Consider the following 72,089-nt stretch of genomic DNA (forward strand, 5'->3'; position numbering starts at 1 on the left):
TGGGCTGGGAGTCCGTGAACCACCGCAATCTGCGGTTGCAGGGGACTGCTGCGTGCAGCACCCTCCACCCCAGATCCCCGAGAGAAAGGGGGAGGACTCCTGCGTAGAGGGCCCTCCACTGGGGATCCCCACCGCCCGGTGGCAAATGGGCACGCCAGGGCGTGTCCGGGCGGTGGATGAGGGAGAAGAGGTGGACGGTGTGCAGCAGCAGTCGATATAGGACACATCTTTTAACGTCCTTGAACGGGACAAAGTTAAAATTTCGGAGGCGGCTCAGGTTGTGGGGCACAGGCTCCCGCGGGAAGTACGGGACCCTGGGGCCAATGTGAAATTCCGTCCGGGCAGGGGTGAGCGCGGACGGGTTCCCACCGCACACCTGAGCGTCCTCCAACTGGTGCACTACGTCGGGTCCGAGCACCGCCGTTTTAAGGCGTCGTATGCCGGTGACCACGTACCGGACGTCTACCGCTGCCCTGCTCGCTATGTCTTGCGGCAACGTCCAGCCCAGGCCCCCGGCACCCAGCACGTCCCCGACCCTGGTCACCCTCGCCGCCACGGCCCTCCCCTCCGACAGCCACTCGAACCCGCGAGCACGGAGGTGCGGATTCCTGAGCAACGGCTCCCTGACGACAGCCGCTACTCCTGCCGGAGGGTAGGCGCGACGCGATTCGACCATGCTCCAGACAGTGATCAGGTCCTGGTAAAAGACAGGCAGCACCTTGAGGGCGACCTCCAAACCGTCACGGTCGACGAACAGGAGCTGCGTGTCGTAGTTGAGGTTACGCACCTGGCGGAAAAAATACGTCGCCAGGGCGCACCACCTAGGAGGAGGCTCGACGTAAAGGTATCGCTGCAAGGTCTGAAGGCGGAAGGTCGCGACCTGGGTGCGGACGCACACCAGCGACTGACCGCCCTCCTCAATGGGGAGACTCAGAACCTGCGCAGCGACCCAGTGCATCTTTTTGTCCCAGAAGAAGTCGACCAACGTTCTCTGGCTGTCAGCGACAAAGCCAGGAGGAGGGACCAAAGTGACCAGCCGGTACCACAGCATGGCGGCCACCAGCTGGTTTATGACCAGCACTCGGCTCCTGTAAGATAGCACTCGGAGCAGTCCTGTCCAGCGGCCTAGGCGAGCCGAGACTTTGGCCTCCAGCTCCTGCCAGTTGGCCGGCCAGGATTCCTCGGTCGGGCTGAGGTAGACCCCCAGGTAGAGGAGATGGGTGGTACTCCAGCTGAACCCACGAAACTCCTCCGGCAGGGAGTCCACCCGCCACGGACCCACCAGTAGCCCGGAACATTTGGCCCAGTTGATCCTGGCGGAAGACGCCGCCGAGTACACGGCCTGGCACTCGCGCATCCTCCCCAGGTCAGCCGGGTCGGTGAAAGTGAGGAGCATGTCGTCGGCGTAGGCCGAGAGGACCACCCCCGTGCCCGCGCCGCACAGAACCAGCCCCGACAACCTCCTCCGCAAGAGGCGCAGGAAAGGCTCCACGCACAGGGAATACAGCTGGCCGGACAGGGGGCAGCCTTGACGCACTCCTCTCCCGAAGCGAAGGGGCGCCGTCAGGGACCCGTTAACTTTAACCAGACACTCTGCGGCGGCGTACAAAAGTCGGATCCGGGCGACGAACTGCGTCCCGAACCCGAACGCCCGCAGAGTCCCGAGCAGGTACTCGTGATCGACCCTGTCGAACGCCTTCTCCTGGTCGAGAGACAGGAAGGCGCTCGGCAGACCAGCCCGTCGACAGAAATGGATCAGGTCCCGGACCAGATGGACGTTGTCTTGTATCCTCCGGCCCGGGACCGTGTAGGACTGGTCCGGGTGAATCATGTGGGCCAGCACGGAAGCCAGGCGAGAAGACAACACCCTGGCAAAGATTTTGTAGTCCGTGCTGAGGAGGGAGACCGGACGCCAGTTCTTCAAGGAACGAAGGTCCCCCTTCTTTGGCAGCAGGACGATGACCGCCCTGCGCCAAGAAAGGGGCAGCTCTCCGGCATTTAGACACTCCCCCAGGACCTGTGCGTAGTCGCTCCCCAGGACGTCCCAGAACGCCCTGAAGAACTCCACAGTCAGCCCGTCCAGCCCCGGGGATTTACCCCTCGAGAGCCGGTCGAGGGCGCCGGTCAGCTCCTCTAAGGTGACGGGAGCGTCGAGCCTTCCGGCGTCCTCCGGGCTGAGCTGCGGCAGGTCCTCCCACAGAACTCTGCGAGCATCCTCGCTGGACGGATCCGGAGAGAACAGGGCCGTGTAATAGGATCGGACGTGGGCCCTGATACCCTCCGGATCCGAGACGAGGGACCCGTCGTCGGCCAGCAGCACAAGGAGCTGCTGACAGGTGCCACGCCTTTTTTCCAGCGAGTAGAAGAAGGGGGAGCCGCGGTCCAGGTCCTGGAGGAGCTGGAGCCGCGACCTCACGTACGCGCCCCGAGCCCCGACGAGCTGCAGGTCCCGGAGCGCGGCCTTCTTCTTTTCGTACACCCCGCGCAGGGCCGGGTCCGCGTCGGGCTGTCTGAGGTGTGACTCCAGGTCGAGCATCTCCCTCTCCAACTCCCCGATCCTGGATTTCCGCCTCTTCGTCGACCCCCTCGCGTACTCCTGACAGAAGACGCGGACGTGAGCCTTGCCCACGTCCCACCATAGCCTCAGGGAGGGGAAGCTTCCCCGCTTCCTTCTCCAGCCGGCCCAGAAACGACGAAACGAGTCCCGGAACCGCTCGTCCTCCAGCAGCAGGTTGTTAAAGTGCCAGTACACGGAGCCCAACCTGGCGCCGAACGGAAGGAGTTCCGCCCACACCAGGTGATGGTCCGTGCACGACACCTGCCGCGTGGAGGCCTTCGGAAAGCAGGAGGCATACGCCCGCGAAACGTACAGGCGGTCGATTCTGGACGCTCCGACCCCAGGCCTCACGAAGGTGAAGGCGATGGAGTCAGGATGGAGATTCCGCCAGACGTCCACCAGGTCGAAGGACTTGACCAAGTCCCCCAACCTCCTCCCCGACGTCGAACTCGTGCGGGCACCGCCGTGGTCCCTGTCCTCGAGGACGCAGTTAAAATCTCCCCCGAGGACGACGCACTGGTTCTCGTCGATGGAAGCGAGATGAGCGGACACTTCTTCGAAGAAGCTCGCTTGCCTCGGCCCGGCCAGGGGAGCGTAGACGTTCACCAAGTGAAGCACCGCGCCCCCCAGCCGAACCGTCAGGTGAAGCAAACGGCCTGGCACTGGCTCCCTGACCCCCAAGATCTCCGGCTGAAAATGCGGGGCCAACAGGATAGCCACCCCGCCAGATCTGCGGGTGAGGTGACTCATGTAGACCCCCCCTCGCCACTCCAGGAGCCAGGTGGCTTCGTCTCCCGGGGTAGTGTGGGTTTCTTGCAGGAAGCACACCGCATACCTCCCGTCCCGAAGGACCGAGAGGGTCTGGAATCTGCGCTGTGACTCCCTGCTGCCGTTGATGTTGAGGCTGGCTATAGTTGTCTCCATGTCGAAAGTATAGTGCAACCACCACCGGTAAACAGTTAACAAAAACTATGTACATATTTACTGGGAGGACGAGAGAGGGGCACAGAAGTCCCTCGCCCTCACCAGGAGTGCTCCCAGGAAGTTCCTGACTCGCTTTCGCTCATTGACGTCAAGCCCGGGCGCCTGGCACGCAGCGTGGGCCGACCAGTAGACTCTTTCGAAGGAGCTCCAGCGGTCGAGCGCCAGTTGGGCTCTATCCCGGCGACTCCGAGTTTCCTCGACAAATTCCCGGAGTTCCTCGAGGGGGATGAGGGGGAGATCGGTGGGGGGCACCTGGGACTCCAAAATCTCGCTGGAGACTGACTCCGCGTCGTCCCCGGTGTCCGCCACCGATCCAGAGCCCTCCTCCGGGAGGTCGCCTTGGGTCACCGACCCCTCCCCCACTGAGAGGATGGGGGCTGGTCCGGCACCGCCAACTGGCCTCAAACCTCCAGTGACCCCACCCCCAGGGTCACCTTCCGTATCTTCCTCGGCACACCCCTTCCCGGAACGCCCCGAGTTCGGGTCGCCGGGCGGCAGAGGCTCGGGGCCCCGCTCCTCTCCCGACACCGGGACGCCCGGCTCGTCGGGGAAAAGGTCCTCCCCCAGGGCCAAGGCCCCCGGAAAAACAGTCTGGGAGGGAGGAGCGAGGATAACACCTTCCTCGCCTCCACCGATCGACGACCCAATAGTGAAAAGGAGGCGGTCGCCTGCACCATGGCCCGTGACGGTATTAAAATCCTCCCCAGGGGCTGGAGGAGTTATGGCGGTGGAAGGCCCGGCTGTCGCCCCTGGGGGTTTGGGCAGGTCGGGCCATGGTGCAGGACAGTGGGGAAACACCGTCAGCTCATCCCCCGGAGAGGGGAAGCACCACCAGCGCGCTAATGGGACTTCTGCCCCCTCCAAGGGCCAGCGCCTCTTCCCCAGAGAGGCAGGGGGGGATTTATGGGTCTTCCCCTCCCCGCCCGCCTTGGTGGTCATGGGGCCTGAGGTCCCTCCCCCCAGCCTTTCCTGGAATATGATTGGCTGGGGGAATGCAGGGGGCGTGGCCAGGGTGGGGAAGGTAAGCTGTGTCACTTCCTGCCCCGCCCCTGGTTTATCAGGTGATGGCAGGCGGGGCAGGGGCCCAGTTCCCTCTCCGGGGCCCAGAGACACGGTCGCTGCAGGAAGTGGAGCAGCGGTGGTTCCCCCCAGGTTAGTGCCAGGGGGTGGCTGGGTGGGGCGGGGCTCAGTTTCCAGAAGAGGGGTTGGAGCCCCAGGAGTTTCCTTAACGAGGTGGGGGTTGGGGTCGGGTTCGGGTTCGGGTTCGGGGTCAGTGGGACCGGGATCAGGTACGGGTTTGGGGGTTCGGGGGTCAGGGTTCCCACGCCGGGGCGACGCTGGCACGGCCGCAGGGGCATTGTCGTGCCGGGGCGGGGCAGGTCGTGGGTTACGTGGAGGGGGAGGGGGAGGGGATGGGGATAGGGTGGTCTCCCCGTGGGCGGGCTTGACGCGTTGCGTCTTCCTGAGCGCCTTCCGTTCGGTCGGACGCTCACCCCCCTCCCTGCCAGAGGAGGAGGCATTGGGAGCCTCTGGCTTAGCCCCCGGTGCCAGGGCTTGTGGTGTTGACTTTGGGGGAGGGGGAGTGGGTGCGGCGGCACCACCCGCAGCCGTTGGTGTGGGCTGGGCAGCCTTCTGGGTGGGGCAGTTCTTTCTAATGTGCCCCACCTCACGGCACAGGTGGCACCGCACGCCGTCCGCCGTCCAGAAGGCGTGGTATGCCACGCCCTCGTGGAGGACGGTGAAAGAGCCCTCCGTGACCTCCTCCCGGGCCAGGCAAATAAACACCTGGCGTCGGAAGGAGTATACGTGACGGAGGGCGGGGTCCTTAAGACCGAGCAGGAGCGGTTGAACGCCTGACCGGATCTCCCCCAAGGTGGTGAGGTGGGGAAGAAGGAGCTCACTGACAATGAAGGGCGGGACGTTGGAGATCACGACTCTCTGGGCCGTGACCTCCAAAGGGTCGACGGGTAAGTGTGTCCCGCCCACAGTGAGCCCCCTCTCCACGGCCAGGTGGACCGCCTGCTCGGTCTTAAGGAAGAAGACGGCCTTCCCGTACATGCGGGCCGCAGCGACAATGGCCAGTGGGCCGACCACACTAGCCATGGCCTTACTGCAGGCCTCGATGGTCATGTTGGGATGGGGATAGGCCTTGACCCCCAGGCGTTTGGTCAGGTGCCTGAAGGGGGATGCGGTTGCGGCCGGGGTTGGGCCAGCCGAGCCCAAGGCAGCGGCTACCCCGGCGTAGGTCCGGCTGGGCCCTGCGACCTTCAGGCTCGCCATATTCTGCTGCTGGAGGTGGGCCTTTGGCTGTAGCAGTGGCGGAAGTCCTGGGGTCGTGCCCAAAGCCAGTCACCCGAGGAGAGTCCCAGGCAGCGACGGTGGAAACCGGCCTCAGGCAATGGCAGGGGCAGGGGCAGGCTTCGGGCGAGTCCCAGGTAGGCCCTTGGTCACTGGTAGGGACAGGCCTGTTGGGGAGGGTCCCCAAGACAAGTCCCAGGCAGCCCCAAAATTAAGTCCTGGGCAGCAGCAGTGGAGGTGGGCCTCGGGTCGCAGCAGTGGTGGAGGCTGTGGAGAGTGGCCTCAGGCAAGTCCCAGGCTGCAGTGGTGGAGGCAGGCCTCTGGCGAGTCCCAGGCAGGCCCTCAGTTGGGGAGGGACTCCCAGGCAAGTCCCAGGCAGTGGTGGTGGAGGCAGGCCTCTGGCAGCAGCAGCAGTTGAGGCAGGCTTCTGGCAAATCCCAGGCTGGCCCTTTGTCCCAGCAGTGGAGGCGGACCTGTTGGGGAGGGACTCCCAGGCGAGTTCCAGTCAGCAGTGGTGGAGGTTGTGGGAAGGTGCCTCAGGCGAGTCCCAGGCAGCGCTGGTGGAGGCAGGCCTCTGGCAAGTCCCAGGCTGGCCCTTGGTACCAGCAGTGGAGGTAGGCCTCAGGTCACACCAGTGGAGGAGGTTGTGGGAAGGGGCCTCAGGCGAGTCCCAGGCTGCGGTGGTGGAGGCAGGCCCAGGCGGGGTCCCAGAGACCAGCAGTGGGAGTGGGCCCCAGGTCAGCTCAAACTCAGGGCCCAGAACACACAGCTCTCACCTCCTTCCTACACCTCCTTCTTGTTCTTCTCTTTCTCCTTCTTTCTTCTTCTCCTTCTTCAGGCACAACACTGCCACTGGTCCAACTCTTAACAGGCAAAACACCCGAGTGGCCTGTGACAAGCAGTGCCCTTCACATCAAAGAGGGCAATGCTGTGTGATCAAAACAGTGAAGGGGAGGGCAGGGACTAAATCAAAATAGAGTTGAAGGGGGAAATGATGCACTCCACTCCCTGCGGTGCCCACCTCTCCCTGAACAACTCCAGGGTGTTGGTGGACACCGTGTGCTCCTTCTCCAAGGACACCTGGGCCCTAATGTAACCGTGGAAGAGGGGCAGGCAGTCGGCCCTAACGACCCCCTCCACGGCCCGCTGCCTGGACCTGTTTATGGCCAGTTTGCCCAGGCCCAGGAGCAGACCCATGAGGAGGTCAATATCTGTTGTCTATTTTTTTTTCTTTTCTTTTTTTCTTTTTTTTTCTTTTTTATTAACCCCTACACTACCGCCTAACTACGGTAGTGCTTATTTTCCCCAGCACCCATGGTGTGTGTGTGCAGGTGTGAGACACAGTGAGAGACACAAAGTGTACAAATCTTTATTCAAATGTCCTGGTTATTTTTTTTTCTTTTTTTTAAACCCCCACACTACTGCCTAACTGCGGTAGTGCTTATTATTTTTATCCCCAGCACCCATGGTGTGTGTGTGTGTGTGTGTGCAGCTGAGAGACAAGGTGTACAAATCTTTATTCAATTTCCATCACCAGGAAAAGTAGAAAAACACCCGAGTGGCCTGTGACAAGCAGTGCCCTTCACATCAAAGGGCAATGCTGTGTGAAATATCTGTTGTTTTTTTTTTCTTTTTTTTTAGTAGGAAAACACCCGAGTGGCCTGTGACAAGCAGTGCCCTTCACATCAAAGGGCAATGCTGTGTCAATCCCCTGTTGGTTTTTTTTTCTCTTAACCCCCACACTACCGCCTAACTGCGGTAGTGCTTATTATTTTTATCCCCAGCACCCATGGTGTGTGTGTGTGCAGGTGTGAGGCACAGTGAGAGACACAGGTGTACAAATCTTTGTTCAATTTCCACCACCAGGAAGATAGGAAAACACCCAGATGGCCAGTGACAAAAAATGCTGCTTTTTTTTGGTTATTTTTTTTTAACACAGTGAGAGACAAGGTGTACAAATCTTTATTCAATTTCCATCACCAGGAAAAGTAGAAAAACACCCGAGTGGCCTGTGACAAGCAGTGCCCTTCACATCAAAGGGCAATGCTGTGTGAAATATCTGTTGTTTACATGTCAGCCAGGATTCCTTGATTGGCCCGAGTTAACAACACCAATAAGAATCGGGTAGTCAATAAGATCCACCTGATTTCATTCACTAAACTAATAAACCAAAGTACTTCAAATATGCAGTATTATGTTCACATAACAAGATTCATTAATATCATCTATTGCTCAAAAGAGACAGGATTTTTGATTTGCATCCATCAGCACTGGAATGAAGCTTTGAAAGGGAATATTTACGCAGAACTAGAAGTTGATCTTGTTGGTATGCAGATGCAGGTGTTAACTAACTAAGCTGAGATCAGGCAAGTAGATTCTCATTAGTTTGGGTATTCTAACAGGGATTGGCAGTCTCTGAGGAAAGGTCACTGGAACCGAAATGTTAACTTTGATTTCTCCTCATATATGCTGCCATACCAGCTGAGATTGATCAGCAACTTCTGTTTTTGTTTTTGACCAATCTTAAAATGGTTTCTGGCAAAATTCCTCACATAAATCTAGATTATTCAGTAAATTGGCGCATAATTTGATACATCCTTTTGAAGTTTGACTTCTTGAGTCCCAGTCCTCATGCCTGCAGGACAAAAAGCCTCCGCTTCATGTTTTTTTTAAGCAATATTTCAGTTCTGTGTGACAAACCATTATTAATATTGTTCATTTTGCATAATCTGAATTTCTCAACTATAGTGTGAATATTATTTTTCTTTTAAAATATTTCATATAAAGCTGCCTAACCTAATATAGTTACATTTTTTTCAGAGCTTGCAGTCTCTTAATTGAAAATGTGAATAAAAGATTTATTTCTTTCTTAGTCATCTGAGCTGACATTTTTTTTTTGTCCCTCCTGCAAAATACATCTTGAGTTATTTTTGTGCAGGATCGTGCATACAATTTGAGACTTTAATGTTATTTGCTGATCATAATTTTCCATTTTTACAACTCTGCACATCTAAAGGTCACAAAGTTGTTTTAATTCTGCATGTAGTGTAACATCAAAAATTAAACAATTAGTCTGATCTTGAGCTATTAGCAACAAAGGACTTTAACAGTTACCCATTAATCTGTGTTAATCGTTTGATTAAGAGCATGACATAACTTTTGTAACCTAACATCTATTGTGAATATTTCTGAAGCAAATCACTTTCCACATTGAGCTAAAGAGTGCCCATTATAATTACAAAACTTGCCAAAATATGATAATTATTCCATTGCTAAGTGATGTGATATTGAGAAGAGTAGCAACTGAAGATTGTTTGCAGAAATATTCTTTAGGAGGTATTTTATTCAAGAGAATGTATTGAGATGCTGCATTATTAAGGAATTTTTTTTGTTCATGACTGTTCAACATGTCATGTGAAAAATAATTTTAGCTAGTTTCAGTTCTCCCAAAGAGCATGAGGAAATAAGAATTAAGTTAATTGGTATCATGCATAGAGAGAAAGTTTGGTATGCATTCACTTTACTTGGCTGTCTCCTGGATGTCTTATAAGTACAGGGTGAAAGTGAGGACTGCAGATGCTGGAGATCAGAGTCAAGATTAGAATGGTGTTGGAAAAGCACAGCAGGTCAGGCAGCATCCGAGGAGCAGGAAAATTGATGTTTCTTGCAAAAGCCCTTCATCAGGAATGTCTTATGAGTACAGTTGAGGAGGTTGGATTTATATGCATTAGAGTTTAGAGAGTTGAAATTATTGAAACATATATGATTCTGAGCTGGAGGAATTATTATGGTGTAATGGCAGTGTCCTATCTTTGAGCCAGAGCCCAAGTTCAAGTTCAATTTCCACAAAAGTTGTGCCTGAACAGGTTGATCAAAAAGTATAAGTTTCTGAGAGAGTTTAACAAATTTGTTGCTATTCCCCCATGAGAGAATATAGAACTGGAAGTATAGTTTAAAATGAAGACATCGCCCTTTGATATGATGATGAGAATTATTTCCTTTCAGAGGTCATCAGCGTTTAGAATTCTCTTCTATTGCTGGTTGTATGACACATCGATCTTTTACTGTAAATTCTGTGTCCTATGAACCTACCAATTAGCTACCTGACGAAAGAACAGCACTCCAAAGGCTTGTACTTCTAAATAAACCTGTTGGATTGTAACCTGGATTGTATGATTTTTAACTTCTCTTATAGCTTGCATCAGAAGGTGGATCATGAATGTATTCAAGATTGATTTATGTAGATTGTAGATCATGAAGGAGTTAAGGATTAGGAAGACTGGCAGGAAAGTGGATTGAAGTATCAGTGAGTCATAAGCTTTGAAACAAAATTGCTTACTTCTTATTTTGTGAGGTGAATACTCTTAGTGTACTTCAGGGTATTATTAGTGCTTGCAGTGCACTGAAGTTGATCTTGTAAGGTAAGTTCTTAAATGTTTTTGCAATCCTCATGATATGCAACACATGATATATTCGAGAAAACATAGGAGCACTAGGCATTGCTGCCCTGACATTACCTTTGTGGCGGATTATATTTTATAAGCTACAAACCAACCTTCATGAGCTAGCTGCATGTTCACCCGCTGCGATGGGCAGGTGAATGGCACACAATGCTTTCAGATTTATCTTCTCAACATCCCCCAAAAGGGTGTCACACGTAATAAATAGCAGGAATTTGTAGGTCACCAACCTACAAATATTAAGTTTTAATAAGGAGAGGCCCCTGTGGAATCAGAGCACGGAAGATTTTTTTTATTTCACTTGTGGGATGTGGGTATCGCTGGTTGGCTAGCATTTATTGTCCATCCCTAATTGCCCTTAGGAAGGTGGAGTTGAGCTGTCTTCTTGAACCGCTGCAGTCCCTGTGCTGTAGGTGGACCTGCAATGCTAATAGGGAGGAATCTGCCAATCCCAGATTGAAAATGAACAAGCCATCAGCTGCAATTTGCCAAAGCAAGTTCCAAAATGCTTCAGCAATTTATAGGCTGATTTCACTCCTGAATGGTCTGGCAATAATTGTTAAGATGACATGCTTCAGTTCCACATTCACTAACCAATGAAATTAGTTTCCCTGTATCTATCTTGATAATTGCTCTTAATATTTCAAAAACTTTGATCAAGACATACCTTAATCTTATAAATTCTATGGAATATAACCTTAAGTTTGTCTAATCTCACCTTGTAATTGATATGATCGATTCCAGCTTTAATCCTAACGATCCTGTATCACAATGGCCCAGTGGTTAGCATTGCTGCCTCACAGCACCAGGGTCCCAGATTTGATTCCAGCCTCAGGCAACTGTCTGGTGTGGAGCTTGCACATTCTCCCCATGTCTGCATGGGTTCCCTCCGGGTGCTCCGGTTTCCTCCCACAGACCAAAAATGTGCAGGTTAGGTGAATTGGCCATGCTAAATTGCCCGTAGTGTTAGGTGTAGAGGAATGGGTCTGGGTGGGTTGCTCTTCGGAGGGTCGGTATGGACTCATTGGGCCAAAGGGCCTGTTTCCACACTGTAAGTAATCTAATCTAATCATTTTACACTGCATTCCTAAAAGCCAATACACCCTTCCAAAGTGATGGAGTCCAGAATTGAGCGCAATATTTCGAATGTGTTTGATTGTATGCCTTTTTCATTATAATTTCAAACCACTTGGATTTTAGTCCTTGACATAGTAATATGTTAGACATTTTGATTTTTTTCTTTGAACCTGTGCATGAAATTTTGACAATACAACTTAATAGACTCCTAAATCTCTTTGAATCTCCACGACTCTAGCTTATCGCTATTTATCAATTACTCAAGTCTATCCCTTTAATCCAAAGCGAATGCACTCATACTTGCTTATTATGAAACCCATTTGTCACAGTTGTGCCACTCACTTAAGCTATCAATTTTTTATTGTAACTTAATGATTCCAACTGCACTGCTTACAAAGTTGTAAACATTATGTCATTAATGAATGGAAAATGGGGCTCTCTATCTTGCCACAGAAGTCATTTCTAACAAAGGTGATGCTTAATACTGAACTCTATGGAAGGCACGAGTCCTAGCGTGCTGATTAACAGTCCTGTGCAGAATCTCTGACCACTCCTGCAGAGCAGTTGTGTATAAAGTATTAACGTGGAAGTAACTTTGAACTTTGGTCACCTGACCTTGAATCACTGGCTATCACCTGCATCCAACTTTTACTGCTAGCTCCAAGTGCTGTGCTATGTGCACCATCTCAGCTGATGGGCAAAACATAGTGAGAGAGAAATGATGAACATGACACCATCTGGGTGGATGCCTTCCTTTACAAAGATAATGGCAGGCACAGAAGGATTTCAAACAGCCCAGGTGATAAAATGATCATCATGTTCTTGATCACTGGCGTATTTAAACTATCTATTTCTGTTGTAAATACATTCAATGATGTGGCCTCCACAGATTTCCACATATTCACCACCTTCTGGCTAAAAAGAAATTCCTCCCCATTGCAGTTCGAAAGAAGCTTGCTCTCAAGCTTTCTGCCATTCAATAGGATCATGGCTGATCTGATTCTAGCCTCAACGTTACATTCATGCAAAACCCCAATAATCTTTCCACACAAACAAAACAGAAATTGCTGGAAAAGCTCAACAGGTCTGGCTGCATCTGTGGAGAGAAATCAGATTTAACATTTGGATCCAGTGACCTTTCCTCAGAACTGATGATAGCTATAAAAAAGTTGTTCTTTTTATGCAGAGGATAAGGTTGTGGGAGTAATGTGGGAAGGGGTAATGAGTAGAAGATAGCCTAAAGAGAGAGAGAGAAGAACAGTTGGACAGACAAAGGAGTGGATAACTGTTAGCCCGGGAGAATGAATAGCTACAAATGGTAACAATTAGTGTCTAATGATGGGTAGTGTATAATAGCAGGCCATGTGATAACAAGGCCTGGTGGAAGAAGGCCCCAAGTCCTAAAATTGTTGCGCTTGATATTGAGTCCAGAAGGCTGCAGGGTCCCGAAGTGGAAAATGAGGTGCTGCTCTTCCAACATTGCACCAGCCTGAGACGGAGATGTTGGCCAGGGAACAGAGTGGTATGTTAAAGCAGCAGACAACTGGAAGCTCAGGGTCTTTTTTGCAGACAGAATGTAATTGTCTTGCAAAGCAGTCCCCAGTCTATGCTTCATTTCCCTAATGTAGAGGAGACCACATTGGGAGCAGTGAATGCAGTAGACCAGATTGAGTGAAGTGCAGGTAAAGTGCTGCTTCACCTGGAAGGTGCATCGAACCCTTGAATATTGCAGAAGGAGGAAGTAAACAAACAAGTGTTACACTTCTGCAGTTGCAGCAGAAGATGCCAGTGAGACTGTCAGGAGGTGTTGGGAATGAAGGAGGAGTGGACCAAGGTGTCCCAGAGGAACAGACCTTGCAGAAGGCTGACAAGGGAGGGGAAGGGAATCTGTGTCTGCTCATGGCATCATGCTGGAGGTGACGCAAGTGGCAGCTAATGATCCTCTGTATATGGATGCTGGTAGAATGGTAAGTGAGGACACTAGGCCCTATTGCCATTGTGGGCAAATAGAGGGGTGGTGGGGGCGGAGGAGGTGGGACAGTGGGGGTGGGGGGGGGGGGTGTGGTAAGGTCTGAAGTACAGGAGATGGGTTGGACAATAATCTTTCATCTGCTTGGAATCAAAAACATATTTACCTTTGCCTCAAAAATATTAAAAGATGATACATACACTGCCTTTTGAGGAAGGGAATTCCAAAGATTCACACCACTCTGAGAGTGTTTCCTCATCTCATTCTTAAATGGGCATCCTCTTATTTTTAAACTATAATTCCTAGTTCTAGATTCTCTCACAAGATCCTTTCAACATCTACCTAGTCAAGTCCCCTCCAGCTCTTACATGTTTCAATTTAGTCATGTCTGACTCTTCTAAATTCCAAAGGATACAGGGCTAGACTGACTAGCCTTACCTCATAAGGCAAGCCATTCAATCTCTGATCTGCTTCCAATATATTAACATCCTCCCATCTATATGGTGACCAGTACAGTACATCATATTGCAGATGTGGTCTCCCCAGTGCCCTGTTAAACTGAAAACCCTGAGGAAGTCTGATGAAAAGACAACAAAGTCAGTCCTGGATTTCTGATCCAAGCTCTCTGAAACACTCACAAAATACATGGTGTTTCATATTGCCGTTAACTACAGCAAACATCTGTCAATGAAAACCTGGATGAAAGCCCAATTCTGGAGGAAATTATGATCGCCATCAAACAATGAAGAATGACTAGTGCCTCAGAATTGATGGAGTTCACAAAAAGTCATGAAGCATTCTGGCCCTCCCCTTCACACCAAGCCTCACAAAGATTTTCATGAACTTCAGGGAGCAGGAAGGATTTCACAGGATATCCATGATGTCGTTATCATCACCTTGGACAAAAAAAAATGGAGAAAAGTCAGGCTACATTACAGCTAATGCCAAATATGCTAGTAAGAAAGAAAGACTTAGTATGGTAGAACAAGATCGTCCTCACGTTTCCCTTTAGCAAATCCATAAATCATACGGCAAGGCAGCATTTGCTCAATTTGTTGGAATGCTATGAAGCAGCTTAAAAAATACATCATTCCAAAAGAAATGATATTGATGTAGGGATTATACAGGAAAATATCATTCAAAAATAGAATCTACGCTGAAAAATAACAGCACCCTACTGTGCTCCAAGCAAGGCTTTCTTATTTGCTAAATTGAACAGAAGCTGCAGATGGAATGCATATATTTTATATTTATGTTCTTTTCAATGAAACAAACAAGGAGAAATCTGTGTTGAAGAAGGGAAAAGTGCCTACATTAAGGCACAAATTGCTAATTATTTAGTCCTTGTTAGAATGGTATTTTTTAATCTTCAATGTCCAATTATGTTGTCACCTTTAACATTTTGGTCTTTCTCTTTATTATGGACTTCTGAACTTTTCTGTATTTTTTTCCCCAGAGCTCTAGCCCGACTGCATTAAAATTAAGGCAATCTTCTCAAGGTGAGTGCACAGAATATTGAGACTGACTGTCACTTCCAGCCAGGAATCTCACCTGAGTGACCTCTGAAAAGGATGTCCAATGTTAGGTGTACTTCAAGCCAAATAGTTTAAAGTGATAATCACCAATCCCTTTCATTTATTTCTAGAATGCTGCATTACATGTTGTTACCTAAAACGCCCAATGTTACGGTGCAAGATCAGTACTGGGTCCACTACTTTTCGTCATTTATATAAATGATTTGGATCTGAGCAGAAGATGTATAGTTAGTGAGTTTGCAGATGACACCAAACTTGGATGTGTAGTGGACAGCGATAGAGGGTTACCTCGGTTTACAACGGGATCTTAATCAAATGGGCCAATGGTCTGAGGAGTGGCAGATGGAGTTTAGATAAATGCTACATTTTGGGAAAGCAAATATTAGCAGGACTTATATACGTAATGGTAAGGTCCAAGAGAGTGTTGTTTAACAAAAAGTCCTTGGAGTGCAGGTTCATAGCTCCTTAAGTATAGAGTCACAAGTAGATGGGATAGTGGAGAAGACATTTGATATGCTTTCCTTTATAGGTCAGAGTATTGAGTACAGGAGTTGGGAAGTCATGTTGCAGCTGTACAGGACATTGGTTAGGCCACTGTTGGAATATTGCATGCAATTCTGAACTCCTTCCTATTGGAGGGATGTTGTGAAACTTGAAAAAGTTCAGAAAAGACTTACAAGGATGTTGCCAGGGTTGGAGGATTTGAGCTGTAGGGAGAGGTTGAATAAGCTGGGCCTGTTTTCGCTGGAGTGTCGGAGGCTGAGGGGTGACCTTACAGAGGTTTATAAAATCATGAGGGGCATGGATAGGATAAACAGACAAAGTTTTTTCCCTGGGATGGGGGAGTCCAGAACTAGGGAGCATCGGTTTAGGGTGAGAAGAGAAAGACATAAAAGAGACCTAAGGGACAACTTTTTCATGCAGAGGGTGGTGCCTGTGTGGATTAAGCTGCCAGAGGAAGTGGTGGAGGCTGGTTGAATTCCAACATTTAAAAGGTATATGAATAGGATGGGTTTGGAGAGATATGGGCTGGGTGCTGGCAGGTGGGACTAGCTTGGATTGGGATATCTGGTTGGCATGGATGAGTTGGATCGAAGGGTCTGTTCTGTGCTGTACATCTCTGTGACTCAATAACTCTATGGTCTCTATTTCTTTGTGCTCTAGGTACCTAATTAAGCAATGTTTTTTTTATCTCTGTGTAGCACAACAGCGCAATTAACTTGACAGTGGCATTCAAAAGTATCAAAGAGAGACCAAAACTCCCACCTTCAGTGATCCCCAAAATTACCTTCTGCAGGAGCAATACCTCCAGTAGAGTAGTGGAAGCATAATTTTGGCTTCAGACTAAAATACATTATCAGCATAGCCATCTCTCATTTACTCTCATAAATAAGGAAAAGCTGACTCATGGTCATGATTTGGAGATACCAGTGTTGGACTGGGGTGTACAAAGTTAAAAATCATACAACACCAAGTTATAGTCCAACAGGTTTAATTGGAAGCACACTAGCTTTCAGAGCGACGCTCCTTTATCAGGTGATTGTTCACTTCGGCGCTCCGAAAGCTAGTGGGCTTCCAATCAAACCTGTTGGACTATAACCTGGTGTTGTGTGATTTTTAACTCTGACTCATGGTGGTAGAGTAGGACTTCTGAGCCCAGGGCTCATCCGTACCGTCCACTTTCTACTTTTCGTGTCTCTATTTTTGTCTCTTTTTTCCCTTTATCTTCTTTTCTTCTTTTCTTTCTTTTTATTTCTCTTTTATTTTTGTTACTTGTTGTTGAAGAGTTTGCTTGCATCGATAGCATCAGCTGTCGTGAGCAAGACTGCAAGCAACGTGGACTTGTTGTGGCAGTGTTGGAGAATGGGTTCTCAGCGGCTTCTGCAATTTGAGCCGGTCCTAGTGCTGACTCATGGCTGCTGCAGCGAGGCGGTCCTAGTGCTGACTCATGGCTGTTGCTGCATCAAGGCGGGCCTAGTGCTGACTCATGGCTGTAGCTGCATCGAGGCGGTCCTAGTGCTGACTCATGGCTGTTGTATTTTTATTCTTTTTTTTACCCCCGCACTACCGCCTAACTGCGGTAGTGCTTATTTTTTTCCCCAGCACCCATGGTGTGTGTATGCAGTTGTGAGACACAGTGAGAGACACATGGTGCAGAAATCTTTATTTAATTTCCACCAACAGGAAGAAAGGAAACACCCAAGTGATCTGTGACAAGCAGTGCCCTTCACATCAAAGGGCAATGCTGTGTGATCAAAACAGTGAAGGGGAGGGCAGGGACTAAATCAAAATAGAGTTGGAGGGGGAAATGATGCACTCCACTCCCTGCGACGCCCACCTCTTCCTGAACAACTCCAGGGTGTTGGTGGACACCGCGTGCTCCTTCTCCCACGAGGAGGTCTTCAGACCTGCCCTCCCTCCTCCGTACCGGGTGCCTGAAGATCAGGAGCGTGGGACTGAAGTGCAACCCAAAGCAGAGGAGAAGGTTTTTCAGAAAATCAAAGAGGGAGTGCAAACGCCCACACCCAATATACACATGGTCCACGAACTCCACAGCACCACAGAACAAGGAGTTGGGCTGTTAGTCTATGAACCACCGCAATCTGCGGTTGCAGGGGACTGCTGCATGCAGCACCCTCCATTCCAGATCCCCGAGAGAAAGGGGGAGGACTCCCGCATAGAGAGCCCTCCACTGGGGATCCCCACCGCCCAGTGGCAAATGGGCACGCCAAGGCGTGTCCGGACGGTAGATGAGGGAGAAGAGGTGGACGGTGTGCAGCAGCAGTCTATATAGGGCCCGCCTTTTTACGTCCTTGAAAGGGACAAAAGTGAAATTTCGGAGGCGGCTCAGGTTGTGGGGCACAGGCTCCCGCAGGAAGTACGGGACCTTGGGGCCAATGCGAAATTCCGTCTGGGCTGGGGTGAGTGGGGACGGGATCCCACCGCACACCTGAGTGTCCTCCAACTGGTGCACTACGTCGGATCCGAGCACCGCCGTTTTAAGGCGTTGGATGGCAGTGGCCACGTACCGGACATCTACCGCTGCCCTGCTCGCTTTGTCTTGCAGCAACGTCCAGCCCAGGCCCCCGGCACCCAGCACATCCCCGGCCCTGGTCACCCTCGCCGCCACGGCCCTCCCCTCCGACAGCCACTCGAACCCGCGAGCACGGAGGTGCGGATTCCTGAGCAACAGCTCCCTGACAACAACCGCTACTCCTGCTGAAGGGTAGGCGTGGCGCGATTCGGCCATGTTCCAGACAGTGATCAGGTCCTGGTAAAAGACAGGCAGCACCTTGAGGGTGACCTCCAAACCGTCACGGTCGATGAACAGGAGCTGCGTGTCGTAGTTGAGGTTATGCACCTGGCGGAAAAAATACGTCACCAGGGCGCACCACCTAGGAGGAGGCTCGACATAAAGGTATTGCTGTAAGGTCTGAAGGCGGAACGTCGCAACCTGGGTGCAGACGCACACCAGCGACTGACCGCCCTCCTCAATAGGGAGACTCAGAACATGCGCATCGACCCAGTGCATCTTTTTGTCCCAGAAGAAGTCGACCAACGTTCTCTGGATGTCAGCGACAAAGCCAGGAGGAGGGACCAAAGTGACCAGCAGGTACCACAGCATGGCGGCCACCAGCTGGTTTATGACCAGCACTCGGCTCCTGTAAGATAGCACTCGGAGCAGTCCTGTCCAGCGGCCTAGGCGAGCTGAGACTTTGGCCTCCAGCTCCTGCCAGTTGGCTGGCCAGGATTCCTCGGCTGGGCTGAGGTAGACCCTCAGGTAGAGGAGATGGGTGGTACTCCAGCTGAACCCCCGTAACTCCTCCAGCAGGGAGTCCACCCGTCACGGACCCACCAGTAGCCCGGAACATTTGGCCCAGTTGATCCTGGCACTCGCGCATCCTCCCCAGGTCAGCCGGGTCGGTGAAAATGAGGAGCACGTCGTTGGCGTAGGCCGAGAGGACCACCCCCGTGCCCGCGCCACGCAGAACCAGCCCCGACAACCTCCGCCGCAAGAGGTGCAGGAAAGGCTCCACGCACAGGGAATACAGCTGGCCGGACAGGGAGCAGCCTTGACGCACTCCTCTCCCGAAGCGGAGGGGCGCCGTCAGGGACCCGTTAACTTTAACCAGACACTCTGCGGTGACGAACTGCATCCCGAACCCGAATGCCCGCAGAGTCCCGAGCAGGTACTTGTGATCGACCCTGTCGAATGCCTTCTCCTGGTCGAGAGACAGGAAAGCGCTCGGCAGACCAGCCCGTCGACAGAAGTGGATCCGTTCCCGGACCAGGTGGACGATGTCGTGTATCCTCCGGCCCGGGACCATGTAGGACTGGTCCGGGTGAATCATGTGGGCCAGCATGGAAGCCAGGCGAGAAGACAACACCCTGGTGAAGATTTTGTCGTCCATGCTGAGGAGGGAGACCGGACGCCAGTTCTTCAAAGAATGAAGGTTCCCCTTCTTTGGCAGCAGGACAATGACCACCCTGCGCCAAGAAAGGGGCAACTCTCCGGCATTTAGTCACTCCCCCAGGAGTGTCTAAATGTGTAGTCGCTCCCCAGGACGTCCCAGAATGCTCTGAAGAACTCCATAGTCGGCCCGTTCAGCCCCGGGGATTTGCCCCTCGAGAGCCGGTCAAGGGCGCCGGTCAGCTCCTCTAAAGTGACGGGAGCATCGAGCCTTCCGGCGTCCTCCGGACTGAGCTGCGGCAGGTCCTCCCACAGAACTCTGCGAGCATCCTCGCTGGACGGATCCGGAGAGTACAGGGCCGTGTAATAGGATCGGACGTGGGCCCTGATACCCTCCAGATCCGAGACAAATGACCCGTCGTCGGCCAGCAGCACAAGGAGCTGCTGACAGGTGCCACGCCTTTTTTCCAACAACTAGAAGAAGGGGGAGCCGCGTTCCAGGTCCTGGAGGAGCTGGATCCGCGACCTCACGTACGCGCCCCAAACCCCGACAAGCTGCAGGTCCCGGAGCGCAACCACCTTCTCTTTATACACCCCGCGCAGGGCCGGGTCCGCGTCGGGCTGTCTGAGGTGTGACTCCAGATCGAGCTTCTCCCTCTCCAACTCCCCAATCCTGGATTTCTGCCTCTTTGTCGACTCCCTCGCATACTCCTGACAGAAGACGCGAACGTGAGCCTTGCCCACATCCCACCATAGCCTCAGGGAGGGGAAGCTTCCCCACTTCCTTCTCCAGCCGGCAAGGAAGAATAGTAAGAGAGTTAAAGTTAGAAAGAGAGTTAGAACAGAGATGAGGAAAACTTTCTTCAGCCAGAAGATTATAAACCTGTAGAACTCATTGCTGTAGTGGTCTATGGAAGCCTAGTCATTGAGTGTCTTTAAGACAGAGATAGATAGCATCTTGATTAGTAAGACTCAATGGGCCAATTGGTTGCTATATCATATGGTCTTATGAACTTATTTATATGACTTCCAATAGCTTACCTTTTCTTCAGCAATAATTTATCACAAATGTCCAATATGGAGCATGCATCAACCTTTCAGGTTTAAGTTGATGGAATTAGGAATCTTCCATTCCATCGGTCACAAATCCCACTCAACTCTTTTCTTTCATTAGTGCTATAAAATGCTACAAATAATTCACAGAAAATAATTTGGCAGTGAACTACATCATGAGATAACCTGATAGCTGGTCAAAAGTTTTGTCTTGCTAATCAGCTTTTTAAGTTTGCATCTTACACGGTGAAAGAGGGGTAGGTCGAAGGAAAGTGTTAAGGGAGGCAAGTTCAGACATTAGGGCTCAAGGAGTTGAAAGCACAGCTGACAATGAAGTGTGCACAAGAGACCAGAAATAACGGAGCACAGAGATGTCAGTGAGAGGTGGAGGAATGTTGCAGAATGTGCCTCATATAAATACTTTACGTGCAGGTGATGTTAGTGGTTTCAGTAATCCTCATTTACATAGAGTTGAAATTATCCGGTAGCCACTTGTGGACCCCTGGCTGTCATGAATTTTAATTAGCAGTGATCATTTCTTAACAAACCAAAATGCATTTGTATTGTCTATTTATAATTGTGATTGCCTGATTATTTTTTCGGTAATCTTTAAATGTCTATTTTTGCATTCTTTTGTACAGTCTTGTGTAGAAAACAGATGGATAAGCATTCCTCCTGTTTCCTTTCGTTTCTTGTCTGCTGAAAGGTTACATTTAGACCATTAGGTTACATTATAAAGAAATTTTGATCAATTAGGTCAATGGACTGAGGATTGGCTGATGGAGCTTATTTTTGATAAATGCAAGGTAAACAAGAGCAGAATATATACAATTAATGGTAGGGCCCTAGGTGGTGTTGTAGAACAGAGATAACTAGGGGTTCAGGTACATAATTCTTTGAAATTTGCACCACAGACAGACAGGGTAGTTAAGAAGGGGTTTAGCATGCTTACCTTCATTGCTCAGACCTCCGAGTGTAGGAATTGGGGCATCTTGTTGAGGTTGTACAGGACATTGGTGAGGCCTGTTCTGCAGTACTGTCTGCAATCCTGGTTGTTCTGTTATAGGAAGAATATTATTAAACTGGGGTGGGTTCAGAAAAGATTTACCAGGATGGTCCCAGGAATGGAGTGTTTTAATTTTAAAATAGGCTGAATAAGCTGGAACTTTTGTCACCATGCGTAAGAGGTTGAGAGGTAACCTTAGAGAGGTTTATAAAATCATGAAGGGCATAGATAAGGTATGATTTGGATAAGGTAAATAGCAAAGATGGGGAATTCCTTCTCTCTGCCTCTCAGTCAATATCCAAAATATTAAAAAAAAACAGAAATGTAGCCTTTGCATTGTTGTCTATAATTCATTTTCAATCTATAGATTCGATATTCTATACTTATCATCTTACTTCTTGCCTGTATAATCACAATCTTACACCTCAATGTAATCATTGCTTTCTGCCCTGCAAATGATATGACATGTTAACCTATCACCCCAACTACCTGTCATCCTGACCACACCTTCAATCTCTTGCACCAATAAACTCACCCACATGCTATTCTATCCATTCTTACCTCACTCCTTTATCCACCCTACCATTAACTCCTTCACCTATTTATTAACAATTAAACTGGACCCATGTCAGCTGCAAAAAGTGGTACTTTATGTCTTCACCTTGATTCTACAGTGTTTTGAAGATGAACTTCTGGAGAAACATGGCAAGAAATGGAGGGCTGCACCATTGTGTTGGAAGTTGCGGTGGAGTTGCAACCTGCTCATAGTTTCTGCTCAGTGCAAAGTCTGAATTAATACTGAAGAAATTAATCCAACATTAAAATTTCAAACATGAGCTGTAACAGGAACTAACTGGTGAAAGGTGACGTTGCACCTTTCTTGAAACTCGTACATATTCCTGCCCTAGTTTCTTCATATTAGGATGATGTTGGTAGCAATCAAAAGGGATTTTGGTCCCTCTTGTAGCTATGTTTAAAGTTACAGATAGAAGATCATGCTGCCCCTTACAAATCTCTGTAGGATGCCTTGTATGTGCAATGTTGTGTCTTCATAAGCACAATGCAAAAAAGATAAATTTTACTTCAGTTCATCAGGGATATAAAAACAAAGGAGTACAGAACATTAATTATTGTACCAAAATCAATTTGCTGTTTGGAAAGAGTCTTCAGCAGTTCCTTTACAGTTGTTTAACAATAGTAAAGTAGAAAATACTTTAAGCTTTCCTTATTCACCTTAGTTTGTTTATTTTCTTTTTATTCTAAAACAAATACTTGTGTTCTTAAAATATAAAGTCATCATAAAGTTTCCATTCATTTTCTCTTTATTACACCAGAAATGTTAACCGAATGCACAACCAAACGACCTCCCAAATCAAACCACCATGACTTTTCTTTTGTTTTTAACCACTAACCGTTACCCATTAGCCATGTAGCCAAATACATGCAAAGCCCATTATGGGCAATGTGAACCATCAAGAATGAGGGTAGGGATGGAGGGGGGTAAGGAGAGGAACTAAACAAACATGAAGTTTTAGGGGGTAATAAAGCATTGTTTCTCACCTCTTGTTAAAATCATCGAGAGCACTGATGGATACCGTGTTGTCCCTTTCCAATGACACGCAAGCATGAAGATAACTGCCAAAGAGGGGCAGTTGGCAGATATGATCCTCCCCACAGCTCGTTGCATGAACCTATTAATAACCAGTCTGGCCAGGTCCAAGAGTAGACCCACAAAGATGTTGATCCCCAGTAAGGAAAAAAAGGGTTTTAAGAAAAATAATCTGTTCTAATTACTGCAATCTGAGCCTTGACTTTCTAGAGTAATGCTTAAAAAAGTCTCAAGTTCTGATCGTGGGGATAACCTGATAATTGGTTCCCTTCTCAAAGCTGACCCTGAAGGTCAGTATTAAAGTTTCTTTAATGCTGATTGTACACACATTCTGCATATTAATTTGATGCAGTTTTAATTCTTCATGCAATCGTGAATGGTGGGGTGGGCTGGTAATCCAACCCCATCACTTGACTATCAAAGAACACCATCGAAACACAATTGTATCCGGGAAAGAGAAAGCAGATAACTTTTTATGCTATTCTATAACTATTTTGATTCAATTACTAAAATGGCCAATTGCTTCCCTTTTTTACGATTATGTGCAATAAAAGAGATTTTCACCAGGCTTGTTTAATGAACTAAAACTAATCAGTTTATTATAAAACAAAATTCACTCTTAAAGACAAATGGTAAAAATTGGTTACCCATCAAGGTATAATCGAGAATTAGAACTGGAAATCACCACTCCAAACAATTATATTCATACAACACAAGAAGTAGCAGATGTCTTTGAGATCATGGTTTTAATAAAGGGTAATATTTAAAGAAAACAACCCTGATAACTAAGGGTTTGAAAATAAAAGATAAGATTTGTCATTATCAATGCAATTGAATTCCCAATACCCAAAGATGGTTAAAAGATCCTCAGCTTAAATTGAAATCAAGTTGGCTCCAAGTCTATGAAAAGTGGTCACTATTCAGCATTTTAGGATTTATAAAGAAGTCAAAAATTCTGAAATTTGGAAACTTTATGAGGTTTATCCAAAAACCTCAACTGAGGAAGTGAGAAAGAGAGAGAAAGATGTTGAGAACTGGGGGTGCCCGAATACATGTGTTAACTCAGCATTCCAGATTGCAGCATAAGACCTCATCTAACTATGTCACATTAGTAACTAGTCTTCTGTAAATGTTAGTAAATCACTAATTTTTTTTATTTGTTCGCACAATATGGACATCGTCGGCTAGGCCAGCTTTATTGCCCATCCCTCATTGTCGATACAGCAGGTTTAAGAATCAACCCCATTGCTGTAGATTTGGAATTACATTTGGGCCAGACTAGGTAAGGATGTAGGTTTCCTAAAGGACGTTGGTAAACCAGATGGGTTTTCCAACAACCAGCAACGGATTCATGATCATCATTAGATTCTTAATTCCAGATTTTTTTTCCATTGATTTCAAACTCCCCCTGGTGCAATGGCAGGATTCAAATCCAGGTCCCCAGGATATTATTGGGGTCTCTGGATTAATAGCACATCAATAATACCACTGGGTCTCTGCCTCCCCTTAGTGTGAATGAAAACAAAAGAAAAGTCATAAGATTCATTAAGGTTTTGATTCCCACATCATCCAAGACATTATCAATGCATTGTCTTTGGTCTTTTCTTGTTCACTCATGTGATGCGGTCATCACTGGCTGGCCAGCATTTATCACCTGTCCCTGGTTGCCTTTTAGTGGTGAGCTGCCTTCTTGAACCGTTGCTGAACATTTGCTGTAGAAGGAATAAAAATTGACCTCCAATTCGAGTTCGACAAGGGGACAACAGTCATTTGACTCATGAAGGATAGGTATGACGAGTTACAAGAACCTTGAATGACCAGGGATGTTATGACCTTAATCAAAAAGAGAAAGGAAATATATGCAAGGTGTAGGGGGATGGGAACTGAAAGCGGCCATAAAGTACATAAGAAAAGTAGGAAAGATCTTAAACAAAGACTTAGAAGGCCTGAAAGGGGTCATCAGTAAACAGAATTAAAGAGAATCCCAGGGCTTTTTACACACATATAAAATGTGGTTCTGCTCGCCGAGCTGGAAGTTTTTGCTGCAAACGTTTCATTCCCTGGCTAGGGAACATCATCAGTGCTGTTGGAGCCTCGTGTGAAGCGCTGCTTTGATGTTTCTTCCGGTATTTATATTGGTATTTATACCGGAAGAAACATCAAAGCAGCGCTTCACACGAGGCTCCAACAGCACTGATGATGTTCCCTAGCCAGGGAACGAAACGTTTGCAGCAAAAACTTCCAGCTCGGCGAGCAGAACCACAACAACGGATACCCGAGCTACAAATCTTCAATCAGATTTTAAACACATATAAAAAATAAGAGGGTAGCCATGGAAAGGGATGGCATTTTCAAGGACAATGGAGGGAACCTATGTGTGAAGTCAAAACAGTTAGGTTGGGTCGTAAATGAATATTTTGTGTCAGTAATCACAATGAGAAGGAATTGGTGGAGGATGATCTTAGGAAAGGGCGTGTTAAATTTCTAAACCAAGTTGTCATTAAAAAGGAAGTGGTGTTGAGTAACTTAAAAAGTATAAAGATAGGTAAATCCTGAGTCCTGGTGGGATCTATCCCAGAATATTGAGGGAAGCAAGGGAACAAATTCTTGGAGCATTGACAGACATTATTGTATCCTCTTTGGCCAAGGTGAGTCTGGAGAATAACCAATGTTGTCCTATTGTTTAATAAAGGAACAGGAATAATCCAGGAAATTACAGGCCTGTGAGCCTCATGTCAGTGATAGGGAAATTATTGGAAAAGATTCTCGGGGACAAGATCTTTATGAATTTGGAAGCAAATGATTTATTAGCAATAGACAACATGGTTTTGTGTGGGGGATGTCATGTCTCACTAACTTGATCAAGTGTTTGAAGAGGTGACAAAGATGATTGATGAGGGAAAAGCAGTTGATGCTGTCTGGATGGACTTTGACAAGGTCCCTCCTGGCAGACTGGGGCAAAAGGTCATATAGTATCAGGGGTAAGCTGGCAAGATGCATACAGGACTGGTTTAATCATAGGAGACAGAGGGTAGCGGTGGAAGGATGCATTTTGAAATGGAGGGCTGTGACTAATGATGTTACACAGGACTTGGTGCTGAGACCGCTGCTGTTCATGATCTACATAAATGATTTGGAGGAAAACATAGCTGGTCTAATTAGTACTTTGGTGGACAATGCAAAGGTTGGTGGAGTTGTGGATGGGAGAAGGATTATCAAAGGATATAGCAGGATATAGATCAGCTGGTGGCATGGGAAAAAAAAATGACAGATGGAGTTTAATCTGGACAAATTCGGGGTGATGCATTTTGGAAGGTCAAGTGCAGGTGGAAATTATACAGTCAATGGTAGAACCCTTAGGAGTATTGATATGCAGAGGGATCTGGAGGAAATAGACAGGTTGATGCAGCTTTTAGATAGGTGGCAGATGACCTTCGCTGTGCAGAAGTGTGAAATGACACATATTGGCATAAAGAACAGTATAAACCAAAGGAAACTCTTCTAAAGGGAAAGAGCTGATAGAGCTGGTTTTGTCAATACATGAGTCATTAAAGGTGGCAGGACAGGTAGAGGAAACAGTCATTAAAGCGCCATAATAGGGTCACTGGACCCAAAACGTTGATTCTGATTTCTCTCCACAGATGTTACCAGACTTTCTGATTTTCTCCAGCAATATCTTTTTTTTTGTTGCTGTTAATACAGTGTACAGCATTCTAGGCTTCAATATTAAGTGTACTATCTACAAGAAAAATTACAGAAATTCATCAAAGATCTTCAGACAGCACCTTCCAAACCCATGACCACTTCCATCTAGAAGGACAAGGGCAGCAGATATATGGGAATGCCACCACCTTCACATTCCCCTCCAAGCCACTCACCATCCTGACTTGGAAATAGATCACCGTTCCTTCATTGTCGCTGGATCAAAATCCTGGAATTTGCTCTTTAGTGGCATTGTAGGTCAACAGACAGCAGCTGGATTGCAGTGGTTCAAAAAGGCAGCTCACCACCATCTTCTCAAGACAACTAGGGACGGGCAATAAATGCTGGCCCAGTCACCGATGTCTGCATCACACTAAAAGATTCTTTTAAAAAGTAAATAAAGCACAAGAGAAGGGAAGTGATAAACCTATAAAACATTGTGTACAGTTCTGGCTGACACACTTTAGGAAGGATTGGAATGCATTGGAACGAGTCCAGAAAAGGTTTATAAGAATGGTTGTCGGGATGAAACATTTAAGTTATGAGGAAAGTTTGGAGAATTTGGGACTGTTTTCCTCAGAGAGGCAAAGTCATCGTAGGAGTTTCAAAAATTGTGAGGAGTCTGGACAGAACAGATAAGGAGAAGCTGTTCCAGCTTGCAAAAAGATCAAGAACCAGAAGACACCGTTATAAAGTATTTTGCACAAGGCAATTAAATGAAGTTACATGTTTAGCCAATTTTTTTGGCAGAAATGAAACGGCGAGATCCTGAATTGAGATATCTTCATTCAACCGCCATCTCATAAAGTGCATCAGAATTAATACCCAGCTGTTACTATTTGAAACAGTAGATTCATGAGAAAATGGAGTTCAGTTCAAATACCATCAGAAGAATGGGCAATAGGACTGGTCCCATCTGAAAAAAAGAGTTCCAAGCTACAAGTAGTTAGATTGTGAAACACATTGTCTGGAAATGCAGTGAAAGCAGGTTCAACTGAGGTATTCAAGAGTACATTGGATAATTATTTGGATGGAAATGGTGTGCAGGGTTCTGGGGGAAATGGCAGAAAATTGGCACTTGATAATAATGTTGGTGCAGGCACAATGGACCAAATGAACTCCATCTGTATTGTGACAATTTTGTTATCCTGTGGGTAATGAGGGTAATAGGAGTAGCACATCTCTAGTTTCAAGAAGGATGGATTGATGCACATATAAATCATCAGCTGCTTATAGTCATGCTTGATCTACTTTGTGCAGATTAGATCAAGTAGGAAATCTGGTAAGGTAGCACAGTGGCTCAGTGGTTAGCATTGCTGCCTCACAGCATCAGGGACCCGTGTTTAATTCCAACCTTGAGTGGCTGTCTGTGTTGAGTTTGCACATTCTCCCCGTGTCTGGGTAAGTGTGCTGCAGTTTCCTCCCACAATGCAAAGATGTGCAGGCCGGGTGAACTGGCCATACTAAATTGTCCATAGTGTAAAGTGCATTAGTCAGGGGTAAATATAGGGAAGGCAAATGGGTCTGGGTGCGGTACTCTTCAGAGGGTCAGTGTGGACTTGTTGGGCCAAATGGCCTATTTCCATACTGTAGGGAATCTAATCTAAATTTGGCTGAGTTGATATGGTTGGTTTGGCTACATGTTGAGGAATTAAGTTTCTTCTTTCGGATAGGGTCCAGGATGCATTTCAGGGAGGTCAGTTGCCCTTTGGGAAAGGTAATGTGCCCTTTGAAATTCCTAAAGAAGGCATTTGTGTTTATAAAAATGCATAAACTCATTTGAACTGTAAGCATATTAGAACTGTCAAATGAAGACAGCAAAGGGAGTTGTTAAGCTAAATTGTCAATAGATCCTTAATGGGAGCAATTAATTTGGACTATCAACAATGCTGTGCAAAGAACTGTCAAAGTATCATGGCATTTAAATTTCCGTCCCTTTCAGCATTTGAAATAAACTATCTTCAGTGTTTAAAAAGAAATGCTTGCTAATTCAGTCTGCTTTTTTGGCATACACCTGAGGGCTATCAGTACAGGGTTAGTAGTGACAGACTGATTTTACAACCTTCGGTTATCACAGTAAGGTACCTTCAGTTCAAAGTTTGATCAACATCTCCAAGTGGCTATAGACTTGTTGAAATGGGGATTTGATTTTAATACTTACTTTTAAAAGGGATTAAAAGAACTTAAATGGGCTTTTATTTCATAACACTGTTCTGTTGTGTAGACACAAGAAATTTATCTCATTGCATCTCAACATGAGTCCTTCAATCTACCTATGTTGGATGCTTGATGCATTAGTATGACAGACAAAGGGACTAAGGTAGTGGATTGGGGTCATGGGGTCAAGCTGGTACTAAATTATGTGTTGCTGGTCAAAGCACAGCAGGCCAGGCAGCATCTCAGGAATAGAGAATTCGACGTTTCGAGCATAAGCCCTTCATCAGGAATAAGAGAGAGAGCCAAGCAGGCTAAGATAAAAAGTAGGGAGGAGGGACTAGGGGGAGGGGCGATGGAGGTGGGATAGGTGGAAGGAGGTCAAGGTGAGGGTGATAGGCCGGAGTGGGGTGGGGGCGGAGAGGTCAGGAAGAGGATTGCAGGTTAGGAGGGCGGTGCTGAGTTGAGGGAACCGACTGAGACAAGGTGGGGGGAGGGGAAATGAGGAAACTGGAGAAATCTGAATTCATACCTTGTGGTTGGAGGGTTCCCAGGCGGAAGATGAGGCGCTCCTCCTCCAGCCGTCGTGTTGTTGTGTTCTGCCGGTGGAGGAGTCCAAGGACCTGCATGTCCTCGGTGGAGTGGGAGGGAGAGTTAAAGTGTTGAGCCACGGGGTGATTGGGTTGGTTGGTTCGGGCGGCCCGGAGGTGTTCTCTGAAGCGTTCCGCAAGTAAGCGGCCTGTCTCACCAATATAGAGGAGGCCATATCGGGTGCAGCGGATGCAATAGATGATGTGTGTGGAGGTACAGGTGAACTTGTGGCGGATATGGAAGGATCCCTTGGGGCCTTGGAGGGAAGTGAGTGTGGAGGTGTGGGCGCAAGTTTTACATTTCCTGCGGTTGCAGGGGAAGGTGCCGGGGGTGGAGGTTGGGTTGGTGGGGGATGTGGATCTGACGAGGGAGTCACGAAGGGAGTGGTCCTTGCGGAACGCTGATAGGGGAGGGGAGGGAAATATATCCTTGGTGGTGGGGTCCGTTTGGAGGTGGCGGAAATGGCGGCGGATGATACGTTGTATGCGGAGGTTGGTGGGGTGGTAGGTGAGAACCAGTGGGGTTCTGTCTTGGTGGCGGTTGGAGGAGTGGGGCTCAAGGGTGGAGGAGCGGGAAGTGGAAGAGATGCGGTGGAGGGCATCGTCGATCACGTCTGGGGGGAATCTGCGGTCCTTGAAGAAGGAGGCCATCTGGGCTGTGCGGTGTTGGAATTGGTCCTCCTGGGAGCAGATGCAGCGGAGACGAAGGAATTGGGAATATGGGATGGCGTTTTTACAGGGGGCAGGGTGGGAGGAGGTGTAGTCCAGGTAGCTGTGGGAGTCAGTCGGTTTATAATAGATGTCTGTGTTGAGTCGGTCGCCCGAGATAGAAATGGAAAGGTCTAGGAAGGGGAGGGAGGAGTCTGAGACAGTCCAGGTGAATTTCAGGTCAGGATGGAAGGTGTTAGTAAAGTTGATGAACTGTTCAACCTCCTCGTGGGAGCACGAGGCAGCGCCGATACAGTCATCGATGTAGCGGAGGAAAAGGTGGGGGGTGGTGCCAGTGTAGCTGCGGAAGATGGACTGTTCCACATATCCTACGAAGAGGCAGGCATAGCTGGGGCCCATGCGGGTGCCCATGGCAACTCCTTTAGTTTGGAGGAAGTCGGAGGATTGAAAAGAGAAGTTATTCAGGGTGAGGACCAGTTCAGTCAGTCGAAGGAGGGTGTCAGTGGAAGGGTACTGGTTGGTGCGGCGGGAAAGGAAGAAGCGGAGGGCTTTGAGTCCTTCGTGATGGGGGATGGAGGTGTACAGGGACTGGATGTCCATAGTGAAAATAAGGCGTTGGGGACCGGGGAAGCGAAAATCCTGGAGGAGGTGGAGGGCGTGGGTGGTGTCCCGAACGTAGGTGGGGAGTTCTTGGACTAAAGGGGACAGGACCGTGTCGAGGTATTGGGAGATGAGTTCGGTGGGGCAGGAGCAGGCTGAGACAATGGGTCGGCCGGGGCAGGCAGGTTTGTGGATTTTGGGCAGGAGGTAGAAACGGGCGGTGCAGGGTTGTGGGACTATGAGGTTGGAGGCGGTGGATGGGAGATCCCCTGAGGTGATGAGGTCCTGGATGGTCTGGGAGATGATGGTTTGGTGGTGGGAGGTGGGGTCGTGGTCAAGGGGGCGATGTGGGAGGTGGTTTAGCCTGCTTGGCTCTCTCTCTTATTCCTGATGAAGGGCTTATGCTCGAAACGTCGAATTCTCTATTCCTGAGATGCTGCCTGGCCTGCTGTGCTTTGACCAGCAACACATTTGCAGCTGTCCCAAAATCCACAAACCTGCCTGCCCCGGCCGACCCATTGTCTCAGCCTGCTCCTTCCCCACTGAACTCATCTCCCAATACCTCGACACGGTCCTGTCCCCTTTAGTCCAAGAACTCCCCACCTACGTTCGGGACACCACCCACGCCCTCCACCTACTCCAGAATTTTCGCTTCCCTGGTCCCCAACTCCTTATTTTCACTATGGACATCCAGTCCCTGTACACCTCCATCCCCCATCACGAAGGACTCAAAGCCCTCCGCTTCTTCCTTTCCCGCCGCACCAAACAGTACCCTTCCACTGACACCCTCCTTTGACTGACTGAACTGGTCCTCACCCTGAATAACTTCTCTTTTCAATCCTCCCACTTCCTCCAAACTAAAGGAGTTGCCATGGGCACCTGCATGGGCCCCAGCTACGCCTGCCTCTTCGTAGGATATGTGGAACAGTCCATCTTCCGCAACTACACTGGCACCACCCCCCACCTTTTCCTCCGCTACATCGATGACTGTATCGGCGCTGCCTCGTGCTCCCACGAGGAGGTTGAACAGTTCATCAACTTTACTAACACCTTCCATCCTGACCTGAAATTCACCTGGACTGTCTCAGACTCCTCCCTCCCCTTCCTAGACCTTTCCATTTCTATCTCGGGCGACCGACTCAACACAGACATCTATTATAAACCGACTGACTCCCACAGCTACCTGGACTACACCTCCTCCCACCCTGCCCCCTGTAAAAACGCCATCCCATATTCCCAATTCCTTCGTCTCCGCCGCATCTGCTCCCAGGAGGACCAATTCCAACACCGCACAGCCCAGATGGCCTCCTTCTTCAAGGACCGCAGATTCCCCCCAGACGTGATCGACGATGCCCTCCATCGCATCTCTTCCACTTCCCGCTCCTCCACCCTTGAGCCCCACTCCTCCAACCGCCACCAAGACAGAACCCCACTGGTTCTCACCTACCACCCCACCAACCTCCGCATACAACGTATCATCCGCCGCCATTTCCGCCACCTCCAAACGGACCCCACCACCAAGGATATATTTCCCTCCCCTCCCCTATCAGCGTTCCGCAAGGACCACTCCCTTCGTGACTCCCTCGTCAGATCCACACCCCCCACCAACCCAACCTCCACCCCCGGCACCTTCCCCTGCAACCGCAGGAAATGTAAAACTTGCGCCCACACCTCCACACTCACTTCCCTCCAAGGCCCCAAGGGATCCTTCCATATCCGCCACAAGTTCACCTGTACCTCCACACACATCATCTATTGCATCCGCTGCACCCGATATGGCCTCCTCTATATTGGTGAGACAGGCCGCTTACTTGCGGAACGCTTCAGAGAACACCTCCGGGCCGCCCGAACCAACCAACCCAATCACCCCGTGGCTCAACACTTTAACTCTCCCTCCCACTCCACCGAGGACATGCAGGTCCTTGGACTCCTCCACCGGCAGAACACAACAACACGACGGCTGGAGGAGGAGCGCCTCATCTTCCGCCTGGGAACCCTCCAACCACAAGGTATGAATTCAGATTTCTCCAGTTTCCTCATTTCCCCTCCCCCCACCTTGTCTCAGTCGGTTCCCTCAACTCAGCACCGCCCTCCTAACCTGCAATCCTCTTCCTGACCTCTCCGCCCCCACCCCACTCCGGCCTATCACCCTCACCTTGACCTCCTTCCACCTATCCCACCTCCATCGCCCCTCCCCCTAGTCCCTCCTCCCTACTTTTTATCTTAGCCTGCTTGGCTCTCTCTCTTATTCCTGATGAAGGGCTTATGCTCGAAACGTCGAATTCTCTATTCCTGAGATGCTGTGCTTTGACCAGCAACACATTTGCAGCTGTGATCTCCAGCATCTGCAGACCTCATTTTTTACTGGTACTAAATTAGCCAAAACATTGAATATATTTAAGAGGCGGCTAGATAAATCACTTGGGGTGAATGGGATCAAAAGTTATAGGGAGAAAGTAGGGTCAGGCTATTGAGTTGGATGATCAGCCATGGTCGTGATGAATGGTGGTGCAGGCTCTAGGGCCTAAATGGCCTTCTCCTGCTCCTATGTTTCATGATAGAGGCCCTAATAGGCTTTGGGAGAGGGTGGAGGTAACAAGTAGCTATATAAGACTTGGAAGTGGATACAATGGTACATGGCATGACATGGAGGTGGGAACAGGAGCATAGATGGAAGATATAAGGGAGCAATCCTGGCTATGTGGAATGCATGAGAAGATATTGGTTATATGAGAGGGGCAAATCAGCCTGAATTAGGCTGTGTTGCCCTACAGTCATTGCATGGCCATATGGGCTTTATTTGGCATGAAATGGGACTTCTATTCCTATCTAAGTGGGAGACCTTTCAATGAGATATACCACCTGATCAAATGGCCAACATCTCCCTTGTCCTAGCAGTGTGACTCGATGCAATGGCCACTCATTGTGGGAGTTGGCAATGGAAATGTGGAGTGTAGAACATGGAGGAGACTGCAATGGGCACAGAATGTCAAAGTAAAAGGCAGTCCGTTGACCAGGTGCTTTGTTGCTGGCTTTTCGGAAGTGGCATGGGCACTTGCTGAAGTCTCCTTTGCCTAGAAGAATCATCTCAGTTGGCCTTTTATGGCCTCAAATGGCTTTGATTTAATGGGCCACTCAACCTTTCTCCTGCTGTAGTTAAAATACTCACAGGATGGTTGGGGAAGAGTAGACAACAGGAATTGTTCTGCTGCCATGACATCTAATTCCACATCGTTTGCCAAAACACGGCTAATAATTTATTAGAAAATCCCCAGAATGTTGCTGAGAAAGTGACACGCATTCAAAGTACAAATCCAAGTCTAAACTACGGACTCACTTTGATTACCCGAGGAAATCTCAATTTATGGTTCCATCTCACAGTCTTTATTTCTTGTTTTTGGTCAATCTAAGGATTCTAAATAACTTAACATAAAGGATGCGACTTGCAGAAGGTTATCAAACAGATGAAATGAGTTCTCAAGCACTAGAATGTTGAGCAGAACTGTGAAAGCAGAACTTCAGCCTCTTATCAGCTTTATCTCTAACTCTGAATGCACCATATAAAATATATGATAGTGTATTGGTGCACAGAAATATAAAAGTAAATGTCCTGTCCTGATCATGGTGTTGTTGATAGGTGTATGGGGATGAAGATCGCAAACAAGCGGATTTTGACTTTATTACGCAATGCCATTGTAGTTTTGCAATGTGGATGTTAAATGGGCTACAAATGGTCTCAGAGAATGTGTGTGAGAGCCACATTAAGCACCTGAACTTCATATAAATTCATGATTACTGCTAGCGGCTATGATTTCCCAGGGCTTTTTTAAGGCCATACATTTGTTGATGGCTTTAAAATGAGTTCTAATTTAAAAACTGTTTCCTCAGTTACTGTCCCCTGTTCTTTCAAAAATTTCATCTTTTTCTTTATTTTATCTTGTGATATGGCCATCACTGGCTAAGACAGTGTTTCTTGCCCATCCTGGATTTGTGAAGAGTCAACCACATTGAGGTTAGTCTTAAGTCACATGTAGGACAGACCAAGTAAAAATGGAAGGTTTCTTTCCTGCAAGAAGGTTAGTGAACCAGATTGATTTTTTTAAAGAATAAACGACAATGCATATATTTAATCTGAATCAAAATTTCATCATCTGTAATTTTTGGATTCAAACTCAAGTCTCTGAACATTAGCTTGGAGTTCCAGATGGCTAGCTCAGTGACACTGACACTATACCAGCCTTTGCAACTTACAGTTAGTTTAAAATCAAGGCAACGGCAGCTAAAATGCATTGGTTAACACGTCAACAGGATGTAGCTAGGGTAAAGAAAATTGTCATCTGTTTTTGCAATTTCAACAGATTGTATTGTTTTAGTGAAGGGTTGTTATTACAGCTGAGCCCATCATAATGTTCAGAAAAAAGGTATAGAACCATTTATCGTAGCATGAGAACTGTTCTTATTTTGATTAAATTTTATGAGGTTATCAAAGGATTATCTGTCCTTGATGTTATAAGTGAAATATAGTATAAAACAGATTGATCCTTTGAGGTGATTTAGGTTTCATGAATGGAAGTTATTTTAAGTATGAAGTGTGTTTACATTTTTTTCTTATTCATGAGTCCTGTTTTGCCCATTGTGGATACAGGGTAAGTGGCCGTGAAAGTTACATGAGAGCCATAGGGGTGCAAGGGAAAATCAGGAATGATGGAATATAAGGTTTTGGATTTGGAGGTCACAGATATCTAAGATAGACATTCCATTATTTCAAGAAAATTTTAAGTTCATTAAAATGCAACAGTTTGGATATTGTAATTTATATATTTTCGAAATATGTATTGTTAAGTTTGGGCTTTCTGTGCTTCGGAAAGTATTAATTAACTCAAAAGGATGTTTGTAGGCATGGTGATTTCCTTTAAAGATGTTTCTGAGGCCAAGTTTGAGAATTGATGGGGACTTGAGTGCCACTAATGGATTGTTGTTTCCTTTATATTGTTTTGTGAACTGACAGTAAAATTAGTAGAATGTCAAGATTTGTTACAGATTTCTGGAAACTGTTTCTGAAGATTGTTAAGGGAAATACCTTTAGTTTACAGAGTGAGTTTGTTTTTATTTTGCATTATATTTTGAGCTGTCATGTGAAGTCCTTGGATGAAGATGGCTGTCATAGGGTCATAAGGCAATATGATATGAAGGCGTTGATATACTGTACCTTTAGCAGAGTTGAAAAGATGGCAAGGACAAAGCACACAGAGTCCGGAACAAGGTAACAACGTAACACTTGGTCAAAACAAATAGTGCAGATGAGTTGCCATGATACAAAAACAAATCCAAATTCAGCCAATCAGTTTAAATTATGCCCCAAGATACTAGAATTCTATCAAATTTTAATTTCATATTTTGATAATTTTAAAACGAATGAAATGATCTGGTGTTTTGTGGTATAAAACTGGACATTTCCAACAGCTAGAGGGAGAACTGCCAAGCCACTAACAAGTACAGACTGCCAACAGAATAGTTCTCTGAAAGGTACCTGCCTATAAGAAGTTTGTGCAGCAGAACATCGAAAAAATAACAGAGGAAAATCTGCAGAGGAAGATACAAAGAGAAGATTTAATAGCTGACCGGGTTTGAAAGTTGATTTTTTAATAAATCTTAATTGGATTTTCTTTTATCAGATAAGTACGGAAGAATGGCAGGTAAAAGAAAGGCTTAAGAGAAAGGACTTGTAAATAGTTGTTCATTTTGATATTCTCTGTTGGAGTTAAAGAATAAAGTTGTTAATATTTACTTTAAATAATGGCCTCTGGGCATAGTTCTTTGCGTCTCAAATTTTAACAGATTATGGCACAAGTGGCTTAAATTAGCAGAGGGGTTTACCCCATGTCGTAACACATACAACACAGAAACAGACCCTTCAGTCCAACTCATTCATGCTGACCAGGTTTCCAAAACTGAACTAATCCCACGTCTCTGCATTTGGCCCATATTCCTCTAAACTTTTCTATTCATGTCCAAATGCCTTTTAAATGAGGTAACTGTACCTGCATCTACCAGTACTAATGACAGTTCATTCAACATACTAATCACCTTTTGTGTAAAACGTTGCCCCTCATGTCCTTTTAAATCTTATTCCTCTCACCTTAAAAATATGCTCCCTAATTTGGAATGCTCCACCTTTGTGAAATGACCTTTGATAATCATCTTACCCATGCACCTAATGATTTTATAAGCCTCTATAAGATCATCCTTCAACATCCTACACTCCAGTGAAAAAAGACCCAGTCTATTCAGCCTCCCCTTGTTACTCAAACTCCCTATTCTTGGCGATGTCCTGGTAAATCCTTTCTGTATGCTTTCCAACTTAATAATATCCTTCCCACATCAGGGCAATCAGAACTATAGAGAGTACTCCAAAAGTGACCTCACCACCATCCTGTACAACTTCAACATGAAGTCCCAACTCCTCTGACCAATGATGGCAAGCATGTTAAGCATCTTCTTTACCACCTGGTCTTCCTGCCATGGAACGTTAAAATTACTGTGTACCTGAACTGCTCGATCTTTCTATTCAGCAATATTTCCCACAGCCCTACCATGAATTGCAAAAGTTCTGCCCTTTATGTCTTACCAAATGCAACAACTCGCACGTATTCAAATTAAAATTAATTTGCCACTTCTCAGCGCATTGTCCCTGTTGATCAATATCCTTTTGTAAACTAAAATAACCTTCCCTGTTCACTATACCACACAATTGTGATGTCATCCACAAATTTACTAACCATGCTTCTAAAATTCTCATCCAAATCCTTTATATAAATGAAAGCAACAATCAAGTATTGCTCCTGAGAAGGGAATGATGTAATGAACCAGATTGCTTTAGAGTTAATCCTAGTCTCAAATTGTTGCAATAAAACCCTGAAGAGACAATGTCAAGTTGCGTATATTTAAGCTCAGATGTATAATAACTCCTGAAACTATCTGCACTTATAGTCTATATTTTAAAATCACAACTGATTTAAACATATTGCGATGTTACAAACAGGGATTCACTTATGAGATTTACACAAATGTGGGCTTTGGATGCTATACACAGTACGTCTTTGAATGTTGCCTCAGATATGAGCTTGGGTACGCTCCAAAACCTATTGTTTTTCTTTTCATTTTATACAGGAGTGTTTGACATTAAAGGAATTATGCTTTTGCTGTGTGTTTTAAAAATTGAATTTGTACAAAAAGTAAGCAATTTGATTGATTCTGTTTTATCTTCATTTCTTTCATTTATAAACTTCCATTCTATTGTGAAAGTAAAATATGCACCTTTACAGCTTATGTTTGAGCAATGGTGCATATTTTACTTTCACAATCAAACCAAAACAAATCTAAATATGATCTCTCAAACCTAATTTCAGTTTGGGATCATAACAAAATGATTCAATAGCTAAATCAAGAAGAAAAGTACTCAACACTTGACAATTGGGGAAGTTCACTGATATCAAAGGATGAATGGACAAATGCTACAGAGTTGCTGGTAATGGCAACAAGGTACTATCTAGCTGGAGTGTTAGTTGACTCTCCACTGGGACTTCCTCTATCTTTCCTGGTCTATTTTCTCTTGTAGGTGACAGTTTTTGGATGACCACTACCACCTAAACAGATTCCTTGTTAATACACTTAGTTTCTAGGCACTTGAAGTTTACCTTGAGTCAATTGAATGTTCATATCCTTCAATCCAATGAATGTTGTGCACATAAACAGAATGTCAGGATTGTTACCTCCCAACTGCACAAGGCGCTGGTAAGACTACAGCTAAAATATTGTGAACACTTTTGGGTCCCGTATCTAAGGAAAGATATGCTGATATTGGAACAGTCCAAGAAGATCCACTAGGTTGATACCAGGTATGAAAGGACCAGTCTTATACGGATAGATTCAGTCGACTGGACATATATGTCTTGGAATATACAGTAATAAAAAGTAACCTTATTGAAATATGCAAGATTCTTCAGAGAGTTGAAGATTATATGCAAAAGCCCAGAATACATAATCTAAGAATAAGTGATCAAACATTCAAGTCAGCGATGAGGAGAAATTTAATCTCTCACAAGATTGTGTATCTTTGGAATTCCTTACCACAGAGGGCTGTTGAGGCTGGGTCATTTAAGCATATTCAAGATTGAGATAGACCGATTATTAATCAGTAAGGGAATCAAGGATTTTGGGGGGAAAAGCAGAAGCGTATAGTTGAGCATTGTCAATTCAGCCATGAGCTTATTGAGTGGTGGAACAGACTGAGTAGGCTGAACGGCCTACTTCTGCTCATAATTTGTATCTCTTTAGATCAGCTTGAGGTCATTCATTAGTTCATTCAAAGTATTGTATGAATAATAAATATACAGGGCACTATACAACTCCTTGACTTCAACTTAGCATGTTCATTACTAGGAGTGTAATATTTGTGAACTTTATCTCTGGTTGTTTCAAAATGGCCATGCTTTTGCTGAGAAAGTTTTCAGCTTTGTGGCAGCAGTTTCTATACTATACAGATTTCTAGATAATGCTAGAAAATACTAATTAATTATGAGTTGTACGTCCTTACAGGATTGGATTTGGGGCTCATGGAGATGATATGCTGAGGCTTGGAACAGTAATGCAGTGCACAAGGGAGCACAATGATGACTCATGGGCTAAGGAGGGGTGTGAGGGGTAAGGATGCAATGACCTGGCATTCATCTTTAAAGGTGAGCTCCCAGAGAATAGAGAAAGGTATTGTAAGCTACCGACATTTGTATCTCAGTATTAGCTCGTCAACAGTTTGCGATTCTGCCATGCACTGGAGAGAAACAAGATGGTCCCAATTCCTGACCTCAAAGTTAACTGGCTGATGCAGCTAGCTGACTTCTTCCATAGATATCCTATATTAAAGTTTGTTCATCAACATTTCATGGCATACTCTGTGGGCAGTGGCCACCTCCACCCTTCCTCCAGTAATGTTGGCATTAGCAGAATACCAGATGATATTGACCTATCTCAAACTTATTCAAAACACACTTTCACATTTTGCAACTGCACATTGGAGTTTACCAACACCTTACATTGCAATGCTCCTGCCAGCTTGCTTGGATGCAGAAACACTAATCTGAACAGAATGTATTTTACAGATTTTCGCTTGCTTTCTTAGCATTGACTCACAGCCTCTCTGACTTGCCTTGCCTTTAAGCATTCAGAGAAAATCAGGCAATCTGGCATGGTTGCCAGCACTGAACAGTTAAGCAGATGAACATATTGCTGTATGGCACTGTGCTATGTCATGCCACACCCTTGGCATATGCCAGCAGATTTACACCTGCAAGCACACTGTATGTGATTCAGACAAATAGGTATGAATGTCACAGGGGACTAATCACATTTAATAAATCACATTCTATTTACTTATCTGTGAAAAATTTGTTGGTATAATCAAAAAGCTAAACATCAGGAATCCATAAGATAGTTAGGTAGGTGTTAATCAATAGGCTAGAGTTATTAAAATAGTTGCTATAGTTTTGAGGGTGGAATTTTCTTTGAGGAATCAGGAATGCTGAGTTGGAAATCTCAAATTGGGAAGCAGCTGATCCATTTCCTTCATAAGGGCCTCAGCTACTATAGATTCAATCCAGGGAGGTGAAGGCCCTTTTAGAAGTGGGTCCGCTTGGCTTCAGAGAAGGGCCCAAGCAGCAATGGCGGTGGTGGGTCGGGACATTGATAGCTTACAATACCCATCTCTATTTTCTGGGAGATACAAATGGCTGGAAATAAAATGGTTCCTGTTTACTACTGAGACTCAGCACTCATCGTTTGAATCTTCACGGGAAAATTGAGCATTTTTTTCTTGATGTCAAGGAGCAGAGCTTTTTCATTTTTGCAGTGTTTTCCCAAATTTCTCACTATTTCCTACGTCACTAGGAAAATTATCGTGTCCATCAAATTTGCTAACAGGCCCCGTACTACCTGAAAAAACTCATCTGCATTCCTTGGGGATGTGTTGAAATGTCCCTGGCCTTGGTCAAACTCAGTCGAACAACCACAAAAGTGATAAACTGAAATGGTGAGAGGGGTGACCTTATAGAGGTTTACAAAATTATGAGGGGCACGGATAGGGTAAATAGACAAAGTATTTTCCCTGGGATTGGGGAGTCCAGAACTAGAGGGCATAGGTTTAGAGTGAGAGGGGAAATTATCAAATTATGACCTCAGCTTAAATCTATGAACAAACACAATCCATTGAAAATCTCCAGAGAGACAAAAGTATAGATCAGCACAAATTCCTGTACGACATAAGAAGGACATTGGAGTCACACTATTGTAATCAGCTGATTAACAGTTGATTGATGAGTTCATATACTTACGCAATTACAACATTCAACAAAGGAAGTATTTCTGTGGAATTCAACAAAAACAAGATTAACACTTCATGAGTTTATAGTAAACTTTGATTTCAAATAGTTTTGAAAGTATTGTGACATGTACATTTGAACAACCAAAACAAACTACAATGAGCTAGGCAAGGTAGAATTGAACCATCTGTTCATAAGATTACAACAGTCATGGTACTCACAAACTGATATTGTCTCCTTGCACTCTTCCTCTTGGGCAAGGGAATTCAATGTAACTCTTCTGAGGAGTGACAATTGTCATTGAATTGCTGATTTTACTCCTGCTTCTTCATTCAAATGTTCATTTCTGGCTGGACTTCATATCCCAGAGGCTTCAGAAATATGGAGGGTACTCTTGAGATCAAACAGTTCCCCTGTGAACCAGGATAATGCAGCAGAAACAGCGTGTCTCTTTTTTATGCCACTAGCTGTCTTGTTATGTTAATAGTTTAAGTCGCCTGAATTCTGTGTTAATTCTGCTATTTCCAGTTCTGATCACAGTGAAAATGTTTTCAAAGATAAAATCTGCAATTATTCATTATCCAGCAGCTGACATTTGTTTGTTTAGTATTCACTACCGTTTACCCACCCGGATAGTTTTCATCCCCATTGTCCTGGTCACCTGACAGCATTAACACCTCTCACGCCTGAACAGTGTTCACTCCCTTCAGTCCCCCGCTTCCCGAACAACATTGATGCCTCTCAGCTTCAGAGAGTGTTCATCCTGTGCATTCACCCCCTTCACCAACAGCATTAACACCTTTTACCCTCAACAGTGTTCACCCCCTTTAGTGCCCCACTCCCAGACAGCATTAACCCATTCACTCCTTCATTGACATCAACTTATCTGCAAAATGATACTTATCAACATCAACAATCTGACACCTTATCTACCTGTACAGCCTGTAATGGTTGCACCATGAAATTCAGGGTATCCTGACTTGGAAGAGTGCAGAGAAAGAGTGGTTGGGGTGTTGACAGATCCTCATACCCAGAGTATTCCTCCCCAGAATTATCTTTGCTAATTCATGCACAAATGGCAGGCAATGACATCTCCAACAAGACAGCATCTAACCAGCTATCCTTGAGTTCAATTATATTACATCACTGAATGCTTCACTATCAACATATTATTGACTAGAAAATGAACAGGATCAGGTATAGAAATCTAATGGCTCCAAGTCCAAGTCAGAGGCCTTGAGTTTATGGTGTATATCACTACTCCTGTCTCCCCAAAGCCTATCAAGCTTTTACAAGGCACAAGTCAGGAGTATGATGGGATACTTTCCACTTGCCTAGAACATTCAAATACCTCAACACCATCCAGATCATAGCAGCATTTGCCCCCCATCTTCAATGTCCATTCCCTTCACTTCCAACACACAGTGGTCGCAGTGTGTACCATTTACAAGATGCAATGCAGCAACTCACCAAGGAAACTTCAACAGTAACTTCCAATCCTGCAGCAACTATCGCGCAGGAGAATAAGAGCAGCCAATACATGGGAACACCATCACCTGTATGTTTGTCTTCATGCCACACGCCAACCTGATTTGGGGCAGTATTGCCATTCCTTCACTGTTACAGGGTCAAAATACTGAACTTCCCTTCCCAAAAGCACAATGTGTGTCCTTACACCACAAGTACAGCAGTGGTTCAAGAAGACAACACACCACACCTTCTCCAGAGCAGTTAGAAATGGGCAATAAATGCTGGCCCAGCAAGTGATCCCACAACCGCAAAGAAAATTAGATTAGATTACTTACAGTGTGGAAACAGAACCTTCAGCCCAGCAAGCCTACACCAACCATTCCCCTAACACTATGGGCAATTCACCTAACCTGCACATTTTTTGGATTGTGGGAGAAGACCAGAGCAAACCCACACAGACACGGGAAGAATGTGCAAACTCCACCCAAAGAGTCACCTGAGGCAGGAATTGAACCCAGGTCTCTGGTGCTGTGAGGCAGCAGTGCTAACCACTGTGCCACCACACCACCGCCCCAAAAATGCCTTTCTGAAATCTCTCCAATACATTAATATTCTTCACTCAAAAGCATTGTGCAAACTTGTGCAAAAAGTTTAAATGTGTTTCAAATCTGTTTCAGCGCCAAAGCAGTTTCATTAATCTGCTTTGACATGATTTTGAATGGTTATGTCTTCACTTGTCAAACCAGTAATCGAAAAATCAAAAATGACAGGTCTGCCAAGAATCAGTGCTGCTCAGAATTTTACAATATGATGTGTTCATTCTTTAATGTTGATCAAATTGATTATTTTCAGATTTTAAGCTTATTTTTCTTAAGCGCATGCCACAGTATCTAATCACAATAATATCTGTAGTTTTAATTAAGATATCTACTTTTTCACTACATAGATGGATTATCTATGTCATGCAGCACCTCCAAATATCAGACAGATGATATCTTTATCTCACTGCTTTTGGCCAGAGCAAGGAAGACTTTTTTTAAAATGTTGCAGTAACGGTGAGAATCATAGAATCATAGAATTTTACAGCGCAGAAGGAGGCCATTCGACTCATCGTGTCTGTACTGGCTTGCAAAAGAGCTACCCAGCCAGCCCCACGCTCCAGCTCTATCTCCATAGCCCTCTAACTTTGTCACTTTCAATTATATATCCAGCTCTCTGGAATCCACCTGCTCTACTCTCCTGGGCACAGCATTCCAAATCCTAACAACTAAAGACATTTCTCCTCATTTCACTCCTAGCTCTCTTGCTGACAATCTTATATTGTGACTCCTTGTTACTGACATGCCACCTCGTGGAAACAGAACATCCTTCTTTACTCTGTCAAAATTTCACAAGGTCTATTCTTGTGCAGAAATCTACAAATGGTAAATGCAGTTGCAGTGGTCCCAGCTGATGGTAAAGCTGGTCAAGTCAGATCTCAAAGTGAAATCTGGCTTCATAGATTACCATTTCACATTTGCAGTCGCTTACGAACATAAGAACAGGAGTAAGTCACTGTGACTGCCGTACCATTCAATATGATCATGACACATCGAAAGCTTCAGTGCCTTTTTTCCATTCCATCCCCATTGGTAATCAGAAATCTATCAACTTATACCTTAAACATACACAAAGGCTAAACTTTCAATCCATTTTGCGACAAAGAATTCCAAAGGTTCACTATCAATACAACACAATACAGCACAGCAACAGACTATTTGGCCCACCAAGCCCGTGTTGATTTCTAATCCTTATTTAAACCTGTTTCTTACTGCCCATGTGCAGTATCTATCCCTCTGTTTGCCTCACATTTTGAATGTTGCAAACATCTCTCCTTTCACCACCTCTGTGCCAGTGCACTCATCACTCTCTGGGCAAAATAATTTCCCCACATCTCTCCCCTCTCTCTTGAACCTGTGCCTTCTTGCAGTTGACCTTTCCACACTCTGACTACCCACCCTTTCTATGCCTCTCACAATTTTGTAGACATCTATCAGCTCACCCCTCACCCTCCATCTTTCTAGTGAAAACAATCTGAGCTTATCCAAACCCTGTTCATAACTAAAACCCTGCAAACCAGGCAACCTGGTAAACATTCTCTGCACCCTCTCCAAAGCATCCATGCCCTTCTTGTAATATGGTAACCAGAACTGCATGCAATATTCCAAATGTAGCCTAAATAAAATTTTATAAAGCTGTAACATAACTTATCAAGTTTTATACTCAGTGCCCTGGCCAATGAAGGTAAGTGTGCTGTATGCATTTTTGACCACCTATCCACCTGTGTTACTACTTTTAGGGACTTGTGGACCTGTACATCAAGATCCCTCAGTTTGTCAATGCAACTAAGGGTTCAGCCATTTATTGCTTAATTCACACTTGAATTTGATCTTACAAAATGCATCATCTCAGATTTGTCCAAGTTAAACTATATTTGCCATTTCTGTGCCCAAATCTGCAATCTTTCTATATTCTTTGACGATCGTCTTCACTACCTGCAACTCTGCCAACTTTGGTGTCATCAATAAACTTACTAATCAGGCCATCTACATGTTTCTCCAGACCGTATAAATGTTACAAATAACACAGGTCCCAGCACTGATACCTGTGGAACATCACTAGTTACTGATCTCCATTCCAAAAAACACCCTTCCACTACTACTCTCTGTCTCTCATGACCAATCTAATTTTGTATCCAAACAGCCAGCTCCTCCTGGATCCCATGAGACTCTACCTTTTACACCACCTTGCTATGGGGTGCCGTATCAAAAGTCTTACTAAAGATTATGTGGATAACATCCGCTGTCCTTCCCTGACTAATCATTCTGGTCACCTCCTCAAAAATCTCAATCAAGTTGGTAAGTCATGGCCTTCTCCACACAAACCCATGCTGTCCATCACTAATAAGTCAATTTGCTTCCAAATGTCAATAAATCTTGTCTCTCAGAATCTTCTCCAATAGCTTCCCCATCATTGACGTCAAACTCACCAGCCTGTAAAAACCTGGATCATCTCTGTTTCCCTTCTTGCACAAAGGAACAACATTGGTTATTCTACAACCTCTGGAACCTCTCCTGAGAACAAAAAGGATGTAAAGATGTCATTTAAGGCCCCAACTATTTTGTCCCTTGCATCCCGCAGAATCCTGGGATAGATCCCATCTGGGAACTTGTCAATCTTAATGTATTCCAAGACACTCAACATTTTCTCCTTCATTATGTTGATTTGCCCAAGAGTATTCAAACACCTTTCCCTAACCTCAACACCCCTCAAGCTCCACTGTTTGGTGAATACTGATGTAAAGTACTCATTATGAACCTCACTATGTTTAATCCTCTGATTATAAAAAAAACTCATCATCTCAGACCTTAGTGGCATAATTTTATTTTTTATATTTTTCCCCCAAATAAGCAACAAGTCTGCATTTAACTTGTCAATACCTTGACATATTTATTGGTTTCAGTTAGATCATCTCTCGTTCTTCAAAACTCCTGGGAAAGCAGTTTATCCAATCTCTATGTGGCAGTCCTGCAATCCTGTGAACCAGTTTGCTGAACTTGTTTCGCTCTTTCTCTTTGGTAATGATATTTTTTCTCAGATAAGGAGATCAAATAATACATTGTATTCCCGGTGCTGTCTGGCAAAGCTCTGGTGCAATTAAAATAAGTCTTTGCATTCCATTAGCTTTCCTTATATATTGTTGCACTTGCATTCTAGCTTTCCCCAACTTATCAACATTGTTGCCTAGGTCATTTTGTATATTTTAATTTTTAAGGAATTCTCTGCAAATCTATTCCTTCAATCAAATTGGATTACCTCACACTTTTCCACATCATATTCCATCTTCCACATTTTTTACTATTCACTAAGGCTGTCCAAATCCTTCCGAAACTGCTTTACATCTTACTCACAGCATACAGTTCCACTAAGACTTGTACAATCGATACATTAGGAATTTTTACTTTAGTCCCTATCTTCCAAATCACTGATACATATTGCGAACCATTGGTTATTCATTGAAAATACGCACACTAAACTGCTTATGTTCTTTAGCAAAAGAACATATGTTTATTATACAAAAGAAAAAAAGTCATATATTCGACGGTTTAAAAAAATCTTGCAATAACCATAGAGTCATAGAGTCATGGAGATGTACAGCACAGAAACAGACCCTTCGATCCAACTAGTCCAACCTGCCTGCACCTGGCCCATATCCCTCCAAACCCTTCCTACTTATACACCCATGCAGATGCCTTTTAAATGTTGCTATTGTACTAACCTCCATCACTTCCTCTGGCAGCTCGTTCCATACAAGTACCACCCTCTGCATGAAAAAATTGCCCCGTAGGTCTCTTCTATATCTTTCCCCTCTCACCCTAAACCTATGCTCTCTAGTTCTGGACTCCCCCACACAAGGGAAAAGACTTTGTCTATTTATCCGATCCATGCCCCTCATGATTTTATAAATCTCTATGAGGTCATCTCTCAGCCTCCGATACTCCAGGGAAAACAGCCCTCACCTATTCACCCTCTCCCAATAGCTCAAATCCTGGCAACATCAAATCTTTTCTGAACCCTTTCGAGTGTCACAGCATCTTTCTGATAGGAAGGAGACCAAAATTGTACACAATATTTCAACAGTGGCCTAATCAATGTCCTGTACAGCCGTAACATGACCTCCCAACTCCTGTACTCAATACTCTGACCAATAAAGGAAAGCATGCCAAACTCCTTCTTCACAGTTCTGACAACTTGATAAGTTCTATACAAATTCTCACAGTTCGGAGCTTTTGTACTCTTAAAAAGTTTCGGCTCCATTAAAACAGTTCTTCTGAACTGAAACCTAATAATAGTCCTGGGTCTGTTTTCTCTGTATGTCATAAAATATTAACTTTGGAAACACTTGAATAATTCAAACCTCTAACATAAATGATATCCTTTCTTGGAAATGATATCTTTAGTTCACTGGTCCAAATGACTTTCTAACCTCTCTTAAAAATAGCTTCACAGAACAGAAATTATGCATCCATTTTATCTTTATCTTGAAATTCAAATTTCCAAATGATAATAATATGATTTAAACTTTCATCACATTCATGAAAGAAACAGTATATTGATATTTTTTCTGAAGTCCTGCAATTCTATATATCACTGGTAATGTAGACTGGTGTAATTAACCCTGGACCTGTGTGGCCAAAACACATTCTTGTTTTGAACACAACAGTTTTCTACAAATCCAACACCATTCTGAACAGATGTCATAAGCTTGAGATTGGCTTGCAAATCCTATTCACCTATGACCAGTACAGTTCAAGCACAATATTGCTTTTAAAATTTTTTTCTTTGTTTTCAAATTCCTACAACTCATCACCCTTCACTATCTCTTTGCCTCCTTTAGCTCAAGCACTCCAAGATAGCTGCACCCATCTAACGCTGACCTCTTATGAACTCCGGTGTTTAAGCAAGTCTACCACTGGTGGCCATGCTTTTAATTGCTTTGGCCTTACATTCTGGAATATATGCTTGACCCGTCTTCAACAACCCGTCTTCAGCAAGGCATTTGATAAGGTTCCCCATGGTAGGCTTGTTCAGAAGATCAGGAGGAATGGGATACAGGGAAATTTAGCTGTCTGGATACACAATTGGCTGGTTGACAGAAGACAGCTAGTGGTAGTGGAAGGAAAGTATTCTGCCTGGAAGTCAGTGGTAAGTGGTGTTCCACAGGGCTCTGTCCTTGGGCCTCTATTCTTTGTAATTTTTATTAATGACTTGGATGAGGAGATTGAAGGATGGGTTAGCAAGTTTGCAGGTGGGAGGTTGGATGTGACGTTGACAGTATAGAGGACTGTTGTAGGCTGCAGCGTGACATTGACACGATGCAGAGATGGGCTGAGAGGTGGCAGATGGAGTTCCACCTGGATAAATGTGAAGTGATGCATTTTGGAAGGTCGAACTTGAAAGTTGAGTACAGAATTAAAGACAGGCTTCTTGGCAGTGTGGAGGAACAGCGGGGTCTTGGTGCGCAGGTACATAGATCCCTTAAAATTGCCACCCAAGTGGACAGGATTGTTAAGAAAGCATATGGTGTTTTGGCTTTCATTAACAGGGGGATTGAGTTTAAGAGCTGTGAGATCTTGTTGCAGCTCTATAAAACTTTGGTTAGACCGCACTTGGAATACTGTGTCCAGTTCTGGTCGCCCTATTATTGGAAAGATGTGGATGCTTTGGAGAGGGTTCAGAGGAGGTTTACCAGGATGCTGCCTGGAATGGAGAGTTATCTCACAAAGAGAGATTGACTGAGCTCTGACTTTTTTCATTGGAAAAAAGAAGGAAGAGAGGGGACCTAATTGAGGTGTAAAGATAATGAGGCATAGATACAGTTGATAGCCAAAGACTTTGTCCCAGGGCAGAAACTGTTGACACGAGGGGTCATAGTTTTAAGCTGTTTGGCGGAAAGTATAGAGGGTATGTCAGAGGCAGCTTCTTTACGCAGAGAGTTGTGAGAGCATGGAATGCATTACCAGCAGCAGTTGTGGAAGTGAGGTCATTGGGGATATTTAAGAGACTGATGGACATGCATATGGTCACAGAAATTTGAGGGTTCATACATTAGGTTTACCTTTCATGAGGATCAATGGTCGGCACAACATCGTGGGCTGAAGGGCCTGTTCTGTGCTGTACTGTACTATGTTCTATGTTCTATGTTCTAAAACTCTGCTTCACTTGTCTTTTTTGAAACACTCCTGAAAATCTACCTCTTTGGCAAAACTCTGGTCACTGTCCTATTACTTCCTTATCCGATGTTGTATTATATTTTATTTACCAAGATCCTGTGAGATAGTGCCTTTAATATCATGGAATATTTAAATGAACTGTGAAGTATCTTTAAAAATTCTATGATATTGAATGCACTATATGAATGTGCATATTTTTAAATTATCACCATCCAAAATGATGTTTGGAAAGCAGACTTTCTGACAATATCCTTTGAGAGTCTGACAGTAATCTTGGAGTACAGTGGTCTGCATTGTATAGAAATTACTTAATTATATGTCAACAGATAAAATTCACCAAAGTTAAAGAAAAGGTGAACAGAATCTGATTTTATCCTCTATAGTATCGCACAGTGCTTCAGAGTCAAATGGAGGTAAGAGAGAAAAGGTTTCCTTCACAGCTGAAAATTGGGTCTTGGAGTTTTTGTTGTATTGTGAGTAAATATGTGGCAATGAAATGCAGTTACCTGCATCATTATGAACCAAAACTGGGAAGTACAATCATGTTGAATAGTGCTGTCTCACTGAGCACAGACATGAAAGACAAATAGCCACCTTGATATGCCATAAATATTTGGTGTTTCTAAGTTAGAATTGCTAAGCTGTTTGCAACCAAGACACGGGTTCACACCAGGATGTGGGCAGCATGGTGGCTCAGTGTTTAGCACTGCTGCCTCACAGCACCAGGGGCCTGGGTTTGATTCCTGCCTATCTGTGCTGAAAATGTGTTGCTGGAAAAGCGTAGCAGGTCAGGCAGCATCCAAGGAATAGGAGATTCGACATTTCGGGCATAAGTCCTTCTTCAGGCTTATGCCCGAAATGTCGAATCTCCTGTTCCTTGGATGCTGCCTGACCTGCTGCGTTTTTCCAGCAACACATTTTCAGCTCTGTTCTCCAGCATCTGCAGTCCTCACTTTCTCCTCCTGCCTATCTGTGTGGAGTTTACACATTCTGCGTGGGTTTGCTCCGGTTCCCTCCCACAGTCCAAAGATGTGCAGGTCAGGTGAATTGACCATGCTAAATTATCCATCATGTTAGTCAGGGATAAATATAGGGTAGGGGATTGGGTTTCTCTTTGGAGAGGCGGTGTGGACTTGTTTGGTCAAGGGGCCTGTTTTTGCACTGTAAAGAATCTAATCTAAAAGGCATCTTGATACCATAAGTCATTTTTCATTTTGAGGATCACTGAGTAGGTTGAGACTTTTTCCACTGGATCACAGGAGGCTGAGAGATGACCATACAGAGGTTCATAAAATCATGAGGGGCATAGATAGGTGAATAGCAAACATCTTTTCCTTAAGGTGTGGAAGTTCAAAACTAGGGTCATATATTTTTAAGGTGAAAGAAGAAAGATTTAAAAAGGACATGAGGGACACCTTTTTTAAACAGAATGGTTAGTGTGTGAAATGAACTGACAGCGGAAGTGATGGATGCAAGTATATTTATAATGTTGAAAATGTATTTGGATATTTGTATAAATACAAAAGGTTTGGACAGATACGGGCCAAATGCAGGTAAGTGAGATGACTTTACTTTGGGAACATAACTGGCTTGGACTAAGTAGACCGAAGGGTCTGTTTCCATGCTGCATGACGCTATGATTGGCCATGATAAATTGCCCATAGCATCCAGGGATGTGCATGCCAGTGAATTAGCCATAGGAGTCACAGGGTTACAGGGATAGAGTAGTAGGGTGTTAGCCTGGGTGGGATGCTCTTCAGAGAGTCGGTGTGGACTTGTTGGAATGAATGGCCTGTTTCTACACTGTAGGGATTCTAAGATGACCACATGATTCTCAGAAACAACAGTCTAATGCTTAGCGTTCAAGCCTGTTCTCTGACTTACCCGGATCATGGATTGTCCCGTCCACCTACATTAGTTTTCAAGTGCTCAGACTATAGGACTAGAGCACAATGAACTTTGCAGAAACATGAAACAGTGAGTGTCAGGTCTTCTAGGAACAGTTTAATTACATCTTTAGCATGAGTTCACAGCATGGCATAGGCCTGCTGCCAAAGCAGCTGTTGCTTAAAGGAAATTAACCACTGTGAATGCCAAATAAAACTGCTGCTTAATGTGAGAAATGTCAAAAAAGAAAAGAGGGCATGTACAAGGATCACAAAATCCAGTCCGTATAATACATGGTTATACCTCTGAAGTACAGTACTGACATATTTGATATCAAAACTAAATTCCTGATTGGGAATCTAATTATTCTGCAAGATAATTACTCAGTTTGAGAGGAAACATAGCGGCAGGATTAGGCCAATAGGTCCTTTGGGCCTTGCTCTGTCATTCAATCTTTTATCTTCTTTCACTGGCGCCATATTCCTGCTTTCATTCTCCTTGACGCCTCGAATATTTGAAAAAAAAATTATCAGTCTATTCTTTGATATAATCAGTAACCTGACCTCTACAGCCTTCTGTGGTAGAAAATCTCAGTTTGACCACCCTCTAAGTGTTAAATTATTTCCCCATCTCAGTCCTAATTGGCCTAATCAGTCATATTCTGAGATTGGGACCTCTGGTTCGAGACTCCCCAACCATGGGAAATATGCTCCCTGCATCTAGTCTGTTTCATCCTGTTAGAATTTTACATATTTCAATAAGATCCTCTCTCACCCTTCTAAACTCTCATGAATCCAGGCCCACTCCAACTAATCTCTCCTTATTAGATAGCCCTACCATCCCTCATATCAGCATTTTGAACATTTTCTGCACTTCCTCTATGGCAAGCACGTTCTCTTTTAGGTAGGGAGATGAAAAATGCACACAGTGGTCCAGGTGAAGTTTTACCAAGGTCCTGTATAACTGCAATAAGATATCCTTGATTCTGAACTAGATTTTTTTTGCAATGGAGGCCAATGCCTCATTTGCCTATTTTATTGCTTGCTGCACTGTCAGCCTGCTTTCATTGACTGGTTTACAATGACATCCAGATCCCTTTGTACATTCACATTTCTCGATACATCATTATTTAAATGAAACCCTGCCTGTTTCTCATACTAAAGTACGTAGCTACATGTGCCGTGTGTTTGCCCGCTTATTCACCTTGCTTATATCACCCTGAAACTTGCACACTCCTCACATCTTGCACACAGCGCATAATCCCACCTCATTTTGGGTCTTAGGCAAATTTGGAAATATTGTATCGAGAACCTCAATTATCCGAAGGACATGGATGGGGAGTTTCTCATTCAGTTAATGGAATGCCAGATAATCGATGCTGGATACCATAGTTAGCCACTGATCGGGACCTTGCAATCGTCTTTGGATAATCTGAAATTTGGTTAATCAAATGCTGGATAATCAAGGTTCCTCTGTATTTGGTTCCCTCGACCAAATCATTTGTATGTATTGTGCCTGTCACCAGAAAAATTATCTATTTATTCCAACTCTTTGTTTCCCATCTGTCAACTGTTTCTCTGTCTTTGTCAGAACATTAGCCACCAACGTCATATGCTTTAATTTTATCCACTTGACTCTTATGTAGTACCACATCAAAAGCCTTCTAGCCTTCAACTAGCCAGTAGTTGTCTTTTATTTCTCTCTTCTATTAGCTACATCCTCAGGTAATTCCAGCAGATTTGTTAAGCATTTCCTTCCTTTTATAAACCTATACTGCTTTGGCTAATCCCATTAACACTTTCCAAATGCTTTGTTATCGCATATTTTGTCACAAACTTTAATGTTTTACCCATTTACTAATATTAGGCTAATTGATTTGTAATTCTGTTTTTAACCTCTCACTTATTTGTAAATAGTGTGGTCACATTTAACACCCTCCAATCTGTAGGAACTACTCCAGTCTGTAGAAGTTGAGAAGATGATCACGAATGCATCCAATATTTCCAGAGCCACATCCTTTAGCACACTGAGATGTATATTATCAGGCTTGGTGATTTGTCAGTCTTGACCTCTGTCTTAAATCACTTTTTAAAATAGAAATGATTATCTTCAATCCCTCCTTTTCACTAGAGCTTTAGTTCCTGAATGTTTCTGGGAAATTACTGTACATGTCCTATTTTGTGAACGCAGAACCAAAATATGCCATTTCATTTCTCCCAATTGTAAATATATTCTGACTGCAATGTCCATGCAGCTTGTACCTATGTACTTGCAACCTAAAATGATGCTAGGAGAGGCAGCCATTGTAAAAGCTTTTCACTGTATTTCGACAATGGAGTACACATGACAATAAAGGATATTCTATTCTTCAGCTTTAAATTGTTTAACTGCATAACTATGATAGCTCATGATTGCGATTGTGCATTGTACTCGTGCACTAAGATAAAGAGTTGAATTTAACAATTTAAATACTTAAATAAATTAAATGACTATGTTAAGCGAATGTCTTCCCCGACAAGCCTTTTATAAATTATGTTCACTACGTTAAACATGGGGGACTATGTTCAGTATGTGATTAGCTGAGCTATCTTTTCTTTAAAAATCAGCATTAAAGCATTGTTTTAAACACTGAAAGAACTGCTAATGGTCAGATGAGTCTTTTAATTTCTGACCAGACTCAGAACTATTTCAAGTTATCTGGAAGATGTGATTGCGTTGAAATATGTAGTACAGAACCTTCCCAGCACTTGAAAAACATGGCAAAACAATTGGAAGATGATAAGACTAGCAATGAGTTTCTTGACATCAAGAGATCAGGGTCCCATTTTTCAACCAAGCTTTGATTAGTCAGACAAAATTCTTGCAAGTGAACAGAGAAAGGTTATTTGCATGCTTGTGTGTGTGTTGGCTTCATTATTATGATGATGCCTGTAACCTCATTCATGTTGCAATTTCCAACTGTCCCTAACTAGATGTCATCAATTTCCAACATAAAAGTCAGAGCAGTAACCAGGCAACACCAGCTCTCTGTATACTCATCTAGACCTCCGTTAGTCAACAACGTCACAGGGCTTGCTCCAGCATGGACCAGGTCCACGACTGGACTTTAAGGATGGTGCCAGTGTCGAGAACCCCCCGATCCACTGATGGTGGCCAGTACTTCACTACAACAAGTGAGAGAATATGAATGGGGGTGCCAAAGGGCTGTGGAGAATAGGGAATAGGATGACCCTTGGAAGATGTTAAGATGAGAAAGATCTCTGGACTTGTGGAGCGAAACCATTCATGCAAGTCTCCAGAAATGACACTTATCCGATTTCTGGTAAGACTCAGTCCATAAGATCCCAAGGGCACTTGACAAGGTGGATAATGAATGGATGTTTCTCCTTATTGGTGTGATGAGAACTGGGGAACAAAGTTTAAAAAAGGGTAAAAATTGAAAGAACTGCAGGTGCTGTAAATCAGAAACAAAAGCAGAAGTTGCTAGAAAAGCTCAGCAGGTCTGGCAGCAGCTGTGAAGAGAAGTCAGAGTTAGTGTTTTGGGTCCAGTTCAGAGGAAGAGTTCTCTTCACAGCTGCTGCCAGACTTGCTGAGTTTTTCCATCAACGTTTGAACAATAGGGTGTCTCCCAATGAGTTTGGAGAATTTTTTGTTCAGAGGACTGTGAGCCTTTGGACCTCTCTTTACCAGAAAGCAGGAGAGGCAGAATCATTGAATGGCTTTGAAGCAGTTATGCTTTTGTTACTTGACAACCAAGGGAGTAAAAGGTTATTGGGCGCAGACAAGAATGTGGATTGGGGCCAGAACCAGATCAGCTAGGATCTTATTAAATGGAGGACAAGCTCAAGCTGTAGTTTTTTTCCAGACCCAGAAAACAGTGATTTACGAAATGTTAGTAGAGTGTTACTAGCTGGTTATAATCAATAACAGGTTATATTTAAATAAAACTCCTTTAACATAACTAAATGCACCAAGCCATTTCAATCAACTTTGTGAAACAAACATCGAACCTTACAGCGCAGTTCAGGCACTTTGGTCCTCAATGTTGTGTCAACTTGTGAAACCAATCTGAAGCCCATCTAACCTACACTATTCCATTATCTTCCATATATTTATCCAATGGCCATGCTCTTAACGTTTGCCAGTCTACTATTGTTGCAAGCAGAGAGTTCCACACCCTTACCACTCTCTGATTAAAGAATCAGAGCGGCACGGTGGCACAGTGGTTAGCACTGCTGCCTCACAGCGCCTGTAGACCCGGGTTCAATTCCCGACTCAGGCGACTGACTGTGTGGAGTTTGCACGTTCTCCCCGTGTCTGCGTGGGTTTCTTCCGGGTGCTCTGGTTTCCTCCCACAGTCACAAAGATGTGCGGGTCAGGTGAATTGGCCATGCTAAATTGCCTGTAGTGGTAGGTAAGGGGTAAATGTAGGGGTAGGGGTATGGGTGGGTTGCGCTTCGGCGGGTCGGTATGGACTTGTTGGGCCGAAGGGCCTGTTTCCACACTGTAAGTCTAATCTAATCTGTCTTATATCCATCACCCTTCAATTTAAAGCTATATCCCTTTATGATAGCCATATCATCTGAGGAAAAAGGCTCTCACTGTCCACCCTATCCAATCTTCTGAGCATCTTGTATGTCTTTATTAAGTCACCTCTCAACCTTATCCTCTGTAATGAAAACAGCCTCAAGTCTCTCAGCCTTTCCTCATAAGACCTTCACTCCATACCAGGCAACATCCTAGTAAATCTCCTCTGCACACTTTTCAATGCTTCCACGTCCTTCTTATAATGCGGTAATCAGAACTTACACAATATTCCAAGTGCAGCTGCACCAGAGTTTCGTACAGCTCCAACATAACCTTATGGCTCTGAAACTCAATCAATCCCTCTACCAATAAAAGCTAATACACCAAATGTCTTCTGAACAACCCTATCAACCTGGGTGCTTTCAGGGATCTATGCACATGGGCACTGAGATCTCTCTGCTCATCTATACTACTAAGAATCTTACCATTAGCTCGGTTTTCTGTCTTCCTGTTATTCCTTCCAAAGTGAATCACCTCACACTTTTCCACATTAAACTCCATTTGCCCAGCTCTGCAGCTTCTCTATGTCCCTCTGTAACTTGCAACATACTTCTGCATTGTCAACAACTCCACCAACCTTAGTGTCATCCGTAAATTTACTCATAAAACTCATCATTCTATGCTCTCATCCAGGTCATTTATAAAAATGATAAACAACAATGGCCTCAAAACAGATTCTTGTAGTACACCACTAGTAAATGAACTCCAAGATGAACATTTCCTATCAACCACCACCTTCTGCCTTCTTCTAACTAGCCAATTTCTGATCAAAACTGCTAAATCACCCTCAATCCCATGCCTTTGTATTTTCTGCAATAGCCTACCGTGGTAAACCTTATCAAATGCCTTACTGAAATCCATATGCATACATCAAACGCTTTACCCTTATCTACCTGGTTGGTCACCTTTTCAAAGAACTCAATAGGTTTGTGAGGCATGACCTACCCTTCACAAAACTGTGTTGGCTATCCATAATCAAATTGTTCCTTTCTAGATGCTAGGCTTAGCCAATGATTTGGTTACCTCCTTTTTTAAAAGGTTTTTAATTGAGTCACATGATGTCAGCATTGACTAGACTGGCATCATTACTCCTCTCTAATTCATAATGAGAATGTGGTCGGAAGTTGCCTCCTTGAGCTGTCGCAGTCCATATGGTGTTGTTACACCTACAATATTGCTAGGGAGCAAATTCCTCACTCCCCAACATGAACCCATTCTCTAGATTAGAGTGGTGCTGGAAAAGCACAGCAGTTCAGGCAGCATCCGTGGAGCAGGAAAATCGACGTTTCGGGCAAAAACCCTTCATCAGGAATAGAGCTCTATTCCTGATGAAGGGCTTTTGCCCGAAATATCAATTTTCCTGCTCCTCAGATGCTGCCTGAACTGCTGTGCTTTTCCAGCACCACACTAAACTAGAATCTGGTTTCCAGCATCTGCAGTCCTTGTTTTTACCTAACAAGGATGCATTACCCTATCCCGGCCTCTAAAACTCCATCCAACCCCCCACTTATACCCTGCATAGTGACTCGCCAGCCTGGCCCCATGATAAGCTGAATTTACCTTGGAGTTTTTTTTTATTCCCAGAATGTAAGCTTTGTTGACTATTTATCCCCCATGCCTAATTGCCATTAAGAAGGAGGCAGTGAGCTACACTCTCAAACAGCTGCTGTCCATTGGGTGTAGGAACACCCACAGTCCTATTATGGAGCAAGAACCAGAATATTGACACAGACACAGTGAAAGAATGGCTGCTCAGGATGGTGAGCGAATTGAAAGGCAATTTGCAGGTGATGGTGTTCTCATATTTCTGCTGCCCTTATCCTTCTGGGGTGGTAAGAGTCACCGATTTGGAAGAAGCTGCATTGTTAACTTTACTCTGAAAGGAAGCGGAGTGGAGAGGCCAAAAATTACATTTCAGAACTTCAATCCTAAGCAGCCATTAGTGGCCGAGGAATCAATAAATGGAAAGTTCAAGAAAATTAGAGGACAGTGGCATAGGAGGCTGGAGGGGGCCAAGAGGGATTAAAAAACAAGAATGACAATTTTAAAAGCAAGTGTTGGAGGATTTGAGCTAAAGGGAGAGGTTGAATAGGCTCAGGCTGTTTGCCTTGGAATGTCGGGGACTGAGGGTTGACCTTACAGAGGTTTATAAAATCATGAGGGACATGGATAGGATAAACAGACAAAGTCTTTTTCCTGGGGTGGGGAAGTCCAGAACTAGAGGGCATGGGTTAAGGGTGAGAGGGGAACGATATAAAAGAGACCTGAGGGGCAACTTTTTCACGCAGAGGGAGGTACGTGTATAGGATACGCTGTCAGAGGAAGTGGTGGAGGCTGGTACAATTGCAACATTTAAAAGGCATCTGGATGGGTATATGAATAGGAAGGGTTTGGAAGGAAATGGGTCGGGTGCTGGCACGTGGGCTAGATTGGGTTGGGATATCTGGTCGGCATGGATGAGTTGGACCGAAGGGTCTGTTTCCGTGCTGTACATCTCTGTGACTCTATAATACAGGTCAGCAAACGTAGGGATGATATGTAAACGGAATTTGATGTGACTTAGACAGTGGGATTTTCAGGGACCTCAAATTTATAAAGAATAGAATATGGTAGACTAGCCAGAAATATATTGGAATATTTGAGTCGGGAAATAACAAAGCAATGATTAATTACTTCAGCAACAGGGAAACTGAGACAGGAGTGAAGTAGAGTGATGTCACATAGGTGGAAATAGGACGTCTTAGCAGCTGTACAAATATGGGGTCAAAAAGTCATGTATGGTCAAATGTAACACCAAATTTGTGAACAGGCTGGTTTTCTCTCAAATTGTTGCAAGGAAAACAGTGAGAGTTGGTGACTGGGAAATTAAGTTTATGGAAGGAGTGAAAACAATGTCTTTAATTTCCCCAATATGTAAGCTGAGGAATTTTCAGCCTTTCTAGTGCTGGATTTTTGATAAATTTTCTAATAATTTAGCAACAGTGGAGGGGTTTGGAAAGATGGATGTTGTGATTATGCATGTGAAAACTTACGCCGTACATTTATTAGTATCACTGAAGGGCAGAATTGTGATTAAAACTAGGAAGTGGGCCAATGATAGATATCTAAGGGGTACCAGAGTACAGGAATAGGCAGAAAAGCTATTGCAAGTTAATACACTGACAATGAATTTGGGTTAGAGCAGTCCCACTGAGCTGGTCCATGTGGAGAGGTGTTGGAGGAGGACAGCACAGGCAGGTTGAGAAGGATGGAAGGGGAAAGTTTGCCTTGTCACTGTCACAAAAGATGGAACTTGGGACTTTGATAATGACTGTTTCAATATCGAGACAGTGTCTCAAAAATGGAGCCCTAGGGAATGGATTAGGGGAAATAGGACAAATTAAAGGACCTTGGAAGGGGAGAAACGTTTGGAGACATGGCAATAGACTATGAGGATGGTGAAATGAATTATTGATTTTAGTTTAGGAGAGGGTTGATGATGGCAAATTTAAAAGAGAGAGGGAATTGATGATAGCCTTGATGCCAGGTTGAAGGATTTGTATGATAAAACATTTTAGTGAAAAGAGAAAAGGTGCATTATTTAAGTTGTAGAGCATTCTATCTAGCTCTCATACATTTTCAAACACTGGAACCAAGAACTGAATTGCCAAAGGTGATATAATGCATGAAGCAACACCAGAAAGAATAACATAAGCCTAATGGTAGTATTAGAAATGCATTTTCATGGGCCATTAGCTCTTGTCAAGTTCAGAATATCTGAAAAAGATTTTAGTGCATAGAAACCTGGGTTTCCAACTTTATATTAAATGGTTAAGTAATAAATAGTTTGCAAGTGCACACTTGCAGAAACTTAGACAGTTAAAGATAAATAGCAAGCATTGTAAATTGTTGATTGGTTAGAATGTCAAATTGTGTCTATTTTTATTCAGTGGCTGACCTGTGTCTATCAGAAGAATTGTCAAGAATTAAACATCCTCCTACTCAACTGATAAGTTAATTTGTTAAGTTGTCAGGTGCAATTTTTTGTTTCATATTATTATTAGTTTATTAACAGTAGCTCTGTAGACCATTTGAGAATAATTAGCATTGACGTTCTATCCAGTTTTACAGTATCTATACACGATCAAACTGTTCAGCCTATAACCTGTCTGTTCTAACCCACTGTCCCTAAAATCCTATTCTCTTCATTAACAATGTATACTTTTATTCTTATTGAAATCATAAATATCCTTTTGAACAATAAATTTAAGTTAACAATTGATTACCAAATGAAAGAAATAACTTAAGCCCTTTTTAACTGTTAGTATAACAATATATTGGTTGGGTTGGTTAATTCCAGCCATTTTGAATACAAAAGATCATTGATACATAGGACAAAGCTCAAAGGACAGTGACCAAGGAATATTCTTGGATTTGAAACATTTTCATTAAATATAAAACACAACAGTCAACACATTTGGTCAGCATGGACAGGTAAGACTGAAGCGTCTGTTTCCATGCTTTATGACACTGTACGATCTAAGTCTTTCATACACTAAAAGGTCTGGTTATTATGGGACTACTTAACATAAGACTGGGAACCAGTAATATAATTTTACAGTTTTAAAGACCTTTATATCTCCTGTCATGTATTGGCTTGGTTAACTCAGTTAGCTGGATGTCTAGTTTGTGATGCAGACTGTTGATAACAGCATGGGTTTGATTCGAGCACCATCTGAGGTTATTATGACAGACTCTACTGTTCCCCTGGTCTGAAGTGTGGTGCCACTTCAATTAAACCACCAGCAGTTAGTTTTCTCTAATGAGAAAGCAGCTATATGGTCCAGTAGGATCATGGCAACTTTATCATTTACTGCCAGGTTAATAACATCATTGTGAAATGCAAACAATAGAGAATTATTTCTGAATGGTATAGAAAAAACATTAATTCAACTACATCCAGGACCAAAATAAAACATTCCCTTCAAAGGGACTTGAATACATTCTGTAGAAACTGATTCAATTACTTACAGCGTGGAAACAGGCCCTTCAGCCCAACAAGTCCACACCAACCCTCCGAAGAGCAACCCACCCGGACCCATTCCCCCAACACCACGGGCAATTTAGCATGGCCAATTCACCTAACCCACACATTTTTGGACTGTGGGAGGAAACCCACGCAGACACAGGGAGAATATGCAAACTGTACACAGACAGTTGCCTGAGGCGAGAATTGAACCCAGGTCTGTGGTGCTGTGAGGCAGCAGTGCTAACCACTGTGCCACCCTATAGCATTGCCATTTAAATTTGGGCCCATTTGTGAGATCAAATTCAATAGGTACCTTTTTACTCACGTAAAGCTTTTGTATAACACTTGAAGACCTTATTCTCCTTAAGCAGTCACTCCACATAAAAATGATTCACTTCCAATCTAGTCTCATGGTTGATAATTCTCATATGTGTTCTGCAAATTCTGCTGCACGTTGGGAAAGTGACTTTTGAAGGTGTCGAATAGCTGATAATGTTTGTGCAGTCTTTCCAATACTTTGACTTCATCCCTAAAATTCCCAACAAAGTCTCTTGATGAGTTTGATGCAAACCCAAATGAGTCTGCTCCATGTTTGTTAGGGATGTTAGCTCTCCATCCAGATGCTTTGAGGATATCCCAAAAGCATTTTCAATGTTCTCCTGGATGTCTGTTGCCATGACTGTGTTCTTAATAGATCATCTGCTTCAAGTGTTTGGTGTCAGGCATGTGAATTAAATGCCCTGCCCAGAGAAAGCAGATTTGAGTCATTTGCGCCCTTATGATGGGCAGGTTGGCTTGGGAGAAGTTGCTGTTGTTGCGTGCATCGCTTGCCATTAGATTTGGAAGATGTTATGAAGCCTGGTGAATGAAGGTCACTATAATATGCCTGCTGTAGATTGCAAAAGTAGGAAACATTTAGAACCAAGAGGATCACTGTAGCCTGGGGCACCATGATCTTAGTCTTACATCTGAGAATTTATTCTGAGTTGACTAGAGGCGGAGCTGACATATGAAGTATAGTTTGGCCATGATTATCCAAAGTATAATGTCAAAATGTATCTGGTACAAACGACATAGCTGTGCTCTAACAGATCAATATTGCTGATGCCCAGTCATCACATAATAGCAGTCAGTAATCAGAGATATGAGCAATGTTGACAGGTACAAAATAGGTCATTAATAAATATAATTAGATTTGGAACATATTTATCAAGGATTGGGATGAGAGCATTTAATGATGTGAAGAAATATATTAGTTCTGAAATCTCTCCTTCTTAATGAGATTGTATGTGCAATCTGTCTAACTCTGACTAAATGCAAAGTTATTTTATTATATCAGTAGAATAGAAATATTTGTATCATCTATAGCTATAGGTGAGGGGCCAGATGACTGGAGAATGGCGAATGTTGTGCCTATGTTTAAAAAGGGATGCAAGGAAAACCTGCAAACCATAGACTTGTGAGTCTGGCTTTGGTGAGGGGTAATTTGTTTGAGGTGATTCTGAAAGATAGGATTAAATACATTTGGAGAGGCAAGGAATGATTCGAGATCTTCAGCATGTTTTTGGACAAGGAAAATTGTGTCTCAAGAAATTGATTAAAATTTTGAGGAAATGAGCAAGAAGATTGATGAGAGCAGAGTAGTAGACGTTGTTTATTTGGACTTTAGTAAAGCCTTTGACAAGGTTCCATATGGTAGTCTAATTAGTAAAATTAGGTGATCTGGGATTTAAAGTGAGCATGCTTATAGAATACAAAATTGGCTGAATGGCTGGAGTCAGGGAGTTGTGATGGAAGGTTGTTTTTCAGACTGAAGACAACAGTGTTCCACAGGAATTGGTGCTGGGAGTAGTTTTGTTTATCATTTTTTATAAATTGTTTAGATGTCAATATAGAAGGCATGGTTAGTAAGTTTGTGGATGAACTTAATTGGTGGTATAGTAGACAGTGAAGAAGGTTATCTAAGATTGAGTCTAGGGACTGAGGAGTGGCAGATGGAGTTTAATTTGGATAAATGTGAGGCATTGCATTGTGATAAAACAAGTAAGGGCAGGACTTATACAATTAAAAGTAAGGCCTTGAATCAAAATAGAGGTTTAAGTGTATAAATTCTCTGAATTTTGCATCACAATTAAACAGAGTGATTAAGAAAGTATTTAGAATGCTTGCATTCATTCCTCAGACCTTTGAGTATAGGCATTGAGGAGTCATGTTGATGTTGTACAGGATGTACCTTCTGGAGTACTGTGTCCAGTTCTGGTCACCCTGTTGCAGGAGGGATATTATCAAGCTGGAGTGGGTTCAGAGATGATTTAGCAAGGTGTTGTTGGGAATGGGATATTTAGGATAGAGTAAGAGGTTGGATAGGCTTGGACTTTTTTCATTGGAGCATAGGAGGTTGAGCGGTGACCTTATGCAAGTTTATAAAATCAGAAGTAGTATAGATAAAGAGAATGACAGGTGTCTTTTCCCTAGGATGAGAGATTTCAAAATGGGGGGCATGGTTATATGGTACGAGGAGAAAGATTTTAAAAAGATATGAGGGGCAACTTTCTTACACAGAGATTAGTTTATGTGTGGAATGAACTTCCAGAGGAAGTGATGGATGGGGATACAGTTAAAACATTTAAAAGAGATTTGAATAAGTACATGAATATAAAAGGTTTGAATGGATGTGGGCCAAATACAAGTCGGACTACTTTAGTAAGGGATTATGGTCAGTATTGATTAGTTGCACCGAAGGGTCAGTTTTTGTTCTGTATGCCTCTATTCCTCTAATAGACAGTTAGGGCTATTTTGATAAGAGGTTTTTACTTAGGCCATGCTTTGAGTTCTGTCTTCTTTTCTGGACACTCAAGCACAAAGGGAACATTCAAAGGTGGAATTTTAGGAGGGAGGATCGACGAGGTTGATCCCTTCTGTCAGAACAATGAGGAAAGGCTCTTTTCAGATGCTTAGGAATTCCCTTCCTAACAGCACTGTTGGTGTACCCTCATCATAAAGACTGCTGAACACCAAGGAGGCAACATCCCACCACCCATTCTTAAGTGCAATTAAAGATATGCATTAAAAGTTGATATAATGCCCCTTCCCCGCCGCCACCTCCCCGCTCCCCCCCCCCCCCCCCCCCCCCCCACTCCCCATGTCAGTTAATATCACTGGAAAGGTACAGATGAAGGAAAGCCAATTGATCCATCCTGTCGATTCTTTGCTTCTAACAATATTTGGAATTTCTTATCAAGGGCTGTCCACTTTGCAAGAAAGTAAATAAGGAGGGGCATCCATGTCTATATGTGAGATAATCACAGACTGAAATTACTGTGGAAGACAAAGAGCAGATAGGTTATCTGTTGGGTGAGTAGACTTTAAGGAAGTCCTGCTTGTTTCCCAGCACACAGTCTGGTGGGGAATAATCAGTGAGTCTTCTGCTTGCTCAAATAAGTTTTAGAGATGTGTCCGGTAGATCTCCTGAGTTACACTGACAGTTGTATCTATTACATCCTCACTGAGACTAAATAAGCTTCATCAACTGAGTTGGAGTGAATTCTGTAGAAATCATAATTTAGGCCTTTAAAGGAAGGGCATCAATCTCCAATCCCCTAAATATCTGACCACACCAAGGTCAAAACATCTTCAGAATAAACAAAACAAATGTGTTCTCATTAAGAGTGTGGAATCTTTGTGTTAATCATGTTCTTAATTCATTGTAATAAATACTCTCCACCTGCTTCATGATAATTTCATTCCTAGGCTAATTATACTCATTAATAACGTTTTTTTTTGCTAGCTGTCAGGTTAGTTAAGATTTATAATTACTTGTAGATATACGTTCCATATGATTTATAATTAATGAGGAAATGGAGTAGTCATTTTACCCTGTATTTCAATGCAGTTTAGAATACATAGTTCCTGATATTATTTCAATAATCCCATGTTATATGTTCTCGCTTGTTAAAGTAGTCCTAAGTTTTTTTTCTAATCAACCATTCTTGACGGTCATTTTATTTGGTGTTTGCCAAAGTTGATCTCATGTTCACCATCTTTAACCCAAATGTCCAAAATTAGATTAGATTACCTACAGTGTGGAAACAGGCCCTTCTGCCCAACAAGTCCACACCGACCCTCTGAAGAGCAACCCACCCCTCTATATTTATCCCTGACTAATCCTCCTAACACAACAGGCAAGTTAGCATGGCCAATTCATCCAACCTGCACATCTTTGGACTGTGGGAGAAAACTCACACAGACACAGGGAGAATGTGTAAACTCCACAGAGACAGTTACCCAAGGCAGGAATTGAACCTGGGTCCCTTGTGCTGTGAGGCAGCAGTGCTAACCACTGAGCCACCTACCAAATTAAGGTCAGATAATTCAGGGAGTTAGGAAATATTTCTGCATGGGTGCTGAATGTTTGGAATTCTCTTCAACAAGCAGCATCAGTTGTTAGTTTTGCGTCTGAGAAAGATATTTTTTTAAGTAAAGGAGCTCATATAGAGTTGGACCACATCTCAGCCAGATATGATGGAATAGGCTCAAAAGGGTGAATAGCCTATTCCTGTTCCTATATTTCAATAATTTGAAGTAACCTGAGTGGATAATGCTCAATTGGACAGAAATGTGTAAGGGATTTTGAAATGCAAATGAAAATGCAAAAAGTGCGAGCTGATGCATGTATATTGAGGGAATTAATTAATGGGAGACAGATTTCCATTGCTGTGGATACGTAGTTTGGATGATTCCAGGTCTGTTTATAATCTGATCTGATCAAGATGGAAGAGGAAATGAATATGCTTTGTGAGAGATTCTGGGTTAAAATGAATAGAACTTTGCACATTGTTGCAAGACCATAAATCAAATAAGACGTTGAATCTATTACAGGAGAGTAACGTATAAAACAAGGAATGCAATATTAGTTTATACAAAACCTTAGAATGGTTGTTTTGAGAGTACTAGTTACAATTTTAGTCTCTTCCAATGGTGGAGAGCATTGTGGCTCTGCTGAATGACAGTCTCAGAGCTCGTAGCAAAAGTTCAAAAATCTTTACTTTTTATCTTTGAACAAAAGACTTCAAGGAGATCTGATTGAGAATTGTAATAGGAAATGTATTCTGTCTACGTTGTCAGGTCATTTAAACTGGATAAATATTAGTAAATGAAAGAGTGGCATATTCATTATAAAAGCAAATTAGGTTATATGTCTAGAATCACCAGAATTATCAACCTATGACATATTTTGGAATATCAGAGACTTGAAAGGACTAATGCTATGTTACAGTTTCCTCTTTTTGAGCCACCAGTAACAAGGGAATATATCTTAACACTTAGGGATCTCCTATTTATGACTGAGAGAAAGATTTTTTTCTCAGTTTCTGAAGGTCATTAATCGGTAGATTTCTGCTCTTCAGAGAGGAGTGGAGGTTAATGAATATATTCATGAATGCGTCAGACAGAAAAGAAGACAGAACTCAAAGCATGGCCTAAGTAAATTAATGTAAAAGCCTCTTATCAAAATAGCCCTGACTGTCTATTAGAGGAATAGAGGCATACAAAACAAAAACTTACCCTTCGATGCAACCAGTCAATACTGGTCTTAAAATTGATAAATCTCCTGGCCCCGATGGGCTACATCCTAGAGTTCTGAGGAAGGTGGCTGAGGAAATAGCGGAGGCGTTGGTTGAGATCTTTCAAATGTCACTAGAGTCAGGGAAAGTTCCAGATGATTGGAAGATCGCTGTTGTAACCCCCTTGTTCAAGAAAGGATCAAGACATAAGATGGAAATGGCCTAGCCAAGTAGCCTAACCTCGGTTGTTGGTAAAATTCTAGAATCCATCATTAAGGATGAGGTTTCTAAATTCTTGGAAGAACAGAGTCTAATTAGAACAAGTCAATATGGATTTAGTAAGGGGAGGTCGTGTCTGACAAACCTGTTGGAATTCTTTGAAGAGGTGACAAGTAGGTTAGACCAGTGAAACCCAGTGGATGTGGTCTATATAGACTTCCAAAAGGCCTTTGATAAGGTGCCACATGGGAGGCTGCTGAGCAAGGTGAGGGCCCATGGTGTTCGAGGTGAGCTACTGGTATGGATTGAGGATTGGCTGTCTGACAGAAGGCAGAGAGTTGGGATAAAAGGTTCTTTTTCGGAATGGCAGCCAGTGACAAGCAGTGTCCCGCAGGATTCAGTGTTGGGGCCGCATCTGTTCACATTATATATCAATGATGTGGATGAAGGGACTGGGGGCATTCTAGCGAAGTTTGCCGGTGATACGAAGTTAGGTGGACAGGCAGGTAGTACTGAGGAAGTGGGGAGGCTGCAGAAGGATCTAGACAGTTTGGGAGAGTGGTCCAGGAAATGGCTGATGGAAATCAACGTGAGCAAATGCGAGGTCTTGCAATTTGGCAAAAAGAATAAAAGCATAGACTACTTTCTAAACGGTGAGAAAATTTGTACAGCCAAAGTACAAAGGGATCTGGGAGTGCTAGTCGAGCATTCTCTAAAGGTAAACATGCAGGTTGAGTCCGTGATTAAGAAAGCGAATGCAACGTTGTCATTTATCTCAAGAGGGTTGGAATATAAAAGCACCGTTGTGCTACTGAGACTTTATAAATCTCTGGTTAGGCCCCACTTGGAGTAACGTGTCCAGTTTTGGTCCCCACACCTCAGGAAGGACATACTGGCACTGGAACGTGTCCAGCGGAGATTCACAAGGATGATCCCTGGAATGGTTGGTCTAACATACGAGGAACGGCTGAGGATCCTGGGCTTGTATTCATTGGAGTTTAGAAGATTATGGGGAGACTTAATAAAAACTTACAAGATAATACATGGCTTGGAAAGGGTGGATGCTAGGAAATTGTTTCCGTTAGGCGAGGAGACTAGGACCCGTGGGCACAGCCTTAGAATTAGAGGGGGTCAATTCAGAACAGAAATGCGGAGACATTTCTTCAGCCAGAGTGGTGGGCCTGTGGAATTCATTGCCATAGAGTGCAGTGGAGGCCGGGACGCTGAATGTCTTCAAGGCAGAGAATGATAGATTCTTGATGTCACGAGGAATTAAGGGCTACGGGGAGAATGCTGGTAAGTGGAGTTGAAATGCCCATCAGCCATGATTGAATGGCGGAGTGGACTCGATGGGCCGAATGGCCTTACTTCCACTCCTATGTCTTATGGTCTTATAGACAGATTTTTGATTGGCAAGGGGATCAAGGTTCTGGGAACAGACAAGAAAGTGGAGTTGATGTCAACCATCATTTTAGCCATGATCCTGTCTAATAGCAGAGTAAGCTTGAGGGGCAGAATGGACACCTGAATCTTGCATTCTTATCTTGTTAAAATATGTGATCAGAATTCACATGATACTAGGTTACAGTCCAACAGATTTATTTGAAATCACAAGCTTTTGGACCATTACTCCTTCGTCAGGTGAAGTGAAGGGAAGCACATAGGTACAGAATTTATAGGCAAATCATAGGATTGTACAAATCATGTGAATGGAGTGTTGACAGGCTGAATAAGAAGTCTGTGTGGATGATCAGAAGTGTCAGATGATGTGAGTAAAGTGTCAACAGCTGAATAGCAAGCGAAGGGATGACTATGATCTGATTAATTGAGGCAGAGAGATAATTATGAAAAAATTGTGCTGGAGACAAACCAAATGGCTGGAATAACATGTTAGGTACATATGTTACATGCCGAGTATCGAACCAAAGTAACAAATAATCCAAAACTGTGCAAACTAATTAAGGTAGAGAGATCATTACAGGTTATCAAGGGATGGTATCAAAACAGGACAGTAAGGATGATTTTACAGGTACAGAATAGTATGGTGGGATTACATGAACCCAAGATGACGGCCGATGCAGCATCCACTGGCTCTGTTATACTTGGGGCAGGAGGCAGCTGCAGGAAAGGGCGAGTGGGGCTTTGGAGAGGCAGCACGCTCCTTTCACTGTTTTCACCTCACTTCTGCTTCTTCCTGACGGCAAGTCTCGAGGTGCTCAACGCCTTCCCAGATGTTCCTCCTCCACTTTGGATGGTCTTTGGCCAGTGATTCCCAGGTGTCTGTGGGAATGCTGCACTCCACTGATGAGGCTGTTTATGTCCACCTGGGGCTCGCCTGGTGTTTCTAAGCTGTGAGTGGAGCACCTGCTTGGGGAGTCTCACGCTGGTCATGCAGATGATGTGCCCAGCCCATCGTAGCTGATCAAGGGTGGTCTGTGCCTTGATGCTGGCCTAGTCAAAGAAGCAGGAGTTGGTGCATCTTTCTTACCAGCAGATTCACAGGATCATGCACAGGCAACATTGCTGGTTCTGCTCCAGCGCCTTAAAGTTTCTGCTGCAGACTGTTCATATCTCAGAGCCATATACGAGAGTAGGAAACACCCAGTAAACCATGATCGTGTCGGAGATGATGTTGTTGTTCTCAAACATGCTTTTCCTCAGGTGGCTGAAAACTTCACTAGCACACTGGAAGCAATGCTGGATCACTTCGTCAATGGCTGCATTGGCCGGCAGGACATCCCCTACTTATTGGAAGTTGTCAACACTCTCTAAGGGCTTCCTGTGGACCTTGACGATCAGGGCAAGAGGTGGGGGGTGGCGTTACTTCACAGTGCCAGGCTTGGTTGGTGGAGGACCTTTGTTTTGAGGATGTTCAGGATGAGACCCATGCTTTCTGTAAATGTGCTCACGATGGTCTGAAGTACATCCTCTGAAATTGCACATATGCAAGCATGACAATGCATGCTATTTTCAGATTATTTGGTGTTGTGATGAGACAATAGAGTCATAGAGATGAACAGCACAGAAACAGACCCTTCGGTCCAACTTGTCCAGATATCATAAATTAATCTAGTCTCATTTTCCAGCACTTGACCCACATCCCTCTAAACCCTTCCTATTCATATAGCCATCCAGATGCCTTTTAAATGCTGTAATTGTACCAGCCTCCACCACTACCTCTGGCAGCTCATTCTATACATGTACCATCCTCTGCATGAAAAAAATTGTCCCTTAGGTACCTTTCAAGTCTTTCCTCTCTCACCCTAAACCTATGCCCTCCAGTTCTGGACTCCCTCACCCCAAGGAAAAGACTTTGTCTATTTACCCTATCCATGTCCCTTCTGATTTTATCAATCTCTATACAGTCACATCTCAGCCTCCGACACTCCAGAGAAAACAGCCCCAGCCTATTCAGCCTCCCTCCCCCTCTTGCTCAAACCCTCCAACTCTGGCAACATCCTTGCAAATCATTTTTGAACCTTTTCAAGTTTCACAATACACTTCCTATAGCAGGGGGACCAGAATTGCACACAATATTCCAAAAGGTCTGACAACAAATCACAATATACTGCCAATCTGTTTCAAGATATGGAGACTGATATGAGGTGTGATTCATATGACATCATCATCTCCCTATTTAAGTTTCAAAGCTCTGCTGGACTGTATGATGTGTACTATCAAATGTCTGCTGGACTGCATGGTTTGTACTATCAAAGGTCTGCTGGACTGTATGGTGTGTACTATCAAAGGTCTGCTGGACTGTATGGTGTGCACTATCAAAGCTCTGCTGGACTGTATGGTGTGCTCTATCAAAGCTTTGCTGGACTATTATGGTGTGCACTATCAAGTCAATGGATTAGGTGATTTTAACCTTACTGTGAAGCCTCTTCCAAAGATGCCTACTTTGAAGAAGTTCTCCTCCCTCTACAAAGATCTCAGTGAGTCTCTCTCTCTCTCTCTCTCTCTCTCTCTCTCTCACACTCACTGCAATCCACCACCCCCCCACCCACCCCCCACCCCAGGTCGTCTCCTCTGCCCTGAAGCTCTTTAGCCACATCCTGAAGCAGACTCGCTACCACAGCCACATCTCCTTCATCAGTGCCTACCTACAGAACTGACTGATCCCGCATGGACTCCGGACTACATTCAGACCAACACAATCTGGATCTGACCAGGATAACGTGCACCGGCTGCAAATTCAAAACAGTTCTCTTTTCGTATCCTCCGCTCCACACTCACTGCCATGTGCTGCCATCTAATCTCTCGGCAGTCAGCCCTGCCTCAGCTGAGGGCCGCACTCTCTCAGAACTGCAAAGGCCCCCTGCTGTATTCCATCCTCAGAAGAATTCACACACTTAACAAATGCTTTTAGTTACACTATATGGGACATCAAAAACTGTAAGTACAACAAACTTTCACGTACCTACCTCAATAGTCGGAACTGCTCAGCCGCCATCAGCCACGAGACCGTGCCAGCCATCATCACCGCGGCAAACAATGATGTCACTTCTATCCCCACTGCCTGACAGCCTGCAGCCACAGCTGATCATGGCGCTTCTGTGACCACTGGCCAGGCAACAGCTGCGGCAACCGTTGGCCACACTCCAGCCACCGTGACCAATGGCCAGACAACCGTGACCGTAAACACCAGCCAGACAATCGCCGCCGCGACTGCTACGAGATCTGCTGCAGCCGAGACCAACGCGAGGCCTAACTGGAACATCACTTCTGTCCCTCTGTTGCCGCCGCCACAGCCACTTCCACCACCTCTGACATCACCTACACCACGCGTTCTGCCAATTGCTGCCATCGCAACCACTTCCACCCCCACTGACACCACTCACTTAAACACTGTCAACAGAATTGCCTATGACAGCGCCCCCACCACACAGATTTCACTATCACCACCTCCGCCCTTCCACAACCCCAAGTTGAGCGTCACTTCCGTAAACTTCAGCCCCGGTCCCTCCACTATCACTCCCACTCCAGTTACAGGCTCCACCCCCACTCCCAGCTCCACACCAATACCAGGTCCTAGCTCCCAGCCCTGCCGAGTTTTCACCATCCCCCCAGACCTCCCCCTCATTGAGGACAAACGATCAGTCTTCAGCAAAGGCCTTACCTTCCTCCCCCTCTGCTCCCGGATCAATGAATTCAGACCGCATTGTAACATTATAGCCTCCTTCCGCTGCCTCTGCCTCTGCCTCCGGGCTGACTTCTGATACCAAAACTCCCTCCAACCCTACGAGGACCTCTTCTCCTGCCTCCAACACATCCCAAACACCTGGACACCCCGTGGTGGTCTGTTACCCTCCATCGACCTCTTTATTTCCAACTGCCTCTGGGACATTGACCACCTCAACCTGTCCACCCCTTACCCACACCAACCTGTCACCCTGACAACATGTAGCCCTCCACTCCCTCTGCTCCTTCCCAAACCTCATCAGCAAACCAGCGGACAAGGGGGGGTGCAGTGGTAGTTTGATGTACTGACCTCTACACTGCTGAAGCCAGGTGCCAACGCAAAGACACCTCCT

This window comes from Hemiscyllium ocellatum, chromosome 7 (genome assembly GCF_020745735.1).
Source record: "Hemiscyllium ocellatum isolate sHemOce1 chromosome 7, sHemOce1.pat.X.cur, whole genome shotgun sequence".
In the NCBI taxonomy this organism is placed as follows: Eukaryota; Metazoa; Chordata; class Chondrichthyes; order Orectolobiformes; family Hemiscylliidae; genus Hemiscyllium; species Hemiscyllium ocellatum.